This window comes from Camellia sinensis, chromosome 10 (genome assembly GCF_055761805.1).
Source record: "Camellia sinensis isolate YWXY chromosome 10, ASM5576180v1, whole genome shotgun sequence".
Classification (NCBI taxonomy): Eukaryota; Viridiplantae; Streptophyta; class Magnoliopsida; order Ericales; family Theaceae; genus Camellia; species Camellia sinensis.
The window spans coordinates 62,246,069-62,318,157 of NC_138970.1; the positions used below are offsets into that span (position 1 = coordinate 62,246,069).

General features: G+C 38.1%; 4 protein-coding genes across 4 annotated transcripts; all 4 read left to right on the plus strand.

The window, feature by feature from the left end:
- Nucleotides 1-3,029: 3,029 nt before the first annotated feature.
- LOC114259443 (putative LRR receptor-like serine/threonine-protein kinase At1g67720) lies at nt 3,030-27,618 on the plus strand. Its single transcript, XM_028199465.2, has 15 exons — nt 3,030-3,426; nt 12,315-12,846; nt 13,080-13,582; nt 13,844-13,976; nt 14,153-14,224; nt 14,334-14,402; nt 14,474-14,545; nt 14,944-15,012; nt 15,974-16,128; nt 16,216-16,457; nt 22,691-22,817; nt 22,892-22,960; nt 23,069-23,255; nt 24,611-24,746; nt 26,990-27,618. Exons 1-15 carry the CDS (start codon nt 3,345-3,347, stop codon nt 27,317-27,319), a joined length of 2,778 nt encoding a protein of 925 aa, XP_028055266.2. The 5' UTR covers nt 3,030-3,344; the 3' UTR covers nt 27,320-27,618.
- Nucleotides 27,619-30,403: 2,785 nt separating this feature from the next.
- LOC114259442 (nuclear transcription factor Y subunit B-8) lies at nt 30,404-47,316 on the plus strand. Its single transcript, XM_028199463.2, has 7 exons — nt 30,404-30,610; nt 30,772-31,002; nt 31,246-31,375; nt 31,528-31,533; nt 31,683-31,760; nt 31,889-31,939; nt 46,928-47,316. The coding sequence occupies exons 2-7, from the start codon at nt 30,785-30,787 to the stop codon at nt 46,970-46,972; spliced, it is 528 nt and encodes a 175-aa protein (XP_028055264.2). The 5' UTR covers nt 30,404-30,610; nt 30,772-30,784; the 3' UTR covers nt 46,973-47,316.
- A 20,660-nt stretch (nt 47,317-67,976) lies between these two features.
- LOC145800432 (uncharacterized) lies at nt 67,977-68,714 on the plus strand. The gene has a single exon (XM_082890105.1). It carries the CDS (start codon nt 67,977-67,979, stop codon nt 68,712-68,714), a length of 738 nt encoding a protein of 245 aa, XP_082746231.1.
- A 2,507-nt stretch (nt 68,715-71,221) lies between these two features.
- On the plus strand, nt 71,222-71,746 carry LOC145800433 (uncharacterized). Its single transcript, XM_082890106.1, has one exon. The coding sequence runs from the start codon at nt 71,222-71,224 to the stop codon at nt 71,744-71,746; it is 525 nt and encodes a 174-aa protein (XP_082746232.1).
- Nucleotides 71,747-72,089: the final 343 nt, after the last annotated feature.

The window sequence follows — 72,089 nt, forward strand, 5'->3', positions numbered from 1 at the left end:
AATAGATTTGGGTACATTATATTGACCGCACTTAAATTTTTTTTTTTAAAATATAGCAAGTCTCACAACTTTGGCATAGTTACGTTAAGTTCCTCTAAGGTTTTAATTCTCATACATTTAGCCCTTTTTTTATTATTAATAATTCGTTAATCATATACATGAAAAAATTATGCCATCATTTTTTTTACACTAAAATATATATTTCCTTATTCATTTTATATTCTTACATCATTTGTACTAATTTTGATATCTTTAACCATACTAAAAAAAAGAAAAAAAAAAGAAAGAAAGATTGATATAATTATATTAGGATTTTGAAATTTATTGTATTTCTTTAAGGAGAATTATATGGTACACGCCAAAAAAGTATGTACCATATGCCTCCAATTTGTGATATTTATTATAACCTATTGTAGTGTTAGTTATAATTTGATTATGACTTTTAATTGTGATTCATTAGGACGTTTGTTATGATTTGTTTTAGTTATAATCGAAAAGGCGGTTAATTACATCATGTTTGGTTATAAAAATCTTTTTTGTAAGCTATGAGTGAAGATGATTTAGTGATGATATTTGTAAATACAATTTTGAAGGTATACACTATATCATTAGCCCTTCTACAAGGTACATGAGGTGATTATAAGAGCATCTTTACCTGAATTGTCAATTATAAGTTGACACTTTTGATAATAAAATTTGACATACAATTGTGTTCCACCTAAATATTCAAAAGTGAGTTGTCATTTTGATGTCTTAACAATGCTAAATTTGATATATAAAAATCAAATTGTCAAATGCTTTTGTTTTCATTAATTTAATGATAAGGACTAATAAAAGAGTTCAAGAAATATTAAAATAAAAAATATTACATTAAAAATAACAAAATAATAAATTTGACATTTCAGGAAGAATATTTTTTTAAATATATTAAATTTGTATATATCAATTTTACACTTGTGCCTTCAAAAAATGTTGACATATAAATTTGGACAAATTACACTAACAAGCCATATAATTTAAGACTTGTGTCACTTTGATCACTGACCTTTAAATTGTAATACATTTGATCATAAATTTTGAATCTCGTTCTAAATAAGGATAATTGAAGGTATTGTTGCTCCATTTGAAGGGTAAAGTTATCATACAACTTATTTGGTGTTGGTTAACTTATATATTATTTGAAATATAATAGCATTTTTTTTAATTAATAATGTTGCAACTTTTTTTTGTTATAAAGTTTTGTTTGGTTTGGTTTTTAGAATCTATTTTCAGAAATTTTTTCTAAGAAATTAAAAATTAAATTGGTGAAAAAAATTAAAAAACACATCATTTTTATATAATTTTATCTTTTGGAAGGGTAAAAATAATTTTTTAAAATAATTTTTTTGATATTTATTTTCGTTAAATTAGTTTTTATTTTTTTCAAAAATTAAATATTGTGAAAATTTTGATATCATTATTAAACCAATGCATTATATTAAAAAATTTAAAACTAAAAACATTTTATATATTAAACATATTGATTATACATTAAAAACCTAATAATCATTCATTATATGATAACCATCAAAAAATATATGTAACAACAAATACAATCGTCTATTAAGTGATATTTATCTAAAAATATGAATAAAAACAATTACTCATTACATGATTATCATCCAAACACATATTAAAAATTAATTTACTAAAAAAATAAAAATCTAAAAGATTTATTATTTTTATATAATTTTATTTTTGGTGAGCAGAAATAATTTTTAAAAATGTAAAAATAATTTTTGACATTTATTTTTATCAAACTAATTTATATTTTATGAAATTGATGATGTTGCTCTTAAAATAGAGTAACAATATATTCAATTATTTTTATTTAAAACGAGATTTAAAATTTAAAATTAAATATATCATAATTGAAAAATTAAGATCAAATGATACAAATTTGAAGTTATAATGACGATTAATATAATTCGTTCAAATTATTAACGATGTGTTTGGTTGGGGATTTGAGAAGAGATTTGAAAAAGAAAAGAAAAAAATTAAATGAAATGTAAATAAAATATACATACATTTCACTTAATTTTATATATTTTTTCTTTTTGTCTTTCTAAATATCTTAACCAAATATAATTTTATATATTTTTTCTTTTTGTCTTTCTAAATATCTTAACCAAACACAACATAAAGGTAATGATGAGATTGCTCTAATTTACCGAATGGATTTTGATAAGATTTTTGAAAGTTAAAGATTGGACACTGCTTTTTATTGGCGTGAGATGCGAATGTGTGTGTAATCGAAAAGAAACGAAACCCAAGAGAGTGACGTCGAATGGGAATAATGGAGGATAGTTGGTTGGTGGGACCCAAAGAAGGAATCCAGTGTGGGCAGAATCTTGTCCTCTGTTTGGCAAACCCTCATAATAATACTAACACAGATAAGGATAAATTATAAATATATTTTTTAAGATTTATTTAAAATATAAATTATTTAGTGTAGTTTAAAATTTTACAAATATTTTCTTATTATAATTTTTTATCCAATAAAATTAACTAATAAAATAAAATTTATAACTGTTTTCTTATACAATAATAAAATTATTTAAATTATTAATAGAATAAATTTATGATATTATTAAAAATTATTAATTAATTTAATAATTTAATAATAAAATAGATATTCTATTATAAAATTTAAAACTTTAAAAAATAAGATATAATTTTCAGAATCATAAATCATATTTTAAACAAACTTATATATTTATAACGGTGGTGTTACATGTATCAATTAGTGTACTAATATTAGTTATGATATTATTATTGATCACACTCATTATATAAATTACAAATATCAAAAATATCTTAAATTATATCATATCATCAATTGATATACTAATTAGTGTATTAACTGATAATTATAACATTAGTCTATTTATAATTTAACTAATAATAAATAAAAGGGCCCAGTCTCCACACATTGGTGGGTCCCATTCATGCCCACTCATAAAGAAAGCAACCACCAGCAGCAGACCCCTCCCACCCTCCATCTCCAGTCCAGTCTCCTCCAGTCTGCACACCAAAAAACGAACGAACCCCCCCCCCCCCCCCCCCCTCTCTCTCTCCACAACAACTTATATTCATTCATTCTCTCTCTCTATCTGAAATTATCAAACTACAAATGAATCCAGATACTCTGTGTGTGTTCATTGATGACTTCTTATTGATCACTTGAAAGCTTCATTTCTGATTTGTTTTTGTGCTTTAATAATACAATCACTTTTCTATCTTTCTTTTCTTTTTTCTTTTTTCTTTTTTTCCCACCATTTTTATCTCTTCACACCACAAGGGATATGGAGGCTACTAGACTTCGCCTTCTCTCCATCACCTTCTCTCTTATTCTTCTCTTGGATGCCACCACTGCTCAGATGCCAGGTCTCTCTCTCTCTCTCTCTCTCTCTCTCTCTCTCTCTATATATATATATTTACTGTTTATTTAGTAAAACTGATGCATATTAAGTTTGTGATTTACTCCAATTTCAAGATATTTCATTGGGTGTTTTTTTAAATTGCAATTTAACTTTGTTCATGAAAAATCAAGATAACCCTGTTCTTGGTGGGTCTCTTGTATAATGATTATATCATAATATTATTTATCTCAATTGTAGCAATTGGTAGTTTCATTTAATTTTGATTCAACCATATGCTACTAATTACATGTTAGATGAGTGGCTCTTTTTTATGGTTTGTTAGTTATCTAATAAATAGAAGTTTCAACCCTGACTATGGTAATTTAACTAACTTTATTTATTTATTTTGCTTTCTATTACCTGAAATTAAAGTACTAAATTGTGTTTGTGGGTACATATATGGATTCATGTTTGCTTGACTCCCAAAAACTAGAAACACAATTCAAGTAGTGTCATTTACTGCTGGGACAAAGGCATCTAAACCTCCAAAGGAGTTTTTTGTTTGCTGGGTTGGCGGAGCAAAAATCAGTTTAACACAAATGACCTGGTCATAATAGCTGAGCAAATGTTAATACCTATTCCATACCCATCTATATGGTGTTCTTCAGTTAAAATGATGAAAAGAATGATTTGGCTTACCAATGAATAAGGTAGAGACCATGTATATATAATAGATTCATGTTACAATTTAGGAAACGATATAAATAAGGTACTAAATTAGTGATTGATATAATCACAGATTATATACATAATATGAAAAATAGAAAAATTCTATGTACTCTAATTCCTGTATTCAACACTCCCCCTCAAGTTGGTGTGAAGATATTCAACAACTACAGCTTGCCAATGGATGACTGGAGCAATGTCGGTCCTACAGACTTTGTGAACATATCTATTAACTACTGAGAGGAAGAGATAAAGGATAGACTTGCAATGCTAGTCCGAACCTTTTCTCGAATGAAATGAATATCAACCTCTATATGCTTAGTACGCTCATGAAGGACAAAATCAGAGGACAACATAATAGCAGACTTGTTGTCACAAAACAAGGAGGCGTGACCAGTCTTTTCAAAACCCAACTCTGCTAGGATAGAACGAAGTCATAGAATCTCGCATGTTTCCTCTACCATAGCTCAATACTCAGCTTCTGCAGAAGATCTAGAAACAACTACTTGCTTCTTACTCTTCCATGATATAAGATGATCACCATAGAAAGTACAGAAGTCAGAAGTAGAATGCCAATTAATTCTAGATCTTGCATAGTCAGCGTCAGTGAAACAAGAGAGCCCAGATTGAGGAGCGGCTGTAAAGAATAATCCCAAGTTAGGAGAGGTCTTCAAATATCTCAAAATGTAATGAACAACATCAAGATGTTCTGTACGAGGTTCATGCATGAATTGACTAACAATACTGACTGCAAATGTTAAGTCAGATCTAGTATTGAACAAATAAATTAGATGCCCAACAAGATGCTGATGCATACCTGGATCCTCTAGCAACTCTGATGTGAGCTTGACATTGAGATCTATAAGAGTAGAAGCAGGTTTACACCCTAACATACTAGTTTTCTGAAGTAGGTCAAGAGTGTACTTTCTCTGAGATAAGGAAATCTCATGCCGTGAGCGAGCCACCTCAATCTTAAGAAATACTTGAGACTTTCCAAATCCTTAATATCAAAAGTGTGTCCCAAATCCCTTTTTACTTGATCAATGCCTACAGAATCATCACCTATGAGAATAATATCATCCACATAAACCAACAAGACTATACTCTAACCGTCTGATTTACAACTAATGAAACAAGTATAGTCTGAGTGGCACTGAACAAATCCCATGGAGATGATGATAGAACTGAAACAACCAAACCAAGCTCATGGAGACTATTTCAAGCCATACAAAGACTTGCACAATCAACACACTTTCCCGAATACTTCCCCTCAGCCCGAAAACTAGGAGGAATTGCCATATAAATTGTCTCAAGAAGATCCCCATGAAGAAATGCATTATTGACATCAAGCTGATAAAGAAGCTAAAAATGAAATGCTGCAAGAGAGATGAGCGGAGGTAAGCTTGGCAACAGGTGTAAGAGTGGCTCCAAAATCCGCGCCGGGAACCTAGGTGAAGCCCTCGGCCACCAAACGGGCTTTGTAATGGTCAACGGAGCCATCAGCTAGATACTTAATAGTAAATACCCATTTGCAACCCACAAGGCTTTCGCTAGAATGTAAAGGAACTAGATCCCAAGTATGATTCTGTTCTAAAGCTGTCATCTTAGCTTGCATAGCCTCTACTCATTTTGGATTCAGAAGGACCTCTTACACAGAATGAGGAATGACCTTTGATTCAAGCTTGCCGAGAAAAAAGCGATAGGTAGAGGAGACCCTGTCATGTAGAAGATACTGAGAAATGGGATGATTAGTACTACTCAAATAACCCTAACAGTCTGGAGGATGTCGATCGCAAGGGGGGATTAAGACAAGGAGGTGGAGGGGATGTATGTAAAGGAGAAGAAGTACCTGACCTAAAGAGCGGAGAAGCGGCAAGGGGGAGCTGAGAGTGAGGGTGACGCGAGTATACCTGCAATTGGGGAGGAAGAAGGAGGCGAAGGTGGAGAATGACGAGGGGGGATAACTTTCATCCGTAACCTCGTCCAAAATAGGACTAGGGCAAACACTAGAAGTAATGGGAGTGGAAGCCTGCAAAGGAGGGTTAGTACCAAAAAATGGGAGACCCTTGCAAAAAGTAACATCCAAATTGTGGTGGAAGTGATTAGACACCTGATCAAAACACTTATACCCTTTTGACATGGAAGAATATCCCAAAAAGATGCAACGAATAGACGTGTCATCTAACTTTGTATGAGAGGGACTCTAATCCTAAACAAAGCAGGTACACCCAAAGACATGGGATAGGATAGGAAATAAAGTAATGTGGGGCATAAGAACATGAAACGGGGTAAGACCTTGCAACACACAACTAGGGGTTTATTAATAAGATAAACAACGGTGAGGATAGCCATATGCTAATAGGACATAGGGACACTCATACCATGAAAGAGGCACCTTACAACAGGCAAAAATGACGGTTTTTACATTCAACAATACCATTTTGCTCAGGAGTCCGTGGACATATAAATTATTGAAGAATACTAGTATGATTAAGATGAGAATGAAAAACAGTGGAAATATATTCTCCACTATTATCAAAACAGATATTTCTAACAATTGTACAAAACTAAGTCTTAACCATTTGCAAAAACTAAGCAAAAATGGAAAACACGTCAGACTTACGATGGAGCAAATATACCCAAGTGCATCTAGTGTGGTCACCAATAAAGGTGACATAATATCTATGGCCAGAAAAAGCAGAAACAAGAGACGGATCCCAAACATTGGAATGTATAAGGTCCAAAGCACTAGAAGTTGAAAAGCCTAGCTCATACTTCTCCTTAAAACCTAGGTATTAAGGAGAGGGAAATTAGAACCTTATAGCCAGCACAGATGGGGCAACTCCAGGCGATGTGGGACACATTCCAACACACTCTCTTAGACCACAGCATACAGTAGCTGAACAAACGACACACCAATCACAGGCCCAACCAAGCTCTGATACCAAGTTGAAAAGGCCAGCCCACACTTCTCCTTAAAACCCAGGTATTAAGGAGAGAGAAATTAGAACCTTATAACTAGCACAGATGGGGCAACTGCAGGCGATATGAGACACATTCCAACACTAGAGGCATGAGTCATATGAGGTATGTACCTGGTATGAGTATGTTTAGATAATTCGCAAACCACACGATGAAACTTAGAATCTTTGCAAGTTTCATTTAATAAAGGAAAAAAAGTTAACATAAGTATTGAAAATTGACATGACCCATACGTGCATGCCACAATTCTAAAGTTTGAACATTAAAAACACAAGATATAGAAGCAGGCAAAACAGACACCTAAAAACTCGCTAAAGTAGAAGGAGGTTGGTCCGGTGGATCCCCAAAGTAGTAAAGTCCATCGCGCTCATATCCCTTGCCAAAAATCCTCTTTGAACTTAGGTTCTGTAACAGACACAAAGAAAGTAAGAAAATAACAGTACAATTGAAGGACTTGGCAAGCTGACTAATGGATAGTAGATTATATGCAAAATTAGGAATATACAAATCAGATGATAGAATAATATCAGGAGATAAAGAGACTTGACCCTTATAACGAATTGAGGATAAAGACCCATCAGCAAGACAAACAGATTGGTCTATAGTAGTAGGAACTGGAGATAAAAGAAAGGAAAACTCACCCATCATATAATCATAAGCCCCAAAATCCAAAACCCATCAGGGATTAGTAGACCGAACATGAAAAGCAGTAGAAGTATTTGTTGCGAGAGTAGTAGTAGTGGAGGATGATGGGCTAAAAGAATTAGTGGTCAAAGTCCCTAGCTGAGTCTTAAGCTGGCCAATCTGAGTCTGTAACTGCTGTAAAAGAGGAATACTTGGAGACCCAGAAGCATGAGAGGCCTCCACGAAAGCAGGAGTGCGAGGTGTGCGAGAACCACGAGGGCGAGAAGATCGTTGCCTTAACTCAAGATGAAATTTGAAATAGGCTGCCTTGACATGACTAGGAGCCCCACAATGATGACAGGTAACTAAACCAGTAGAACCCCGAGAACCAGAGTTTGCTGCAAGAGCCATCTGATCAGATAAGATAGGAGTCACTGGAGTAGTGGTGGGCTGAACCAAACGCCAATGACGCTCATCACTATCAATGGTGGTGAAGGCCTCATAGAGGGATGGCATGGACGATGTGTTTAAAATCTGATTTCAAAGAGATTCAAATTCAAAGTTTAAACCCATTAGAAACTAGTAAGTGTGCTGGCGGGCAAGGCAGTTGGACACAATAGTGGTGGCGTCTACTAGTAACTCAATTAAAGGCTCATATTGAGCCAATTCCTCCCAACGGGCCTGAAAGTATCTAAAGAATTTTGACACAGAGAGACCCAAAGCAAACTGGGAGGCATGAGCAACGTCCTGATAGAGCTTAAAGATGCGAGCATCATTATGAGCATGGACATACATCTGAGACAAGGCAGGCCAAAGACTCGAAACCGTATCACAATAAAGAAACATGTGGTAAATATGGTCCTCTATAAAGTTGAACATCCATCCTAGAATAGTGTAATTATCTATATCCCACTGGGCACAAGTAGGATCTGTCGCTGCAGGCTAAATAGAAGATGAGAGCCAATGAGATTATGAGCCTTTCCCTTTTCCCCTAAATAGAGTTTAAGGGAGTGGCCCCAAGCAACAAATTTTTCTCATTCAAACACTACACTCGTAATGCAATGAACAAGAGTGTGATGAGAAAGAGAAAAATCAGAACTCACTGGGACAGGTTTGGTGGGCATATCAGAAGCAACAACAAGGGATGTGTTAGTCATGGTGGATTAATAAGGGCTGAAAAATACAAAATCACAGCAACACAATGCAGAAAAATACAAGAAGCCGAAAAAAACTCAACTGCTAATCCAAATAAATGCTATCAAACAAATTTGGTAGTCCACTAAATAAAAAAAGGCCAAAAAAGTGCTTAATACAGCAACACCACATCCTAGAAAGGGAAAAACAAGGATTGAATTGCCTTAGAAGAGTTGCCGAAGCATCTATGGCTAGGAAACACTCTGGTCGGCAGCCAACAAGACCCTTGGCAACAGTAGGGCAGCTTACCGAGGGGTATAGAGGGTTGGGTAGATGGTTTCGAGGGGTCTAGGCTGGTTGGGTGGGGCTGTGGGGTGAAATAGAGGGCTGGAAGTGGACTGTCCCCACTCAAGGAGGAAGGAAGAAGATGAAACAGTGGTTTGGCAGTGGGGCCGGGGTGCCGACAGTGGCTGGGCAGTGGACTAGGGTTTATGTGCTTTGGCTCTGATACCAAAAAGTATGGAAAGAATGATTTGGCTTACTAGTGAACGAGGTAGAGGTTATGTATACATAATTCATGATACAATTTAAGAAACGATATAAACAAGGCACTAAATCAGATCAGTGATTGACACAATCATAGATTATATACATAATACTAAAAATAAAAAGATTTTATATACTCTAATTCCTATATTCAACATAGGTATGGTTAGTTGGCTACTACAAACAGTGGAATTTTCACAAATGTGGTTCATGGGAAAATAACAAGCCAATGATATGGTTGATAGATAAGAGTTAAACTATGACTCAAATTTTTTGGTAATGATATCGAGAGTAACATTTGTTTAACCTTAAATCAGGCCACATTCATTAAACTCCTTTGCTGCCTGAATCCCTTTACCTAGTTATATTTGGAAAAGAAATTTAATGATAACATTTAGTTCCAACACATCAAAGCTTTGAGTCTATTGTTGTCCAATTATTAGAGAATTAGTTGAAAGAGGTTTTCTCAGGGTGTTTCTTTCCCAAACAACATCACACAATTTTACGACATGCTTATAAAATCATGTTCAGAGTTCTGTCTAATGTGTTTGTTAAGCAACCTCCATAGCTGTCTTCTGATTGCCTCCTTTTTGTATATTTGCTAATATTCAGTTATGTATATTACAGCTTAGATTTAGGCCTAATTTACGTTCATACCTTTTATATACTTTATGTAACATGTTTATATACCTACATTGATATGAATACAAATCTATTCCATTCTCAAAACTCTTACATAGTATCAGAGGGTCTCACGACTAATATATATCTATATATATTTTACTCTGCCTTTCCTTGCTTTACTAAAATCAGAAGCCTTACCTTCCCTGCCATGAAGCCGACCCCATTTGATGAGACTTAAGGCTAGGTTTGGTTTGGTTTGATTTAGGTTTACCTTCCGTGCCATGAAGCTTCTCAAACCCTCTGCCTTCCTCTACGAGTCCTGTCAACACTCATTGAACCTTTGTCATTATAATTTTAACAAATTTTGATAAACTCATAAACCACCTTATCTAAGTAGTTTCAATCCACCTTATCCTTTAAAATTTGTTAAACTCAACTACCCACGTTTTGTGGGAAGGTTCCTCACATTTGTGAATTCTTACTGTATTATGAACTCAAAACTTTAAAAATTCAATTAGCTCGGGAACTTCCACATTTGATCCATATTTCTCTAACTGTTCCAAAATTATCACTTCTGATCCACATTTCTTTAATTGATCAAAAAGTATCACATTTTTTTTTTTTTAATCAAAAAAGGAACTCCTAGGCTTGCACTACTTGAGCAAGGCAGTTTCCAACATCTTTGTTCAGATTCCACAACTCTGAGCAAGTTGGTTTAATATGGAAACTGGTGATGCACATAAATATTTAATGAGATGTGCGCACAATTATGAAATATGAATTTCTATTTTCATCTCTTACACAACTACACTGAACTCATTGCTTGCCGTTGTCAAGAGAAGCCTCCATTGAACAGCAAAAGGTATATTGCTAAAATTGAATGGTTACAGTTGATTTTGAATATTTTTTTATATATTTTATTTGGGTTTGATTTTTATTTTTCTCTCATTTTGTTTTTACTGTGTTGAAAGCATGAGAAAAGGGTAGAGAGAGAATATTAATAATGGTGCCTGAGGCCTCGTTTGGGAAAATGCTATTTTAGTAACTTTTTGGCTTTTTGGCTAAAATATGAGGTAAAAAAAACTAGTATATTTGGGGTGATTTTTTGGCTTTTTACGAAAAGATGTGCAAAAAGTAGAGAGAAAAAGAAATTTTTGACTTTTTGGTATAGGTTATAAGCTTTTTGATTTTTTTAGTAACTTTTTGGCTTTTAGGCTAAAACAGCTACTTGCCAAACGAGGCCTGAGTGTTTTCTATATATTATATATTAATATAAACACCATAAAGGAATTTTAGAAGTTAAGGTTTTGAAGCAGAGGATGCAATGTGTGATAGTAACTATGAAATAAAGTGGCAGTCTTAGTGGTGATGGCATAGAATAAGTTGCCCGAATTTACCATAGTCATGTTATTTTTGCACACTTTGTGTGTGTGTGTGTGTGTGTGTCTTTTTCCTCTTTGCCATGACTATTTCCTTAAAACCAAATGTGGAAAACAAGCATGATCTGCAGTTAATGTTAAGAAAAACTTCTAACTTCTGAGCGAGTTGAAGTTTCCATTTGAATTACAACTGAAAAATTTTATCCTGAAATGTCAATTTGCACTACTCTGATTGTTTATTGACCAACTTTTTGATTAGTTGTATGGAAGGCGATTGACAAAATCCAACTACGATGTGTGTAGTAGTACGTCCTTTGAAGTTATGGTTTAATTCCAATTTTCAAATTATTTTGTTTGGAAATATTGCAAGGTCATCTTAAGTAACTCACTGTAACAGTAGATCCCTGTTGCTCTTAGAAATTCACATCAAACTATAAACTACTTGAGGAATAGGATCATAACTGTGGTGGTTCCAATATATAAGGGTATATATTTTATTATGGAAAATGATAACTTGAATTTTTGCGTTTGACAAGTGCATGATAAAAACTAGAAAGGTAGAAAACAGAACAGCAAAGCAAGATGAGCTTGAAGCTATTTTAATGTGTTACGAAATTTCAAGTAATGCAATTTTGGCTTAGGTTGTGTATATTAGGATAGGATGATTGCAAGTATTTACCCTTAAATATGTAGGTACAAAAAGGTTGCCCTAGGTTTTCTTAAAGGCACATGACCTCATAGAGCTAACTTCGGAAAACTTAGATTGAGAGTTGATAGATTTTTGAATTATATGCATTGCTGGTTTTTAAAGTTCCATGCCAGAGTCTTGAAATAAGAGATGACAATCTTTCTTTCTACTTATTCCCGTCATACTGACAAATTTTATCATGTGAAGCAGGTTTTGTAAGTTTGGACTGTGGCGGTACAGGAAATTTCACCGATGAACTTGGCCTCGAGTGGACTCCTGATGATCGTCTTATTGATGGGAAAATAACTAATATTTCTGTAGCAAATGAGACAAGGAAACAATATCAGACTCTAAGATACTTCCCTGCTGATGACAGGAAGTACTGTTACACACTTGAAGTCATAAGTAGAACTAGGTACCTTGTAAGAGCGACCTTCTTGTATGGTAACTTTGACAACAATAATGTTTATCCAAAGTTTGACATCTCCCTCGGGGCAACTCATTGGGCTACCATTGTTATTTCGGATGCTAATACAATAGAGCTCCAAGAGTTAATATTTCTGGCTTTAGATCCGACCATAAGTGTGTGTTTATCCAATGCTACAACAGGGCAGCCTTTTATCTCTACCCTTGAACTCCGACAATTCAATGGTTCAATCTACCTTACACAGTATGAAAGTCAGTTCTATCTCAGCATATCTGCAAGAATAAATTTTGGGGCAGATAGTGAAGCTCCTGTCAGGTATGCCTTTGGCTATCTAATTAGAATTGTTTGGTCTTTCAGAGTCCGCATTATCTAGATGCTAATTGCAATGGGCAAACAAAACTTATAAAACAAAAACAATTCAAATTATTTTAAATATTCTCAGACAGGGGCAGTTCAGTTGGTAATCTGTTATTTTGTTTGGATGCCCTTGGATTAACCATATAAAATTATGTATATATCATATCCTCTTTTTTCACCCCTCAATTCAGGTATCCTGATGATCCATTTGATAGAATATGGGAATCTGACTCTCTTAGGAAAGCAAATTACCTTGTTGATGTTGCTGCGGGAACTGAGAAAGTATCCACCAATATGCCAATTGATGTAAGCTCTGGTGAAAGACCACCGCAGAAAGTGATGCAGACAGCCGTAGTTGGTAGAAATGGATCATTAACTTACCGCCTAAATCTGGATGGTTTTCCGGGTTTTGGTTGGGCATTCACCTATTTTGCAGAAATTGAAGATGTGGGTAACAAGAGCAGAAAATTTAGACTGGTTCTCCCAGGCATGCCTGATCTCAGCAAACCTATTGTTAATATTGAAGAAAACGCTCAAGGAAAATATCGTCTGTATGACCCCGGATACTACAACATTTCTCTCCCTTTTGTCTTGTCTTTTAGATTTGGAAGAACGTCTGATTCTTCCTTGGGCCCACTCCTGAATGCAATGGAGATAAATAAGTATCTTAAGAAAAATGATGGTTCTGTTGATGGTAAGCATTGTTATGCTTCTTCGGTGCAGGCATGGCTTTATAAATATTTTTCCTGATTCAAAATTCACTGTTTTTCTGTTGTTTTCTTTAATTTGAAGGATAGTTACTTCCAATATTGGTATACATCATAATTATTTCTTCTCTTTTTTCTAAACTTTGTACATTACACAGGAGCACACTCTTTGCTTCTTAAGTAGTTTTTTCTATTGATTTAAAATTTTTTAAGCCTTACCATCTGACTCTAAGTTTTGTGAGTTACAGGATCAGTAATTGCTAGTGTGGTCTCACTCTACTCATCAACAGATTGGGCACTAGAAGGTGGTGACCCATGCCTTCCAGTTCCATGGTCCTGGGTCCAGTGTAACTCAGATCCTCAACCTAGGATAACTAAAATGTAAAGGTTTTGCCCCCTCTTGATTCTCCTTAAATCTTGCAATGTCAACATAGTTTGTGCCTTTTTTGTGGTTTTGTATTCAATCTCACAATCATGAATATAGATATATGATCAAGTGGGAAAAAAAAAAGTTCTAACAGTTTCATCAAATCTATTGTCTCCCTGGTACTTGCCAGTGAATTGTCTGGGAAGAATTTGACGGGCAATATCCCTACAAACTTGACAATGTTGAGTGGCTTAGTTGAGCTGTAAGTTTCACATTTCATTCTCATTTTTCTGGTTGGCAACAAAAATTCCCTTGTTTAGTACCAAGTCAATTGGAGTCCCCTACATTATGTATTTATCTGCTGATTGCAGGTGGCTTGATGGGAATTCACTGACTGGTCCAATACCTGATTTTTCTGGATGCGTGGACTTGACGATTATGTAAACCCAATTTTTTTGTTCTCTCTTCATGAAAATTAAAAATTATCTGACTTTTATTTTTGTTTATGTAGTCATCTGGAGAACAATCAATTGACTGGTGAGCTGCCTTCCTATATGGCAGAGCTACCAAATCTGAGGGAACTGTAAGTTTTGAGAACTTCTAACTTAAATTAGTACAAATGCATAATAGTTTGAGAGACTCTACCAAAACCTCTCAGTAGAGGAACTCATAGTATTTGTTTATCTGAAATGATTACTTGTTTCTGTAAGTGAAAATGGAGTGACACTCCTACCCACTGCCCTGGGCCAAAAAAACAAAAACAGAAAACAAAAAACAATGGCACACAAAAGAAGATTCTTAAGCCCAGTTAACACCATGTGCTGCTGGACATCAACCTGACAGTTGTCGTTGATGCAAATAAATGATTTCTTCTGATTTTGGGTTTTCTTTTTCGTATTTTGTATTAGTTCTGTATCTCACATCTATTCCACTACTGCTGAATGAAAGGTTTTGGTTGCTTGATAAATCTGATGGTTGCAGGTACGTGCAGAACAATAAGTTATCTGGAACAGTGCCAACAGGTCTTCTCAATAATAATCTTGTTTTCAAGTGGGTGTCATTTCTTTACTTGTAGAATTGAATCATGAGAATGTTATGTGTTGATTATTTTATGGAAATTATTTAGATGTTTGCCTTTTGATTTATGTTGTCTTGTATGTGTAACATGTGTTGCAACCTCATTTGTTTCTAAGATTATTCTATTTTCATGAGTTACAATGCATCATAGTTTGGTTTGGGTATAAGGACAGACAGAAAGATGCATCTGGTACAAAGATAAGATGTCCGACACATAGATCTTGAAAATTTTGAAGTTCATAGACAACCAAAACGGCATTTTGCATACATTTGGAGTGATTGACTATGCAAATACATTGTACTTTTTAAGTAACTAATTTTGTTTATTGTAGTTGTTCTTGTAACTTGTATGATGAATAACCTCACGTTAAAAGTCATCCTAGCTAACTTAGTATTCGTTCAGATTAGTTGGGCTCACAAGTTCATTGCAAGCACAAAAGTTGGAGATATATAGATGTTCATAAAGACAGCTTGTTTGCATGTATTATGCTCTAGATGGAGGCTGTACATTTTTTCTTTTTGATATCAAGATTTTTTGTTTGTTTGCTTTTATATTGCTTTGTCTGATTCTTTGACATAATATCATTTAACACTGATGCGATCAACCTGTCCAACATCACCCATCTTTCCATTTGATGTGCATCTCTACTTTTGATATCAAATATTGATGAAATGTTTTAACTTAATTTTTAATAATCAAGAAAGTTGAATGTTGTTGACCCACAAATTGAAATCGCAATATCTGCTACTTGTGCAGAATTGAGATCACAACAAATTGACCAACAAACTGACTTCAGATTACAATATCTGCTACTTGTGCAAACTTGGCTCATCCAATATGTTTTTACACAAATTCTTGCACTTCCACTTGTACTTCAAAATAGTAAGCTGTATTTTTATTATTATTATTATTTTTTCTTTTGATTCTCCTCAGCTACACTGGGAATATTAATCTTCATAAAGGGGGCAACAGAGGGAACCACAATAAAATTATTATTGGATCATCAGTTGGGGCTGGTGTCTTGCTTATTGCTATCATTGCCTCCTGCCTACTAATGCACAAAGCAAGGAAGAATTATTCTAAGCAAGGTCAGAGTGTGGTACTATTTGATTATAGTTTGTTAATGTAATAGTAAACCTTAGTTGGCTTGACATGATATTTTGTCATTTTTTTAGGCCAGCTTGAACATCCTATGCCTGCTGAAAGACTTGTTTCATCCTTGGGTGATGCTGCCAAAGATGCTGCACATTGCTTCACATTTTCTGAAATTGAAGATGCCACGAATAAGTTTGAGAGAAAAGTTGGCTCAGGAGGCTTTGGAGTTGTATACTATGGAAAATTGATAGACGGTAAGGAGATCGCGGTCAAAGTTTTGACTAGTAATTCCTACCAAGGAAAGCGAGAATTTTCAAATGAGGTAACTTTCCTCATTATTATTCAACCCCTTTCTATGTGTTACATGCTTTCCTTTTGTGGATACTTTATTCTCCCTGTTTACATGTGCTCGTAAGGTATTTATGTCACATATTTGTACAACAATTGACAAAATATATATTTTAGATGACACAGATAGCCAAAGTAAGTGATTGTTGGTCCAATACACATCTATATGTGGTTGATCACATTTAAATTTTGAACATTGAATGGTCCATTGGTGGTTGTATTGTATCCTACATGAAGAGTGTTTGAGACTAGATCAAACTGAAATGGATATATGTCTGAAGGAGGCATAACCCTCAATGGGTTGAATAGGAGTGTAAGTGCTTCAGTTTGACCGGGGTTGAGGGAAAGTTTAGCACCAAACTGAACCGTTCATTTTTGTTGATTGAGGAACTGAAACAGATTGCATGTTACAGTTCAGTTTTTTTCGGTTTTGTCAGTTTGGTGTGTAGAGGAGGGATTCAAATGAGGTTCTAAAGGGTTCCCACATTGGCAATAAATGAAGAAAAAGGTGGAAATTGTTCTATAAATGCCTCACTCCTTAATTTTTATTTTAGAAAGTGCATTGCTAGGCACTTATCTTCTGGTGTTCAAAGAATTAAGTATAAAAGTATTTAAATATAATATTTCAGTCGGTTTGGTTTGTCTCTGTGTAAAAATTTTCAAAACCAAAATAGACCGTACATTACAAAAAACAGACTGAAAACCGAAATTTCGGTTGGTCTTGAGCAGTCAGTTCGGTTCTAACTGTCTTTCTTTTGAATTGATATCGATGGTTGTGTTTTATAACCATTCGTACATTTTAAATATGCATTCTGGTACATGTTGTAGCAGTTATTGCCAATGGTTTCTCCCATCTCTCTCCCTCTCTTATGTGATACCCAGTCTCATGACTGCATCCACCAAGGTTCTTTTGTCTTTTTAGGACCATGAGTGGCATCAGAGCAGGGATTTTGACACTGTTGTTTCCAGAAAACTACATTTCACAGATGCAAATTTTGTCTTCTAATTCGATCTACTAGATCTTAAATGAGGCTTTTGGTATCACCATTGCAGCAGCAGCAGCAAAAAAGCTAGTGGGAAGAGAAATGTGTTTGGCTTAAAAGTCAGGCTGATCTAACCCATCATAGAAATATGTTGATTGACAGCCCGATGCAAAGACTTATAGAGACTTCCCTAAGGCCTCGTTTGGGAACAAGCTATTTTAGTAACATTTTGAATTTTTGGTTAAAATATGAACCAAACCGAACCGAACCAAACCAAACCAAACCAAGCCTTAAGTCCCATCAAATGGGGTCGGCTACATGAATCCTTCTTCTCCACGTGGCCCTATCAAAGGCCATTTCATTAGTCAAATTAAGTAGATTCATATCTCTATTTATAACGCTAGTCAACGTTAATCAAGGTCTACCCCGTCCCCTAACACTTCCATTTATCGTTACAGCATCGCATCTCTTCACTACTGCCTCTGTTGGCCTCCGTTGAATATGACCAAACCATCTCAAACGATTCTCTCTCAACTTATCTTCTATCGGTGCTACTCCTACCCATTCCCGAATACACTCATTCCTAATCCTGTCTTGTCTAGTCTTACCACACATCCACCTTAGCATCCTCATCTCAGCCACACTCATCTTATCTACATGTTGTTTCTTGGTTGCCCAACACTCCGTCCCATACAACATAGCTGGTCTAATAGCCGTTCTATAGAACTTACCTTTTAGTCTAGTGGGTATTTGTTTATCACACAATACCCCAGACGCACATCTCCGCTTACACCATCCCGCCTCAATCCTATGGGCCACATCTACATCAATTTCTCCCGCTGTTGTGATAATCGACCCTAAATAACGAAAATGTTCACTCTTAGGCAGTTCTTGGTTCTCAATCTTCACTTCTCCTCTGCTTTCATTGGTACTGTTATTAAATTTACACTCCATGTACTCTGTCTTAGTTCTGCTTATCCGAAATCCTTTAGATTCAAGAGCTTTTCTCTAAATCTCCAACTTTGTGTTAACTCCTTCTCTAGTCTCATCCACTAACACAATATCGTCTGCAAAAAGCATACACCATGGCACGTCATCCTGAATATTTATCGTCAACTCGTCCATAACTAAAACAAAAAGATAAGGAGTTAAGGTAAATCCTTGGTGTAACCCTACAGTGATAGGAAATTCATTTGTTTCTCCAGCTGGCGATCTAATAGTGGTCACCACCACCCCTTCATACATGTCCCTAATCACGTCAATGTAGCCTTTTGTAACCCCTTTCTTCTCTAACGCCCACCATATTATATCTCGGGATACTCTGTCATATGCTTTCTCAAGGTCGATAAACACCATATGAATGTCTCTTTTCTTTTCTTTATACTTTTCTATAACTCTCCTCAAAAGATAGATCGCTTCCATTGTTGACCTACCAGGCATAAACCCAAATTGATTCTCTGACACCTCTGTTATGTCTCGCAATCGGCGTTCCATCACCCTCTCCCACACTTTCATTATATGACACATTAGCTTAATTCCTCTATAGTTGTTACAATTCTGGACATTACCTTTATTCTTATAGATTGGCACTAATATACTCTTCCTCCACTCATCTGGCATGTTCCTAGTCAACAAAATTTTGCTAAACAACCTAGTCAACCAAGCATCTCCCTTTTTACCCAAACACTTCCAAGCTTCAATAGGGATATCATCAGGTCCTAAAGCCTTATTTGATTTCATCTTCTTAAGTGCAATCTCTACTTCAAAGTTCCTAATCCTGCGATAGAACCTATAGTCTTGGTTTATCGTATTACTGATTATTTCTTCCACTATTGTCGTACTTCCATATTCCTCATTTAACAATTTCTCAAAATAATTCTTCCATCTTTCCTTAATCTCATCATCCTTCACCAATACCTTAGAATCTTCACTCTTGATGCACTTTACTTGATTAAAATCTCTTGTTTTCCTCTCCCGTATCTTAGCAAGTTTGTATACCCTCTTCTCTCACTCCTTACTATCTAGTCTATTGTATAGGTCATCATAAACTTTCAACTTAGTCTCTCTCACTACTTTCTTGACCTCCTTATTAGCCAATCTATAGCTCTTAAGGTTTTTCTCAGTTCTATCCTTCTGCCACTTTTTAAAGCACTCTTTTTTTGCCTTAACTACCGCTTGGACCTCTTCCCTCCACCACCAAGTTTCCCTAGAGCTGGGTCCCGTTCCTTTCGACTCTCCAAGCACTTCCCTTGAGATTCTCCTCATACAATTGGCCATCGAATTCCACAGTGTTAGCAGCACCTTCTAAGTCCCAAGTACCTTCCTTATCCATTCGATTCTTAAATATTTCTAGTTTATCTCCTTTTAAGTCCCACCATCTTGTCCTACGACGCCCACCATCCTTCCTAACTTGGTATTGCCCTCTAAAATATAAATCTAGTACCAAAATCCTATGTTGAGAGACCAGACCCTCACCAGGAATCACCTTACAATCATTGCATTTTAGGCAGTCCACTTTTCTTACTAAGAAATAGTCTATTTGGTTCTTCACTAATCCACCTTAAAGGTTATCAAATGCTCCTCCTTCTTCTTATACATAGTATTGGCCACCACCAGGTTAGAAGCCAACGCAAAATCTAAGATTCTCTCTCCAGCCTCATTTCTGTCACCAAAACCGTATCCACCATGCACCCTTTCATAACCTACTTTATCTATGCCCACATGACCATTAAAATCTCCACCTATAACCAGGTTCTCTCCTACGGGTATCTCCTGTAAGATCTCATCCATTTGCTCCCAAAAATCCCTCTTAGTCTGATCATCTAACCCTACTTGAGGGGCGTAAGCGCTAATAATATTCACTATATTCCCTCCAATAACTAGTTTAATTAGCATAATCCTATCTCCTTTCCTAGTGACTGCCACCACACTTTCCACAAGACCCTTGGTAATTATGATTCCTACCCCATTCCTGCGTCTATCCTTACCACTATAATAAAGTTTAAAACCAGTATCCTCAATTTCCCTAGCTTTCTCTCCCGTCCACTTAGTTTCTTGTATGCAAGCTATACTAACTCTCCTCCTAATCATAACATCTGCCAATTCCATCGACCTACCAGTTAAGGTTCCTATGTTCCAAGTGGCTATCCTAAACCTATAGTCTTGGACTAGCTTCTTTACCCGCGCTTGTCCAGAAAAACGCGGAAACCTTTGCCCATTTTTCACCGCACTCAGGCTTCGATGCGGCGCCCCTTGCTCACTTTTCGAAACACCCGGAGGCAGGCGCAACGCGTCACTTGAGGGGAACGACCTAGCATTTAAACGATTCAAAGTAGGATTCATTTTCATAAGGGATCCGAGCGGTTTTTTTACGTGTTGGCTGTCGGCTACCTAACACACAACCCTCCTCCTTAACCCGGGCTTGGGACCGGCGGAGTTGTTAACAACCCGGCGGAGTTGTTAACAACCTGGCGGAGTTTTTTGGTTAAAATATGAGATAAAAAAAAATTAGTATGTTTGGAATGACTTTTTGATTTTTTACGAAAAGATGTGTAAAAAGTAGAGAGAAAAGAGAATCTTTGACTTTTTGGTATAGGTTGTTGGCTTTTTAGTCTTTTTAGTTACTTTTTGACTTTTAAGCTAAAACAGTGAGTTGCCAAAAAAGGCCTTAATTAGTATTTTTCGACATCACCAGTGGCTGCGGATTTTATTTTATTTCCTGGGACAATGTATTGTCATGTAAAACGGAGGACTGATTTGTTCATAACAAGTCATAGTAGTTTCATTGCTGCATTCTTGGAGTTCTTGTTGGCAACAGAGAAGATGATCAGAAAAAATCATCAGTTTGCATCAAGACAAACTGCTCTGTTTTACTAATTGATAGGTGGGCTTGGGCTCAACTGATTTGATCAATTTAAATCCATGTTTTGGATTAATACAATACGCCCAAATGTCATGGGCAGTCCTTGTTTGATGTAAGTCAATATAAGCACTAAACACTTGTATTATGACATTTTCACATAAAAAAGAGGTAAAAAGACATTGCTATCTGTCAGACCTGACAATTTCAAGAATCATAAAAACCATAAATTGTGAATCAAATTGTGTATTGAATTGTGAATACTATGATTCACCGCTAATTCTTTCCCCAAATAGATTCACCTATAGATGTGCATTGATCTGTACATCATGAATTGAATTGTGAATTGTAAGATTCTGACAACTATAGTGTCATAAATGAAAAAAAAAAGAACAACACCGAACGAGAAGAGAGAATGCAAACAGGGATCAATTGTAAATGGAGAGAATTGAACCCAAGATTTTCCCCAACCTGAGCTTTGATACTATGTCAAGTCACGAGTTGTCCCAAACGCTTAAGATGCTAGGAAATGGGCTATCCAAGAGAGGGACGGAAGATAAGACTAGGTTAGCATAGAATTATAGGAGAAACAGAGAAGGGATTAAGGAGAAGGGGACAGAGAGGGGAAGGGAAAGAGAGAGAGAGAGAGAAGGAAAAGCTATAAGAATCAAATCTAAAATTTATTATTCTCTAGGAGGGAAAACAAAGATCAGGAAATTTCGTTTGAAAACCAGCACACATGCACTGAAGAATCTTCTGGGGTTTATGATATTCTAAGAATAAGGACTCTTTATCTCTTTAGAGAACTAAAATTCACAAAATGAGGACTCTTTAGCTCTTTAGAAACCAAAAATTCTCAAAATAAGGGCTCTTTAGCTCTTTGGAAACCAATTAACATTTGGCAATAACTTAAATAAAATACTCATTGAAGAGTTGGCATGCAAACAATCAACAATTTAAAGTCATCTTAAAAGAATGAACTTGGAACTGGTCTTTAGAATGTATATAGTTAACCCTAGTTAGGTTAGAGTTCTATAATGCAGAGTGACTTGGCTACATATATTTTCCAGTCAGATCCAAGTAAATAAATCATGCCCATTAAATTCAGAGCACTCATTCTCATTGCCTCAACTCACATTCCTTTTGGCCTTCCTCTTGTCCTTTCAGCCTCCGAAGTTTTTGGCATATGTTGATTTAGTTTCAAAACTAGATGAGGAAACATTTTTCTTAACATTGTTTCATGATGCTTGCTCCTTTTTTCTTAGTAATGAAGTTTATTTTTCTATGTCACGTGGAATTTTCTTTAGGTCACAAAAGAAAAAGAAAAGGTTATTGTGAACTTACCCATGCTTTCATTTGACATAGGTAACTCTTCTTTCAAGGATACATCACAGGAACCTGGTACAGTTCCTTGGTTTTTGCCAAGAAGAAGGGAAAAATATCCTGGTTTATGAATTCATGCACAATGGAACTCTCAAGGAACATCTTTATGGTAAGCTACATTTTCCTTCTAAATACAAATAATTTTGATTTTTTCTTTGCTTACCCAAATAAAAATTTTCTTAGGACCTCGAACATATGAGCGAAGCATCAGTTGGATCAAGCGCCTTGAGATTGCTGAAGATGCAGCAAAAGGTTTGTTAGCCAAGGGATAAAGTTATTTTTTTTCTTTTTAGCTAAAGAGAATCCAGTTCCTACTTCAAAGAAACTAATTGAATTCTTGTGTTCTCTTTCTTGTTTTAGGAATTGAATACCTTCATACAGGCTGTGTTCCAGCAGTTATTCACCGGGATTTGAAAACCAGCAATATCCTTCTCGACAAAAACATGCATGCAAAGGTTTCAGATTTTGGTCTCTCAAAACTTGCAGTGGATGGAACTTCCCATGTGTCGAGCATAGTACGTGGCACTGTTGGGTATCTGGATCCCGAGTAAGGATTTTTCATAAATCTTCAAGTTCTATTTTTTTTTTCTTTTCCTTGAAATTAAGTTAAATACCATGTTTGGCATACTTTCAAATATATTGGTGGCAGTACAATTCTTGTTGGGGCTAGCAAGATTCCACTCACTGTAACCCATGGATCTTACAGATATTGGGTTTTAAGCCAAACCACTCACAGCCCCCACATGGAAGTCTACCCACAAGAGTTACTGTACCAAATGCCTTCATATAAATGTAAATAAAGAACTGAAATAAGTCATGTCAAGAAGAAAGGGTAAGTGAAATTTATGTGTTGTCAATAGAAAGGTAACAGGAGTCGGATATATATTAAAGATAAGAGAATGAAATTGGTCATCTGATTGTATGAGAATATCATTGCAGATATAAGGATGAGCTAAGAAGCACATATGCTTCTATGGTGGAGTTGTGTCATGTCGAACACGACAATCTTCGGAGACTACTAAAAGTTTGTCTGACACTTTCTTGACACTTTCTCAACATGTCTTAATTAAAATTTTAAATAGAAATTAAAATGCAATTTGTACTTGAAGATATCTTTGAAAGCTATAAAATATATTGTTTTTTTAAAAAAATTTATGTTAAAGTGTTATATTTTTTTTTTCAAAACTATTCATATGTTTGACATAAAATAATTTTATAAAAATATAAATTTTTAACTTGTCCCGAGCATGTCTATTTAAAATTGTCATGTCAGTGTGTCCTTGTCGTATCGCATGTCCATGTCTGTGTTACGTAGAGGACAAGAGAATGAGCTCACTGTAAGCACAAGAGGAGCTCCCACTTCATATATGATTCCTTCTGTTCTCCTCCATCCATGCACATTTTCTAAATCTTGATGTTTAAATAGGCCAAAGATACAATTTTATAATCACCTGTACATACTATTACTGACCCAGTTCACTTGTATGTTGAATTCTGCAGTCTATTTTCCCCCCTACTAATCTTCTAGAGTTTCTAATTTGTGAAATGTGAATGAATTTTTGTTCACATCTAAAATTTGATTATTTGATGGCAATTGGCCTATAGAACTGTGTATAACAAATACATGCATTTCTGTATTCAATCAATTGCAACTACTTGGGCGTGTCTGGACATCACATTGAATTTGAGTGATCGGATCAACATTTCAAATTTGGAATCTACCATTTGAAATAGATCCAATTTTGGAAAAAATTAGTTTGGTAACTTCATGGTACTGTCAGAAATTGCATGATAAAAAAGATCAAGGTTTTGTAGCATGTACACGGCTTTCTCAGAGCCTCAGGCTTCATGTTTTCATCTCATTTCTGAAGGTTTGAAATTTTTTTTACACGTGATGTGCAGGTATTACATCTCTCAACAATTAACGGACAAGAGTGACGTTTATAGTTTTGGTGTGATCCTTCTCGAGCTGATATCTGGTCAAGAAGCGATATCTAACGAAAGCTTTGGTGTTAACTGCCGTAACATAGTCCAATGGGTAAGTTGGCCTAACTCCAAAAACACAGGACTATTGAAATTTTGAATGGGCCAATATATATCGTGAATACTCTAATTAGTCATACTTCTCGACTTCTATTTCGTGGCTCACATCTTTCGTCTTTTTAGACATCAAACTGATGGCTGCATACTTGATTCAGAATCTTTAGACTTAACATGCATAAAATACCTTAGAAAATGTCATGGTTAACTGAAATATCTTCTTTGTTTTTTATTTTTGAAATGAGAGCTGCTATTTACCCCTACCTTATTTCTTTGGACCCCCCACTTCTTTGAACCCCTGCTCACTTAATTGAGTCCCTCCCATTTTCTCTTTGAACCCCCACTTTAATCCCAACTATACCCCTCATCCAAATCCATTCTTTCCTGTGCTTCACCAGAAATTTGAAAGCTTTCTTCATTCGATACTCATCCACCATGAATTCTCTCTCCAATTCACTCACTGCCAATAAAGGATCTCAAGCATTCTCTTTCTATCATCTTCAACCACAACTCTGAAATAATCAGGGTATTTCGAAACCTTATCTCTGAAATCTTCAGGAATCCCAAACAACAACCTGCAATGATATAATTTGCTCAAAGCAATTCTCTTTTTCACAGACATCATTAGTAGTCTTCGAACAGTGTTGACTCTATGTTCGTCCATTGAATCCATGATTCTCTCTCTTGTTTGATCAGAGAGTCCATGAAGTCAGTGAACCCGAACCACATCTTGGAGTCATGGTGGTGGTAGGTTTGGAAGAGGAGGGGGTGGCGGAGCATGGGGTGGTGGCCGCGGGGGAACCCTAGCTCGCGGTGGAGCTTGTTGGCGTCGTCGAGGCAGAGGACGTTGTGGGGTTGCTATGGACGAGAAACTGGCACCTTTGTCAGGCAGCGGTGGAGACGTGCTCCAAGGCAATTTCTTAAGGCCTTTTCCAGAGTTTTCCAGCAAAGCTCTGGCAGACAATTAGGGTTAAGGTTTGGGACAATAGGGTTAGAAGGTTAGGAATAAGGGTGTTGTTGGAATTTTATATTTGAATAAAATTGGAATTAAAATAAAAAAAATGAAAGAGTGGGGGTCCAAAGAAATAAGGTAGGGGTAAATAGTAGCTCTCTTTTAAAATAGTATTTTTTGCACTATTTTTGGGCTTGCATATATAAAAGAAATTGAATTTGTTAAAATGATGCCGCTGATGATGTAGCTGTTTGGTTAAAACCTTGGGTATAAGGATCCATGAACAGTTTGGGGTTTTCCTTTTTATATATGGTATTGGCATGTTGGGTTACTCTATTTACACCTCAAATCACCTCATTATACCACTCTTCTAATTGCACCCCCTTAAAAAATATAAAGTTTTCATTTTATCTCCGTACACCCTCCATAATTCCAATTATACCCTCATCCCTAACTTCCTGTCTCTCTTTACACCCAAAACCTTTCAAACCCTCACTTCTACACCTGTGACTGCCACCCCCAGCCCTTTTCGACTCTGGCAATCAACACTTGTAGTCCTTCCCACAGCTGTAACCACCAGCACGTAGTCCTCCACCATCACGACCACCACCCAGTAGCCCCCAACCAGCAAACAGCACTCCCCCCCCCACCGCGGGAACTTCACCCGCATGATCCCTACCCATACAATGCTATTAGAAAGAGAGGTTTCAAATTTAGTGTTTTCAAATGGAGGAGAAGGGGTGCCTGGAGGTGGCAGCAGGGAGGTGAGAGGTGGTGGCAGTGAGCAGCAACAGTGGTGGTCCCGGTCGAGATGGTGAGAAGTGGGTGGGTGGAATGAGAATTAGAGTTTTTAGGGTATTTTTTTTTGGTTAATTTTAGGTAAGCATTAAATTATAATTAAAAAATTGAAAAATTAAGGATGTAATGAGGTGGATTTGTGGTGTGAATAGAATCATCCTAGCATGTTTGGTTGTGTCTTCATTTTCTTTGTTTTTGTTTTTGTTTTTGTTTTTGTTTTTGTTTTTTAATTTTCATTTCATTTTCTTGTTTTCAGAAACAAAAACAATAAGAAGTTTGAAAACAGTAATCATTTTCACTTTTGTTTAAAAGCAGTTTTTGAAATTTTTTCGAAAACAGCCTTTTTGATGTTTTCCTAAAAAGCTGGTAATTTTTAGAATTTGAATATACTATTTGGATGTGTTCACTTGACAAGTTTACTGTGATTTCTATTAAATAAAAACACAACCAAATAGGTAATAGCCTTCTAATTTTTGGAAGTTGGAACACAGGCAAAATTACATATTGAAAACGGGAACATTCAAGGAATCATTGACCTCTCGCTGGGTGAATATGACATCCAATCAATGTGGAAGATAGCCGAGAAAGCTCTGATGTGTGTCCAACCCCACGGAAGCATGAGGCCGTCAATGTCAGAAGTCATAAAAGAGATTCAAGATGCTATTTCGATCGAAAGAGGAGCAAAGGCAGCGAGAGAAGGTAACTCTAACTCGGATGAGATATCAAGGAATTCTATGCATTCTTCCTTGAATATGGATTTAGCTGCAAGCGAAAATTACTTGTCGATTGATGAGTCAATTACGCAGCCAACTGCTCGGTAGTTGCTTGTTCACGTATGAGCTCATAAATATTGCTTTTACTATTATTATATTTTTCCCTGTTAGGATTACTTGATTTTGACTGTGAATTATGTAAAAAGTGAAGAGCAGGGTCTCTGATGTTTTTTGGTTGAAAGTGTAACTTGCTGGGTTATGAGTATTTATCTATTCTTGATCTAAACTCTGTTGTTCTGGAAGAGAGACAGATCTATATCTTTCTGTGCGAGTCGACGATCTGTGTGTGTACATTGCTGTTAATAAATTATGTACCAGTAGTAGTTCCATTGGATTGGCTCCAAGTACATATATCCTGTTTGTTTATTTTGGTAGAAAATATTTTCTGTAAAAAATGTTTTTAATATATTTGATTGTAACTTTGGAACTAATGAGCTAGTGGTTGAATTAGTGATGTTGTTAGTGGGGGGTGTTGGAGGTGGTGGGTGGTGGTGGTGATGGGCTGGTGGTGTTGGTTGTGGTAGGGTAGTGATGGTATAGTGGCATTGGTCCATAAAATATTTCAATTTTAAAAATTATAAAATATTGTCTAATAAATTTATTTATGTTTTGTTAATTATGGAAAACATTTTGTGTTATTTGTCGTTTGTTTTTTTGTTTTTGCCATAAATATTTTTTTTGTGTGTGACTTTTTTTAATTGTTCAAATTGTTGCTTGTCTATCTCAATTGGTTCAATTTATTTTGTACTAGTAGAATTGTCATGGCTGATGCCATAATCATAGCCACGAATATTTGAGGAGTATTGACATTCAAAAATAAAAATTATGGATACAATTATGGCTTTGTTAGTGGTTTTCAAATTTTTTTATTAAAATATGATGTAAAAAAAAATTAGAGGAGAGAAATCAGTTACAAAGAAGGGGAAGCCTCAGAAGCAATCAAATGCAACAAAGATGGAGCATCCTCCATCCAAATGCAAGGAGAAACAATAATCAAAAGCTAGTCTACAATATGCCACAATGTGAAAATAATTTTTAAAATTTTTCATAAAAAAATGTACAAAAAATAAAGAGAATAAAAAAAGAATCTTTAACTTTTTTTATATAATTTTTTGAGAAAAGATTATGGTACACTCCTCTTAAAGGGTGTGTAACATATGGACTTTATAATTAAATAACTACATACTTCCTGAATTCAAAACTAAACGCTACATGAGGCACACCTTATAAAAAAAAAAATACTACATAAAACATACTTAAAGATTTCATGAGTCATAATTAAAATATTATCATAATTAAAGAAGAAAATTAATCATAACTAAAAAAAAAAAATAACATAACTAAAGGTGTATATGGTATACCTTGTTCAATGAGCGTGTGTACTAAAATTTCTCAACATTTTAACTATTTTTAGTGATATTTTTTACTATTTCTATCCATCTATACTATTATTAAGTGAAGGCAGACAATTAGTGTGTATACTACAATTTCTCAACTTTGTAATTGTTTTTAGTGATATTTTTTACTATTTCTATCTATCTATACTATTATTAAGTGAAGACTGAACAATGAGCGCGTATATTAAAATTTCTCAACCTTTTAACTATTTTTAGTGATTTTTTTTTTACTATATGCATCTATCTTCTATCTATCTATACTATTATTAAATGAAAGTTGACCTTGATGTCCAATGACACGTGACAGCTTTATGTAACCTAAAATAAAAATTTATTATTCAAAAATATGAGCAAGATTTTAAATTTTATTAAAAACATTCTTACAATTTTTATTATTTATTTTTATCTTATTTATCTGAATTGTGTGTCACCCGCTAGTTAACTTATTATCGGGGCCTATGTCAGTGCGTTTGAGGTTGCATAAAATACTATCAAATCCGTTAAAATCGTACCATTCTATACTGCTCTAACCGCTAACCACAGTTTAAACTTTAAAATTTATAATTCACCAACCGAATCACTCTATTATAATTAATACATATATATTTTTTAACTTCTAATGAAATATCAATATAAAAATAAGTGTGAGAGAGATTTAAGGGATGAAATTTATTATAAAATTAATGGTTATATACATAAAACATATATAAAATTACTTTGTGTTATATATTTAAAAAATATTATACAAATTAATATTATATATTATGTAAATATATGATAATTAATTAAAATATTTTTTAATCTGCCAATCCGTTAAACAGTGCTCAAATCACAATTTATTAATCCACTAACTCACCATTCAATTTAAAATTTTACTCTCAAACATCCGAACCGCACCACACCCTCAGCTGCATTTACCATACCAACCAGCATCAGTTATGTATGCACGTGTTTTATTATATATACACGTGTTCTAATCATATTTGATGAACGCTTCCAGTACCAGAACATAAATACAGAAAAGTGAAAAGATTAAAAAATAAAATAAAAATTATATTAATAATTCCTATATTTTAATCCTTATAATTTTAACTAATTTAATTTTAATTTTAAGTTTTAAATTTTATTTTAATTTGATTTAATTAATTATAATTATTTTTTGATAGAAATGAACACATAAATTATTAATATAAATTTATTCAAATTAGTGATAACTTTTTTTTAAAAAAAAAATCATAATTAGTATTATCAGTTGGACTAAAGAAATATAAAATTAAAAATAAATAAGTTAAAATTATAAAAACTAAAATAATATGAAGGATAAAATACAAAGATTAACGATGTAATTTATCTATAAAAAAGGACAAATTATGACGATAGTTCCTGTATTTTACTCCTTCTGTCATTTTAATTCTTGTATTTTAAATTGACTCAATTTTGACTATACATTTATGATTTTATCTCAATTTGGTCCAATTGATTATAATTTATAATAATTTTTTTTTTAATAAAAAATACGCACATAAGTGTCACGTGTCATACTTATAAAGGCAAATTTATAAATTTACACAACTTAGTTAGTTATTCCTAGTTAATTTAGTGATAATTTTTCTTAAAAAATACTAATAATATTATTAATTGAATCAAATTAAAATAAATTAAAAAATTAAGAGTCAAAATTAAGTTAATTAACAGGATCAAAATGGTACAAGTAAAGTATAATTTATTTTATTTTTAAAAAAAAAAAATTAGAGAGATAATACAAAGAGAGGAGGGCCAAGAACGGACGGTGATGATAAGGTAAAGACATCATCTGAGTCGTATCCTCTTTCCCCTCTTCTCCAGCGTCCGATTTCACTCCCTCCCTCTTCTCTCTCCTCCTCCATAGCCCATCGATCTCTCTCTCTCTCTCTCTCTCTCGCGCCCAAATTACAAAATCACGGTAAGCAAACATTCTTTCACTCTCTCTCATCCACGCTCTCTCTCTCTACACTTTTTCTCTTATGGCGGAGTTAGGGTTTGGTTTCGATCCAAAGATGTGGTTTTTGATTTGCTTCATTTCTTTGTTGTTTTTGGATAGTGTTTTGTGCTTTGTGGAGCTAGGGTTTCGGCGACGATGTCCGACGCTGCTCCGGCGAGCCCCGGCGGTGGGAGCCACGAGAGCGGCGAGCAGAGTCCTAGGTCGAACGTCCGCGAGCAGGACAGGTTCCTCCCGATCGCCAATATCAGTCGGATCATGAAGAAGGCGCTTCCGGCGAATGGGAAGATCGCCAAGGACGCCAAGGAGACCGTGCAAGAATGCGTCTCCGAGTTCATCAGTTTCGTCACTAGCGAGTATGATAGATATTTCAATTGTGTATATATATGTGATGCCTTTGCAATTTTACATCTAAATTTTTTTAGTAATTTGATGAATTGATGAATGAAGAAGATTGGTTGAATTTAATACTGCTAGCAAGCTAATATTATGAGCATTTTTGGGAAAAGAAGTGTTACAAAGCTTCAAAATGTTTCAAGTTGTGTGCTTTGTATAATGTATAAATTTTTTGTGATTGATTGTTTGGAAATTGAATGAAGGGCGAGTGATAAGTGCCAGAGAGAGAAGAGGAAGACGATAAATGGGGATGATCTTCTCTGGGCAATGGCCACTTTGGGGTTTGAAGATTATATTGATCCGCTGAAAGTGTACCTTAGTCGATACAGAGAGGTGGTTTTATTGATTTAAATATTTCTATGCAATTTATTTTTTCCCCTTATGTGGGTAGAAATTTGATTTGTGATACATATATTGTATTGTATTAACGATTTGTTGTTTTCGTTTTGTTTTGCCTCTGTATTGGGCTGAACGAAATGTTGCAGATAGAGGTATGCCATTTTCTTATTGGTTTGTAAATCGTACATTTACTGCTCATGTGTTTATATTTGTGTGTTTGTTTATCAGTGATTTCTTGTTTTTTCCATTTGGGCGTAGCTTCTGCCAAATTTGTAGTTTTTGAAATTCTGAATTTTGCTAGGGTGATACCAAGGGATCAGGAAAGGGTGGGGAAGGGTCTGCTAAAAAAGATGGGGTTCAACCTGGTCCAAATATGCAGGTATATATACTGTACATTAAGTTATAGGACGTTCAGTTGATCTTTTTGGGAATTTTGGCGTTATGTTGTTTCTTGGATTGAAAGTCATATCCTGTCTTACCATGCCAACCTCTTCCCTCATTGTACAGTTTGCACATCAAGGTTCATTTTCACAAAGCATGAATTACGGAAATTCCCAAGTAAACCCTCTCTCTCTCTCTCTCTCTCTCTCGTCCATGGTCAAATATTGTTGTTCACATGCATAGCATAATACGTTGTGAAATCTCTTTTGTTCATTTTTAAGATACATGAGAAGTTTGATCATATTGTGTATGTATGTAATATAAATATTGATAGTTGATCCATAGAACATATACCTCTAGTGCTACTTAAAAAAAAAAAATACCCACAATTACAAATGTATTTGTTAGCACTCAAATAGATAACCAAACCAAACCAAGCCTTAAGTCTCATCAAATGAGGTCGGTTACATGAATTTTTTTTCTCCACACGACTCTATCAAAGGCCATTTCGTTAGTCAAATCAAGCAGTTTTATATCTCTATTTACCACGCTAGCCAACGTTAATTTAGGCCTACTCGGTCCCCTAACACTACTATCTAACGTCACTGTATCGCATATTTTCACTACTGCCTCTGTTAGTCTCTGTTGAATGTGACCAAACCATCTCAGGCCTCGTTTGGGAACAAGCTAATTTAGTAACTTTTTGGCTATTTGGCTAAAAAGGTAGGTAAAAAAAACTTGTATGTTTGGGATGACTTTTTGGCTAATTACGAAAAGATGTGCAAAAAGTAGAGAGAAAAGAGAATCTTTGACTTTTTGGTATGGGTTGTTGGCTTTTTGGCTAATTTAGTAACTTTTTGACTAATTGGCTAAAATAGTCTCTTGCCAAACGAGGCCTCAGTCTCTCAACTTATCTTCTATTGGTGCTACTCCTACCCATTCTCGACACTCATTCCTAATTCTGTCTTGTCTAGTCCTGCCATACATTTACCTTAACATCCCCATCTCAGCAACACTCATCTTATCAACATGTTTATTGGTTGCCCAACACTCCGTCCCATAGAACATCACTGGTCTAATAGTCGTCATATAGAATTTACCTTTTAGTCTAGTAGGTATTCGTTTGTTGCACAGTACCCTAAACGCACTTCTTCACTTAAGCCATCCTGCCTTAATCCTATGGGTCACATCCGTATTAATCTCTCCCGCCGTTGTGATAATTGACTGTGAATAATGAAAATGTTCACTCTTAGGCAGTTCTTAGTTTTCAATCTTTACTTTTCCTCTACTTTCATTGTTACTGTTATTAAATTTACACTCCATGTACTCTGTCTTAGTTCTACTTATCTGGAATCCTTTAGATTCAAGTGCTTGTCTTCAAATTTCTAACTTTGTGTTAATTCCTTCTCTAATCTCATCTACTAACACGATATTATCTGCAAAAAGTATACAACATGGCACGTCATCCTGAATATTTCTCGTTAACTCATTCATAACTAAAGCAAAAAAATAAGGACTTAAGGTAGATCCTTGGTGTATCCCTACAGTGATAGGAAATTCATTTGTCTCTCTAGCAGGCGATTTAACAGTGGTCACCACCCCTTCATACATGTCTCTAATCACATCAATGTATCCTTTTGTCACCCCTTCCTTCTTTAACATCCACCATATTATATTCCGAGGGACTCTGTCATATGCTTTTTCAAGATCGATAAACATTATATGAATGTCTCTTTCTTTTTTTTTCCCTATACTTTTCTATTACTCTCTTCAAAAGATAGATTGCTTTCATTGTTGACCTGCCAGACATAAACCCAAATTGATTCTCTGACACCTCTGTTATATCTCGTAATCAGCATTCCATCACCCTTTCCCACACTTTCATTATATGACACATTAGTTTGATTTCTCTATAGTTATTACAATTCTGGACGTCTCCTTTATTCTTATAAATTGCTACTAAAATACTTTTCCTTCACTCATTTGGCATATTCCCAGTCAACAAAATCTTGCTAAATAACCTAGTCAACCAAGTAACTTTCTTTTTACCTAAACACTTCCAAGCTTCAATAGGGATATCCTTTGACTTAAAGCCTTATTTGATTTCATCTTGTTAAGTGCAATCTCCACTTCAAAGTTCCTAATCCTGCGATAGAACCTATAGTCTTGGTTTGTCGTATTACTGGCTATTTCTTTCCCTATTGACGTACCTCCATGTTCCTCATTTAATAGTTCTTCCATCTCTCCTTAATCTCTTCATCCTTCACTAATTCCTTAAAATCCTTACTCTTAATTCACTTAACTTGATTAAAATCTCTTGTTTTCCTCTTCCGTATCTTAGCAAGTTTGTATATCTTATTTTCTCCCTCCTTACTATCTAGTCTAGTGTATAGGTCATTATAAGCTTTTAACTTAGCCTCTCTCACTACTTTTTTGACCTCCTTATTAGTCAATCTATAGTTCTTAAGCTTTCCTCAGTTCTATCCTTCTGCCACTTTCTAAAACACTCTTTTTTTATCTTAACTAATGTTTGAATCTCTTCCCTCCACCACCAAGTTTTCCTAAAGCTGCGTCCCGTCCCTTTCGACACTCCAAGCACTTCCCTTGAGATTCTCCTCATACAATTGGCCATCAAATTCTACATAGTGTTAGCATCATTTTCTAAGTCCCAAGTACTTTCCTTGTAAATTCTATTCTTAAATGTTTCTAATTTCTCCCCTTTTAGGTCCTACCATTTTGTCTTACGACGCCCATCATCCTTCCTAGCTTAGTATTGCACTTTAAAACATAAATCTAGTACCAAAATCCTATGTTGGGAGGTTAGATTCTCTCCAGGAATCACTTTACAATCATTGTATTTTAGGCGGTTCACTTTTCTTACTAAAACGTAATCTATTTAGTTCTTAACTGACCAACTCTTAAAGATTATCAAATGCTCCTCCCTCTCCTTATACATCGTATTGGCTACCACCAGGTCAGAAGCTAGCGCAAAATCTAAGATACTCTCTTCAGCCTTATTTCTATCACCAAAACCATAGCCACCATGCACTCTTTCATAGCTTAGTTTATCTATACTTGCATGGCCATTGAAATTTCCACCTATAATTAGGTTTTCTCCTACTGGTATCTCCTGTAAGATCTCATCCATTTGCTCCTAAAAATCCCTCTTAGTCTGATCATGTAATCCTACTTGAGGAGCGTATGCATTAATAACGTTCACTATATTCCATCCAATAACTAGTTTAACTAACATAATCCTATCCCCTCTCCTAATGACCGCCACTATATTTTCCGCAAGACCCCTGGCAACTATGATTCCTACCCCATTTTTGCTTCTATTTTCACCATTATAATACAGTTTAAAATCAGTATCTTTAATTTCCCTAGTTTTCTCATCCGTCCACTTAGTTTCTTGTACACATGCTATACTAACTCTAATCCTAATCATAACATCTATCAATTCCATCGTCTTATGAGTTAAAGTTTTCATATTCCAAGTGACTACCTTAAACCTGTAGTTTTGGACTAGCTTCTTTACCCGCGTTTGTCCAGAAAAACGCAGGAACCTTTACCCATTTTTCACCGCACCCAGGCGTTGATGCGGCATCCCTTGTTCACTTTTCGAAACACCCGGAGGCAGACGCAACGCGTCACTTGAGGGGAACGACCTAGCATTTAATCGATTCAAAGTAGAATTCATTGTCATGAGCACTCAAACAGATGAAAAATAATTTTATTTGCAATAAAGTATTGGCTGTCAATAGTGTAGTATTTAGTCTGTATTCTACTGGCAGTCAATCCATAGTGAATTAATACATTGTATGCAAATTTTATCAAGAATCTTGAATTGGGAAGTTGAAGATTCTTTAAGTCATTGGGAACATTGAATGCATGTATTCTATGATGATATTCTTGACACATTCTTGATAATGAATTTTTAATTACTTTAAGATTTGTTTGCTATATATACACGTACGATATATACATATATTGGTATATGAATATAAAGATTCTTACACACACACACACACATACATATATATGGATCTTTGCATGATGCCGGTGGTGATGATAAGAAAAATGGATGACAGATAGTAAAAATGTAAAATAATTAATTGTTAGAAATCAAATAGAAGCATTAGCCATCAACAATGACAAACTAGAAGCCTATAACAAATATGGCATCAGTAAACATGTAAGGTTAGAATAAGAGCATCATATATATATATATATAGATGTATGTCACGACCCCAAACCGCCCCTAATAGTTTGATACCATGATGGCCAGTAATCTAAGATTACCGAAGGCTTGAAGCTTGAGTAACCAGCTTAGGGTATGATGAGATATCACCCCTTATTTATAAATAAAGATTAGGGTTTACAAGGTAGACAATTACAAGATGATCCCTGAGTGCATAAAAAATGATTACAGACTCTTTCGGCTAATATAATATGCTAAGTGACTTTCGGTGATTATAATATGCCAACACTCCCCCTCAAGCTGGTGCGAAGATATCTCTCATGCCCAGCTTGCCTAATATGTCATGAAACGGTTTATTCCCAACTCCCTTGGTGAGAATGTCAGCAAGTTGGTCACCAGACTGAACAAAAGGAGTACAAATGGTACCACTAGTGAGTTTCTCCTTAATGAAGTGGCGATCAATCTCAACATGTTTTGTCCTGTCATGTTGAACTGGATTGTGAGCAATGTTGATGGCGGCCTTATTATCACAGTATAACCGCATGGAGTCCGTCTGAGCAATACCTAGATCACTCAACAATAATTTGATCCATAAAAGTTCACACACACCTTGTGCCATAGCTCTAAACTCAGCTTCTGCACTTGACCTGGCAACCACATTCTGTTTCTTACTCCTCCAAGTAACTAGGTTGCCGCCGACAAATGTACAATACCCTGAAGTTGATCTCCTATCAGTTACTGACCCAGCCCAGTCAGCATCTGTATAGGCTTCTACACGAAGATGATCATACTTTGAAAAATACAGACCCTTACCAGGAGCAGACTTCAAATACCTCAAGATTCTCATGACAGCCTCAAGGTGAATCTAATGAGGAGCATGCATAAACTAACTACACTGACAGCAACAGCAATAGCAATATCAGGACGGGAGTGAAGATAGGTAAATGAGCTTACCCACTAAACGTTGATAGCTCCCCCTATCCACAACTTCTCCTCCTTCATCATCCCCCAATTTCTGATTAGGTTCCAGTGGGGTGGCACATGCCTTGCAGCCAAGCATCCCAGTTTCCTTCAACAGGTCAAGCACATATTTTCTCTGTGAGATAAATATCCCATCCTTAGAGCGAGCAACTTCAATTCCCAGAAAATACTTCAAGCTTCCCAAGTCTTTGATTTCAAATTCGTTGGCTAAATATTTCTTCAACAGAGGTATTTTTCCACTATCATTGCCTGTAAGAACTATGTCATCTACATAAACAATAAGTGCTGTAGTCTTACCGCATGAGGAATGTTTCACAAATAATGTGTGATCTGCCTGACTTTGTTTGAAGCCATATTTAAACATAGCCTGAGTGAATCTCTCGAACCGAGCCCTTGGAGACTGTTTGAGACCATATAATGACTTCCGAAGTTTGCATACTTTCCCTTCTGTTTGATGATCCTCAAAACCCGGAGGAATGTCCATATATACTTCTTCTTCGAGGTCACCATGGAGAAAAGCATTCTTGACATTAAACTGATAAAGCGGCCAATCTAGATTAGCTGCTAGAGAGAGAAGTACTCTGACTGAATTCATTTTAGCCACGGGTGCGAAGGTCTCCTGATAATCAATGCCATATGTCTGAGTAAACCCTTTTGCCACAAGTCTTACCTTGTAACGCTCAATAGACCCATCTGCTTTGTGTTTCACAGTATATACCCATTTACAGCCCACTGGTCGTTTGCCCGTAGGTAACTCAGTCAATTCCCAAGTGCCATTCTTCCTAAGTGCTTTCATTTCCTCAATCATGGCTAGTTTCCACTCAGAGATAGCGAGAGCATCCTAAAAATGGTTAGGAATGCTAACAGAGGAAATATTGGACACAAACGCTCTATATGAGGATGACAAATGAGAGTATGATACAAACTGTGAGATAGGATGTTGAGTACAAGATCTCACACCCTTCCTTTTGGCAATAGGAACATCAAGATCAATGGACTCACGAGATTCAAAGTTACCTAGACTCTCATTAGAAGCAGGAGATGGCAGTGGAGTAGCAGAAACGGTCCCGTGTATCCAGTTAACTTGTTTTCTGTCGATGTCCCGAACATAAACATGGCCATCCTTATTCTTGGTGACAATGGGTTCTATAGTTCCAGTAGAAGAGGGAGTTCCAGTAGAAGAGGGGGGTGCAAGAACAACTGGTTCTATCATAGGAGGCACAGGACTCACTTCTACCATAGGAGGCACAGGACTCACTTCACACCAAGGCTCCCCCGGAAATGAGGACGGTGACACCGGAGAGGACAAGAAATAGGACTGGGACTCAAAGAAAGTGACATCCATGGACACAAACCACTTACGAGAAGAAGGGTGGTAACATTTATACCCCTTTTGAGTAGGAGAATAATCAAGGAAAACACACTTGAGGGAGCGAGGGTCCAACTTACCACGAGAGGGAGAGTGATTATGGACAAAACAGACACAACCAAATATTTTGGGAGGAATAGAAAACAAGGACTGAGAACCGAGGAGGACGTGAAGTAGAGCCTGTTTGTCCAAGACCTGGGTAGGGAGACGATTAATAAGATGGGCAGCGGTGAGAACGGCATCGCCCCAATAGGGTCGAGGCACGTTCATAAAAAAACACATGCACCGAGCTATGTCAAGAAGATGCCGATTCTTGCGTTCAGCCACCCCATTTTGTTGAGGGGTATTGGTACAAGAGGTCTGATGGATAATGCCATGAGTAGAGAAATATTGCCCTAACCTAGAATCTATGTATTCCCCGCCATTATCAGAACGAAATATTTTGATAGTGGCCCCAAACTGAGTACAAATCATCTTATGAAAAGTGCGAAACACAGAGAAAACTTCACTCTTATCTTTCATGAGATACACCCAAGTAGCACGAGAAAAATCATCAATAAATGTAACAAACCAGCGATGACCTTTCACAGACAGAACACGAGAGGGACCCCAAACATCAGAATGTATTAATGAAAAAGGAACTAAGCTTTTATTCAAACTGGGAGCAAAAGAAGCTCTATGTTGTTTTCCAAGTTGACAAGACTCACAAAGAAAGTCAGACACATGATGATTTGCGAAACTAGAAGGAAATAAATGCTTAAGTAAATGAAATGAGGGATGCCCAAGACGGCGATGCCACAACCATACATCAGCGGGGGTAGTAGAAGACGTGGTGGAAGAATAAGCAAGTTTGTCCGGTTGATCTAGGAAGTAGAGATCATTTTCTGCACTACCACTGCCAATCGTCCTCCCCGTGACAAGGTCCTGAAAAAGACAATGATCAGGAAAAAACGTCACACAACAATTCAAATCCTGGGTAAGACGACTTAAGGATAACAGATTAACAGAAAACTTGAGAACATGGAGAACAGAAGATAGATGCATGGTAGGAGTGACTTGGACTAAACCTTTTCCAGAAATGGAAGAAACAGTTCCATCGGCAATCCTAACTTTGTCCTGACCTGAAGAGGGCTTATAGGCAGAAAAAAGATCAGAGGAGCCAGACATATGATCTGAGGCACCAGAATCAATAATCCAAGGCAAAGATGTATGACACAGGAAAGTACAAGGAGAAGATGCTAAGTTACCTGAGCGGGCAAAGGACGAGGAAGCGGTACTGAGAGTAGTAGAAGATCGGCGGTCCAACAATTGGCGCAAAGCATCCTCCAGCTCAGTATCAGAAGCCTGGGTAACAGAAGTGGAATTAGAATCAAGGGTATCAACGGCACTAGACTGATGAGCCCGGGAATAGGAACCACGTCCTCGAGAGTGGCCTGACCGACCTCCTCGAGAACCAGACCGATCACCTCGACTCCCAGATGGAGTCCCATGAAGCTTCCAACATGTCTCACGAGTATGCCGCGGCTTCTTGCAATAATCACAGAATACAGACTCCTTAGCAGCAGACGGAGGAGGCAGGCTGAGGCCATCTCGAGGAGTAGACAGTAATGCGGAACGGTCAGTAGAGACAGGGGACATCATAGCAGACCGACGACTCTCCTCATTTTGTACATAGGCAAATGCCTCCTGCAGTGAAGGAAGAGTGTCCATACTCAGAACTCGACCCCTAACTGGATCATACTCCATATTTAGGCCGGCCAAAAATTTAAAGACCCGTTCCCGTGCGATGAACTTCTTGTACCCGACAGAATCAGTAGGGCAAACGGGCTTATAGTCTTCCAGGTGGTCAAGGCGTTTCCAGCCGTTGGTGAGGAAATTGAAGTACTGAAGAATAGTCTGCTCCCCCTGAAGTGTGCTCTCAATAGAGCGACGCAACTCAAATGCCTGTGAAAAATTTCCTTTGCGGGAATAGGTAACAGCCACAGCCTCCCAAATGTCCTGGGCAGTCTCCATAGACAAGTAGCCCTCACCAAGTTCTGGAACCATCGAATGGATAAGCCAACTCATAATCAAAGAGTTAGTAATCTCCCATTGGTCATAACCTGAGTCAGTGGTACTAGGTGCCTGTATCCTGCCATCAACATACCCCATCTTCCCTCTGCTTTTCAAAAACAAAGTCAAACTTTGAGACCATGCTAGGTAGTTCTGACCATTAAATAGAGAGGTGGTGATTTTCAGACTAGGGTTGGAGTTCTCAGTCATGGTAGTAGGTAGAATGAGACTCTCACTTTTTGGTGTTTGAGACGAAGAGGACACACTAGTGGAATCTGTCATGGATACAATACTACCAAACCCGCAACAAACTAGTGGAAATCACAAACCCAGAAGGTGGAAGTGAGATATCAGGTACAATGACCACTATAAAGACATAACAAAATTACGAAACCATTTAATTTTTGTTTTTGTTTTTTTTTTTTTTTTTTTTTGTTTTTTTTTTTTGAATTAATTAATTAATTAATTAATTAATATTTTTTTTTTTTTTTTAAAAAAAAAATTGAGTTATTTATGGATACATGTCTTTATATATATAAATATCTCTATATCAGGCTATATTTATATATATATTAGGATATATATGTATATATATATATTTATATATACCACAGTGAGATCAGAGGCTGAGGAAGACGAGGGACGAAATGGCTGGAGGAGATCGCCGAGCTGAGGAGCTGACGGCTGAGTGATGATCGACAGAGGAAGGCGAGGAGATCGACTGAGGAAGACGGCTGAGGAGATCGACTGAGTTGCGGAGATCGACTGAGGAAGACGGCTGAGGAAGACGATCCACCCAGGTAAGCTTCGAACCCTAGAGTGTTGTTGGTGAAGAAGGTCTACCAACGAGGGTGAACCGAAACCCTATAAGTTCGGCTCTGATACCATGAAGCTTGAGTAACCAGCTTAGGGTATGATGAGATATCACCCCTTATTTATAAATAAAGATTAGGGTTTACAAGGTAGACAATTACAAGATGATCCCTGAGTGCATAAAAAATGATTACAGACTCTTTCGGCTAATATAATATGCTAAGTGACTTTCGGTGATTATAATATGCCAACAAGGCCAACTTTCAAAATTCACACACAATCAGAGTATATAAATATATGGGGCTCACAAGTGCGGAAGCAAAAATCTAAAATACAAGTGGTCCATAAGAGCAGTGCATAAGTCACATGAGATAGTAACCATTCACATATGGGTTATAATTTAATAACAAACAAGCAAAGTGCAAGTTACATATTTTGTATTAGCAAAGGGCTCCACAAGCCAACATAAGCAAGTTGTATAAATTACAGATTTAAGTACACAGTTTGCCAGGTCGCCGACATCTTCTTTGCCGACATAACAATCACACAAAAACATACGTCTTGATCAAAAGGCTTCTCAGCCGACGTGTTCAAAGTACAAATATTACAAGTCGAGAAGCATGATTTTCAAGACTGCTAGCTTAGGTGCAGGTTAAGCCGACATAAATAAGGCCCAAAAATAAGCTCCAGAAATCACGTCTAGGCGTCACCGCCTTCTTGTTCATCACCTACATATATATAGAGAGGGTGGGCTTGGATACTCAGTGAATGTCATAAATAATAAAGGGGTTTGCATGAATAATAGCCGAAATCCTTTCAAAACAATACAAGACAAAACTCTATATATATAACAAGGAATGGACCTCGTCCATCTAACAAATCTTCACAGTTTCAAGGGATACGTACTAGCATCACATATTACAAATAATAACATTTCGGCAAACATATCCACACGGTAAACCGTCCGTGGCAAAGCAAGATAGGCATCTCAAACGAGGGTGCTACAAAAGTTTAGAGTCCTCTAGCACAAGGAACTTTCAAGATAAGATGTGCTGCGAAAGTTTAGAGTCCTCCAGCACGAGGGACCTATGTTACAAAGGCCCGTAGCCCTTTAACACTAGAGTACAAATCAAGGGTGCTGCGGAAGTTTAGAGTCCTCCAGCACGAGGACTTTCAAAACAAGATGTGCTGCGAAAGTTTAGAGTCCTCCAGCACGAGGGACTTTCAAACGAGATGTGCTGCGAAAGTTTAGGATCCTCCAGCACGAGGGACTTTCAAACAAGATGTACTGCGAAAGTTTAGAGTCCTTCAACACAAGGGACTTTCCAAGAATGTCATCAAAACAAGATAATACTTGATATACGAAATAGGGACAATTATTCATGCTTAACAAATACTTTCAAAACAAGGCAAGGCAAGGTCTTTATCAAAACGCATAACATAGCTTTATTAAAAATACCACTCACCTTGTCCTTCCAACGTCGGGGTCAAGGCAAGTCCCAGTCCTACAACACATGGCAAAGTCTATTGAACGCATTACTCAAGACAAGTCTAGCTTACATGCAAATGACCTCGGCATTCTTCAAAACTAAGTTAAATCGAATCAAAACATAGTTCCTTATCTTTGGAAAAACATGCTGGGCAACTACCAGGTCTAGGCCGAGGTCCCACACCTCCTCGCCGAAGTGTGGCCTCGATGGCCACTGTCGAAAGTGAAGTCGGGAAAATCTGAGTTTCCCTCTTGATAAACATGAAGAACATGAGCATGAAGAACTTGAAGAACATGAGCATGAAGAACTTGAAGAACATGAGCATGAGGAAGATGAATGCAAAAATCATAACTTGCTATACAAAAGCTAAGATTTCATGCCACAACTACGAAAACGTGGACCTGGGTACCCATACTCAAGGATCTTATCAAAACAAACACAAATGCATGAGCTTCGATGCAAACTTTCGGATCAAACGAGGCTTTTCTTCAAAAACACATGGAAACAGTTTCCTCTTTCCAAAACAAACTTTAAATCGATGAATGGTGTGTAAAACAAGTTTGATCGTGCAATGCAGCTAGATAATGGATAAAAACAACATGAATAGGTTAAGATTCTAACCTCAAAACTCGAATCTAACGGCTCAAGCTCTAACGATCAAGCTTGGAAGTCACCCTCTCTAGCTCAAACTTCTCCTCCTTCTCACTAGAGTTTCTCTCTCTAAAAGGCAAGATTGATACAAAAAACGAAATGCCTCACACGACAAACACTGACTTAATCCCTCTGTCGGGACACGTGGCATTGGCTGATTCGCTCAACTCAAAAAGTGACTGACTTGACAAGACAAGACCAAGACAAAGCGTACCCAGCAAGCTAGGCGGCACGAACACACCGGCAAGTAACGACATCGGCTAATAGCAAGACTCCGGCAATCAAGAGGAAAGGACATCGGCTTGGGAAGACAACACCTGACTAAAAGGTGCCACACCTCGGCCTAGGTCAAACCATTCCAGGAACAAAATCACTCATGCAAGGATCAAGGATCTAGAACGCCTAGATATCAACATCTCGGCCCAGATGATGCACATCTCGGCCTAGGCGACGCGCACCTCGGCCTAGACGGTGACATCTCGGCTAATATGCCAGGGTGAAGATGGAGGTCAGCCAACGAGGTTCCAAGACAGTTCTAAGTGACAAAGGCTTCGAAGGTGCCTAGGCTTAAGATGACCTCGGCAACACACCAGTCAAGAACAAAGCATGCAAGAAATCGTTCAAGCAAAACAAGACAAGATTTGCAAATGCACTTATTAAAACAAAATCATCCATAATGTATGCAAGTATGACTAAGTCAAAAATGAGGGTTGTTACAATGTATTTGTTATTATTATATTTTTTCTGATAATTGAGTGTTTGGGTCAGCTTATGTGCACTTCGACTAATCCTGGGAACCAATCCCACCGCCCACTTGTGGGGGTCCCATTTAAAGCCAGAGCAAATGTCCTGTATGGACTGGCCTCAAGGAGCTGATTGCAGCTAGTGAGTATTGAACTTGAGACCTGGAGGGAGCACACTCCTAGGCTCCAAGTTGTGCCCACTAGACTAACCCCTTGAGGTTACACATATATATATATATAAAGCATGTAAACGGGCTTGGAGGTTCCTAAACCAATTCCATCCCAAATCCGATTCGGGTTTTACCTTCTTCCACCATACTTCTCACATGCAACCTCCTAAAAACCATCCCATTATAGGTGAAGGCATGTGGGTTTTCGACTATGTTACATGGATTCTAGTATGAATATTGGGTGGGAGTGCTTGTCCAAGTGTTATATGTTTCTGAGCCTAAGTTCTAAGATATTAGGATATGTATCCAAAAGTTGGGTATGTGTACATGGACATGTCTTGAACATTTATATATATTACGTACATATTGTATAATATTTTTAGATAAGATCATATAAATTATTTAGAAATATATTTGAAATTAAATTAGATTTAAGAAAAATATAGACTTTCTATCTTTCATTTATGTGAGAGGCAACAAATATTTCTTTACCAACAAGTGTGAGCTTCTTCTTCTTCAAACATCGTATGAAATTAGAGGATCTAACTGTTTAAATTAGGTATAGGTCAGACACATATTCCATATCCTTATCCTTATCATATTTGGTGGACTTGTAGTACTTTGTGTGACACTGGTTTCCAAATTGTTTGGCTGAGTTACCATCTGTATTTGCAACCGAAGTAGTAGACACGAACACAACCCATACATGGCTACATGGTGATTTTCAAAAAAATATAGGACATAATATGCTTGGAACACGTTAAAAATTTATATTTTATAAATTTATTATATGTCAAATATATGAATAGTTTATTCAAGGAAAATGAAAAAATAAATTAAAATAAATAACACTAATCAAAATTAAGGGATAATTAGTTAGTAGTCCCATTGAATAGTCTTATAAATGGTGTGTATATCATTGTGTTTATTATTGACACAACCGTTTCCTTTTATTTATTATTATGGAGATTTGTATGCCAATCATATAGATTTCTCTTATCAACTTAGTAACCTAATTAATAACCAAGAAATGAAAGTTGGATTCTCTATGCCATCTTTCTAGCCAGCTTACTCTCGGTGCTGATTGATACCCTCCATGCTTTGCAGTGGTCATTAATACTCATTGACATCTTTTTATTGCTAGCTCATATGTTCCTTGTAAGTTGTGCCATATTGGTGGTTTGCTTGAGCCAACCTTACTGCGAAGTGAAATTGGGATTTGTATTTGCTGTTAGTACATTTTAACTACCACAAAATTTCAAAGTAAGACCTGCTTTTTGGGCATGGATTTTGGGCATTTCAAATATATTTTCGTTGCGTTGTTTATATGTTACACATTTTAGGTTTGATAACCTTTCACAGTTCATTGTGAAAGCTCATTTCTTCTGCCATGTTGATATGTAACATTTCAATTGTGACCAAATCATGAGTTTCCATAGTAAACCATAATGAGAAATTACACAATTCACCATAACAAGAAATTTCACAATAGATAATAATTTGAAATTTGATGATTGACCATAGTGTGAAAGCTCATTTCTTCTGCCATGTTGATATTTAACGTTTCAATTGTGACCATATCACGAGTTTCCCTAGTAAACCATAATGAGAAATTACACAATTCACCGTAACAAGAAATTTCACAATAGATAATAATTTGAAATTTGATGATTGACCATAGTGTGAAAGTTCATTATTTAACGCAATGAAACGGTTTCTATATCGGACAGTGTTGGTTGTTTTACATTTTTTAAAGTGAGTAGTTGCTGGGAAAACTCATTGTCCATACTAAGAAATTTCACAATTGACCATATCTTGCAAATTACAAGAATATTAAAGCCCATAATTTCACACTTCTCAAAAATTGACACTATTATATTAATTGAAAGTGTGAATAGTCACACCTACCATGAAATTTACACTGTGTGCGCACTCATGCTTGTGATTTTGATTTTGTAACCATAAATAACCATAATTAGTGGGATTTGATTTTGCAACTATGATTAGTGGTATTTGATTTTGTAATAATTAATGCAATACTAGCTTGAGGTTTTTTTTTTTTGGTAATTTGTTCTGGCACAGGACTTTTTGGGTTATTAGAAAAAGAATGGTACTTGCTAGTCTCATATCTAGGATTTTTGGTTTAAAATCCCTAAAATTAAGAAGTAATATATTCCATAACTTAGATAGGAGAAGACATAGACTAACATAAGATGTGATTGTAAAAAAATGATAGAAGTTTGTTTAATTTAATTGGGAATATAGCGTTTGACAGAGCTTATTATGAAAAGAATTCATATAGCCGATCTCATTTGATTAGGACACAAGGCTTAGTTTGGTTCGATTATCAGCGGGTTCGCAAGAAAAAAGATTGGGCATTATCAATACCAATACCAAGCTGATGGTAAAGTGAAACTGTGAAAGATGATGTTCGTTTTTACATTAATGAATTAATGGGGTAATCTTACATTTTTGGAGGATTTGTAGTTGCTACTGGTGTAAAGCTTTTTATTTTTATAATTGATGGTATAGCTGATGATGTATGATCATTCCATGTTTTCCTTAAATATGCCTGTTGCATATCATTTGATGCCATTGTCTCTCACCTCTTTCTAGTCACTATTGACTATAATTTGGATTAATTGAGCTATCTGTTTTTCAAAGAGTAGTTATACTTGTTTCTTGAGTTTTGCAGTCACAAGGTCAACATATGATGCTTCCCATGCACGGCACAGAGTAGAATGAATTCTCAAACAGTTTCCATCATTTTCAATCCTAAACGAGGATATCATGTTTAAAGCTCTTTACTTATTTTAAATGTGTTCGGATCTGAGCATTGTAACATTTTAGGGGTGATTGGTTGGCGTTGTTTCATGTCCAGTGTTATGTTTCGGCATGTTTGTATATTACAGTGTCTTCTGGAGTAGATAAATTATTTGATGAATATTGAGAACCTTTGGTGGATTTATTGAATCTTCTTTTGTTTTTTTTAGTAACTTTTATTTTGGTAGGTAGGCAAGACCGGATATTTGGTCATGTAACTGACTGAGAAACTCTGTTGTGCTTTCTTTTTTTTTCCTTTCACCTTGTTGCTATTTTCTCATTATTTTTAGATGTGTTGAGAAAATGTCTTAATCGATTTTTAAAACATCCCAAGTATGAACTGTTGGTTATGTTTGGATCTTGAATTTGTATAATTTAATGACAAAAGGAAAGGGAAGGAAAAATGAAGCAAAAGCTAATTTCCTCCCTCTCTTTTCTCTCTATTAGGGCTGTAAACGAACTAAGCCATTTATGGACAGCATGAGTTCGGTTCATTTAAAGTTTGTTTAAACTCGATTCATTTACTAAATGAACAAGTTCGAACTTGATTGTTAGGCTTGTTTATTAATCGAGCTGAGCTTGAATAGCACTAAACTCGACTCGATAAGACTCGTGAACATAAAAATAAATAAGCAAATATTTATTTTTAATAATATATTAAATTAGGGGTGCAACTTAGACAGGTTTAACCCGAGCAATCCGAACATAGTCCGAATTTTTTTAGGACTTGGATAAGATATTTTTAAATTCGGTACGAGTTTGGGCAAAAAATTAGTAGCTCGAATTAAATTTGGACGTACTAGGGCAAAGACATCAAACAACCTGAGCAGCTCGAGACTTGAATTATACATGTATAGATATATAAAAATATTAAATATATATATAAATTATTAGTCATTATTAAATGCTATTAAAGTAATTTAGATTATTAAATCATATTGAATATATATTATATATACAAATAACAAAATTTTACTTTTTTTATTTATTTTTACTCATAAATTGTAAAAACTACTATAGCGGCATCTCTCTTACATTATATAAATTATTTGTTTTGATGGTATTAATGATTTGCTATATAAAAAAAAATGTAAATAGAGTCAAATTTTAATAATTTAATAATGTAAAAAAAAAAAATGCAATTTGGGCAATTCGGATTTAACTCGGGTTGGGCTTGGGCAGGCAATCTCAGGTTACAATTCGTGCTTGGGCAGATCTTAGCATAACTTGGGCTGGGCTTGGACAACCTTCCAATCCAACCGAACCCGTCCGAGTTGCACCCTTATATTAAATAAATTTTTAATAATCTATTTTATTTTTTATTTATGCTTGGTATTTGTGTAAATTTACATATTTGATTGATGAACTCTATTATTAATATAAGTATTATTATATATTTTACTCATAATTTTGTCATCTTTTTTTTTTTTAAGTTCAAACTCTGATCGTTTATGTAATCGAGTGAGTTCGAGCTGAGCTCGAGTTCAACAAATATTTGACGAGCCGAGCTCGATTAATTCTTAATAAAAGAGCTTGAACATACAAAAGTTAGGTTCGGCTTCACTCGGTTGAAGCCTTACTCTCTAAAGTCAAGATCCAAACATGCCTTAGTAGGTAACTTGAGGGTTATATCTTTCCCTTTCCCTCTCTTGTTTAAAGTCAAGATCCAAATTTGGTATATGGCTTGGCAATGTCATTTTTGTCAGCTCAGCTCACTTAAGAGAAGGCTTTAATTCTGTGTGGGTGAAAATCTGACCACACTGCCCGCTTAGAGATCAACTGGAGAGCACAGGCAGAATAGATGGCTTCGGTAAACCTGTAACAGAAAGAAAGAAGCTCCGGCGGTGGTTCTTCCACCCGGGGGCACTCCGACGATCAAGTCAGTATATCTCTCAAAGATAAATCAAGTATTAAACTCAATGCTTAAAACATAAATTGCATACCTTAGACCCACGGGGGTGCCTCTCTTTTATAATATACTCAATCCAAGTCCCACTTGAATTATGACTTCCATGAACTATAATTCACTGTTTACTCTGGACTCCTTAAGAGATAAAGATAAACTCCCTAAGAGCTTTATCCTTATCTTGGTTAAGTCCCCTCTTTCTCTTAGGACTCTCGCCCCTTATCTCGGATTCCGATATCTTCGGAAATGACCTCGGCTTCTCCGAGATTACCTCGGCTTAACTACCAGGACACGTGGCACCTCGGCTGACACGTCGGCGTCACCATGCCACGTGTTGGTATGCAGAAAATATATCCCCACAACTGCCCCCTAGGTTCTATTACCTCGGTATTCTGAGGTGATGGAACCTACTTCGATGTTCTGCCACTTCTTTTCTGAGTAATGGTTCAAAAACTGTTTAGCCAAGTTTATCTACTTTTAGCCGATGTATTCTCTTCGGAGAACAAGGCTTTGATCGTACTTTCCCACGCGCATGAGCTGTCATGCATATCTAACTGTTTCTTTTACGTGTTTCGTCTTTATTGGAGCGTGTCAGTGACGCGCCTGAAGCTATCTGTTCGTTCGTCTGCGCCGTCTGACGCGTGCGTTACCCTAGGCGTAATGATTGCCCTAATTTTGCCGCCGTTTCAAATTTTTGACAAAACTTTTCTTTTGCCTCTATCTTTTCTTTACTTTTCCATTCCGTCTTCTTGCTCTTTCTCTTTCTGAGAGCTCATTCTTCTTCAAATCTTCCGTCGCTTCAATCTCTCTTCTGGAACTGCTCCTAATTCCTCATTTTTGCAAGACCTTCTTTGCTGTTGCAACCGATTTCTGGGTTCGGCGAACATTGCTTCGGCTTCATTTGTCCTGGTAAGACCCTTTCCTTTAATTCTTCCATTCTTTTCATGTGCTTTTGTCTGTCTGTTGCCATTGCTGACCTTGTTCGAGGTCTTGGATTTATTCGTATCTCGAATTTGTGGCTATATCTTGAACTTCTATGCTTTTTCATCATTCTTTTTACCGCTGTTCTTGATTTGTTTCTGTGTCTCTATTGTTTCTGAGAACTATACCTCTGTTCTTGAATCTGAAACTTCGTCTTTTGTTTTCTCTTTTTCTGTATCTGCCCCAGATCTGTGCCCTCGATCTTTATCTTCATAGCTCATAAATTTGGGATTTGTCTGTAAAACCCTTATTCTTTAGGGAAACCTGAAAAACGCCCTTCTTCTGAAACATATTCCTCTTAGTTTAAGCCGACATAATGGGTATGTGGAGGCATAGGGTAGATACCCCAACAAAACTTGAATACTTTAGGGAGGAATTCAACATCCCAGCCGATGTTCATCTTAAACTGGCTGGGGACAGTGATACCATCATGCCCACAGACCTTACGATGCCTTTCCCTGTAGTAGCTTTCACCGAATGTGGACTCCGGCTTCCACTTCATCCCCTTTTCCGTCATGTTCTTCATTTCTATAGGCTGAACCCCATGCAACTTACTATTAACTCCTATAGGGTGATCAATGGGATTATAGCTTTAGCTAGGCGAGAGAACCTTAGAATTACCCTGGCCGACCTTCAATACTGCTATACCATGTGTCCTCTTGATCTGAAGGATAGGGGTTTTGTCTATTACCTTAAGCCGAGATCCACTCAGTACAAAATTATAGCCGACCTCCCAGACTCCAACAAGGGGGCTGGAGATGATTTTCTCATTGCTTCTGGAAATTGGGAATTTGGCCCAGATGAAGATGTCCACCTCTACCCTCTTCCTCGAACAATTTCAGAGGGCAAGAGTAAGAGCCCTGAGTCAACACTTAGTTGTTTTTACTTAAGACTTTAATACTTTTTGTTTCTGACGTCTGTTTCTTTGCAGATCTTCATCAGCCACCGAAAAATTTTCGTCAATCCTTCTTCCCAGGAACAGATCTGAAAACACTTCTTGACCTTCCAATCCTTAAACGAAAAGCCCCAGTATTACTAAACTTCATCCCTACATACAAATCCACCTTACCCGACGTCCCAAGAAAAAGGAAGAAGAGTCTTTCTCCACCCACAGCCACAACCTTAACTGCTTCTTCATCTCGGACAGATCAAGAGTCCACATCTGACCCAGCCGATCTCCCATCAACCTCGGCCCCCTACTTGATACCAATTCCTGAACGTAAACGTCGAAGAAGGCTAGTAAAGACTGCCGAGATGGTTCGCCCAAGGGCTGTCGTTCAAGACCTTCTTGCCGATCTTCCAACTGACGCCGAGGCCGCACCAGTGCAGTTAATGCTCCCACCCAAACAAAAGAGGGTTAAAAAGGCTCAACCTAAGGCCAAGGCCACAGATGTCGAAACTGAGGATACTGTGCCTATTTCAAAGTTGGCAGAAAGCAGGAAATCAGCCTCTGTCTCCACCAAGAGGTCTGCTGAGGGTCAACCCTCGGGGTCTACACAAACAAAGAGGCCAAGGTCGTCGTCTGCAACGACCTCGGCTTCAAAGAAGCCCGACGTCCCCTGGGCCCCTGATCTATCCCTGGAAGATAGGCCCATTATGGCAAGTGAAAGTGCTGATGACATTAATGTTGCTGTCGCCCTTAGCACGGCTCTTCTTCTACCAAATGACTTGGAGCGAAATGGCAAGCTTAGTGAGTATGAAAATTACGCTCTTATGCTCCAACACTCTGCTCAAGTAAGTATTTCTGTTTATATTTGTGTTTTTTCCTTCTGTTTCTTTCTGAGAAAGTTTTCTGATACTTCTGTTTTCATTCAGGCTATCCAACACGCCCATTCATTTTCAATGCAATCCTTTGAAAATCGTCAAAGATTGGTTGATATGAAGAGGGAGACATCTTCAATGAAGAGAGAGATAAGGGCTCTTGGAGCAAAAATGAAAAAACTGGAGGATCAGGCCGAGGCTGCAACGAAGAACCAAACCTTAGCTCTTGAAAAGGCCGAGGCTGCTGAAGCCGTTAAAAAAGTAGCTGAAGCCGAGAAAAGGGAGGCCGAGGCTCAGAAGGTTCAAGCGCAAAAAGAACTTCAACAAGCTCTGGCCACCAAGGAGGCCGAAGTCAAAGAGGCCGATGAAAAGGCCTATGCTCAGGGCATGGCCGACGTTGCAGAGGACTACAAGCTTCAAGTCAGGCAGGCATGCAACAGGGGATTTTCCCTTGGTTGGATGTCCCTGGTAAAGAAGCTTGATCTTCCTGCTGACTCGCCATTGCGCCAGGCCGACGCTATTCCTTTACCATTTCCTCCTCCAAGTCAGACTGAAGACGAATCAGAGACCGAGGTAGAGGCTGAGGGGGAGGACGAAGAGAAAAATGATGAGGAAGCTTTAGTGGGGAAATCCAAGAATGGTGCCGAGGTCAAATCCCCTCCTCCTGCTAGGCAAGTTATGGATTTAACCTTGGACGAGGAGGGTGATGAGGTTGAGGGGGTAATCAAGGAAATTGCCACTGGGCAGCCATCGTCTGATCTTCTATTGGCAGAAAGAAGTGTGGAGAATACAATTGCGGAGATTGACGCCGAGATACAGGCGGAAAAGGTAGCCGACGAGGTACCACCGGAGTCGTCCGAGGTCCCAGTCCCTGCGGTGGCTAACACTGAAGAATCTTGAAAAAATTGTCCTTTGTACTTTTTTCCTTCTTTTTCTGTACTTTGCACTTTGTACTTTTTTATTTTCTGGATAATGCGAAACTCTTTCTTTTGGCCGACGTGGTTGCTTAATGTATGATTGCAACAGTTCTTCCTCTGGATGTTTTAATCTTGCGATATTCTGTTGACTGCTTTTGCATAGTCTTGTACTTAGAAAATTTTTTGCATGCTTCTTCATGTTGCTTCCTTTGTGCAATCGTCTCGGGGTTTTATACCTCGGGTATAACCATAAAACTTTTACTTCGGTAAGATACTAACCTGCAAACTTTTCATAAATTTCAACAAGTAATGAACAATATACTTAGCTTTTATTTTAACCTGTAACTTTCTGTATACCTCGGCGGGTGATCATATGTCGGCTTAACATAAATTTGTAAATTGCTACAAATTTCAACAAGTGTTAAGCATCTTCCATAGGGTTTAAACGACCCACATATTGCTGTGAGAACTTAAGCAATAACCTCGGCCTATCTTCGTCTTGTAAATTGCTACAAATTTCAACAAGTGAAGATAAGGAATCAGCTTAATTCCAACTTGTAAATTGCTACAAATTTCAACAAGTGAATTAAGGAGTAATATCGGCTTAGCTTCAACTTGTAAATTGCTACAAATTTCAACAAGTGAAGATAAGGAATCAGCTTAATTCCAACTTGTAAATTGCTACAAATTTCAACAAGTGGATTAAGGAATAACATCGGCTTAGCTTCAACTTGTAAATTGCTACAAATTTCAACAAGTGAAGATAAGGAATCAGCTTAATTCCAACTTGTAAATTGCTACAAATTTCAACAAGTGGATTAAGGAATAACATCGGCTTAACTTCAACTTGTAAATTGCTACAAATTTCAACAAGTGAAGATAAGGAATCAGCTTAATTCCAACTTGTAAATTGCTACAAATTTTAACAAGTGGATTAAGGAATAACATCGGCTTAACTTCAACTTGTAAATTGCTACAAATTTCAACAAGTGAAGATAAGGAATCAGCTTAATTCCAACTTGTAAATTGCTACAAATTTTAACAAGTGGATTAAGGAATAACATCGGCTTAACTTCAACTTGTAAATTGCTACAAATTTCAACAAGTGAAGATAAGGAATCAGCTTAATTCCAACTTGTAAATTGCTACAAATTTCAACAAGTGGATTAAGGAATAACATCGGCTTATCTTTGCCTCAGTTTGACATGTCTTCCACAAACATCCATGCATAACTTTATCAATCGAGCATGTCGAAAAGGATTCTGAAAAGACTTTATTGATAATATTGGCCAAACAATGAGGTTTATCTAATGATAGAAAAATTTCAAATTACAAGTATTCCAAGGTCTGGGCAATGCTTTGCCCTCATTGTCCTCAAGCCGATATGCTCCATTGCCTAATACTGAAGTAATTCTGTAAGGTCCTTCCCAGTTTGGGCCAAGCTTGCCTTCCCTGGGATCTTTTTTGTTCCCGACGACTTTTCTTAAGACGAGGTCGCCGACTTGAAAATCTCTTGGATTGACCTTCTTATTGTAAGCTCTGGCAAGTTGTTGTTGGTATACTGCAAGCTGAATTGCAGCTCTTTCTCTTCGTTCTTCCAATAAATCCAGGTCTCGGGCTAAGAGTACGTCATTGGTGCCATTCTCTACTCCCTGGGTTCTGATCCCTGGGATGCCGATCTCTAATGGGATGACTGCTTCTGTGCCATAAGCCATGGCAAAGGGGGATTCTCCTGTTGATCTTCTCGGCGTGGTCCGATATGCCCAAAGCACGTTGGGTAACTCATCTACCCATTTTCCTTTTGCTGCCTGCAGCCTCTTCTTTATTCCGTCCAGGATTACTTTGTTGGATGCCTCTGCTTGCCCATTGCTTTGAGGAAAACTTGGCGTCGAGAAATAATTTTTGATTTTAAATTTCGCACAAAAGTTCTTGATGAGTTTGCTGTCAAACTGTGTTCCGTTGTCGGCAACTATTGCTCTTGGAATCCCAAATCTGGTGATGATGTTCCTCCATATGAAATTCTTGACGTCCACATCTCGGATTTTGGCAAGAGGTTCTGCTTCTATCCATTTTGTAAAGTAGTCTGTTGCTACCAGCAGATATTTTCTTTGCCCAGTTGCCTGGGGAAGTTGTCCAACCAGATCCATGCCCCATTGGGCAAACGGCCAAGGGCTGGATACTGGGTTTAGGTCGGCAGCTGGCTGATGTATCAAAGGTGCATACCTTTGACATTGTTCACACTTCTTTACATAGGCTTCGGCATCTTTTTGCATGTAGGGCCACCAATACCCCTGGGTGATGGCCCTGTGGGCTAACGATCTGCCCCCAGCATGGCTTCCACAAATTCCTTCATGAATCTCGTAAAGGAAGTCTTCAACCTGCAAAGGGTGTACGCACCTTAAAAGTGGTCCAGTGTACGACCTCCTGTAGAGGTGGCCTTCCGCTGTTAGACTGAATCTGGCCGATTTCAGCCTTATTTTATGTGCTTCTTTATGGTCTTCAGGCAGCTTCCCCTCTTTTAGGAATGCAATGATTGCATCCATCCAGCTTGGTCCCAAGCCCACGCACATTGCTTCTCGTTCGGTGCTCTGTTTATCTATGCTCGGGGCCGACATGTAGTCGATCATGATTGTCCTTGTTTTTCCAGTTTGAATTGAGCTGGCCAGGTTGGCCAATGCGTCGGCGTGGGTGTTGTCATCTCGGCTAACTTGGAGTAATCTGCAGTTCTGGAATAGGGCTGCTAGCCGGATGACTTCCTTTGCATATGCCGACATTCTTTCGTCTCTGGCTGCAAATTCTCCTGTTGACTGGTTAACAATTAGTTGTGAATCACAAAAAACAATTACCTCGTCTGCCTCTGCTGCTGCTGCTAGCTTTAGCCCTGCAATTAATGTTTCATATTCTGCTTCATTATTAGAGGCTTTGAACCCCAGACGGATGGACTGTTCTACAATTTCTCCATCTGGAGATATCAGCAGTACTCCTGCTCCTGCTCCCTGGCGGTTTGAACTTCCATCGACGAATAATCTGAATGAGTCGCCGATGTAGATGCTGCATGGTCTGAGCTTTTCTTTCTCTTGCTTTTTTGTCTTTGACTGGGATTCCTTTTGCTTGTCGGGACGATGTTCATCTTGGCTCGACGGAGCCCGAGGTGTGATGGCTTCAGGTGTGAGTTCTGCGACGAAGTCGGCCAAAACTTGGCCCTTTATTGCTGTTCTTGGCCTAAATTCTAGGTCAAACTGGCCCAGTGTCACTGCCCATTTTGCTATCCTTCCTGTTAAATCTCCTTGATGTAACAAGGACTTCAGTGGGTGCTCTGTTAGGACCACAATCTTGTGTGCCTGAAAGTAGTGGCTCAACTTTTTTGAAGCCATTACCAGGGCTAGCATTAACTTTTCTAGTGGTATGTATCTTGTTTCTGCGTCAGCCAAAGTCTTACTTACATAATAGACAGCCCTCTGCTCCCCTTTTTCTTCTCGGATTAGCACTGCACTGACTGCGTGTTCAGAGACTGCTAAGTACAAAAACAACTCCTCCCCTGGAACTGGGTTAGAAAGGACCGGGGTTGTGGTTAAGTACTTTTTTAGGTCGGCTAAGGCAGCTTCACATTCTTCTGTCCATAGGAAATCTGTGGCTTTTTTCACCAGTTTAAAGAAGGGTCTGCACTTGTCTGAGCTTCTGCTGATGAATCGGTTTAGGGCTGCGGCCCTTCCAGTGAGCACTTGAACTTGCTTTGCCGATGTCGGGTTTTGTAGTTCCAGGATGGCCTTGATTTGGTCTGGGCTGGCTTCAATGCCCTTTCTTGTTACCAGATATCCTAGAAATTTACCTGACCCAACTCCAAAGGCACATTTTGAGGCGTTGAGTCGGAGCCGATATCTTTTGAGTATGTCAAAGACCTCTTTTAGGTCGGCAAGATGACCTTTTGATTCTTTGGTCTTTACGACCATATCATCGATGTAAACTTCTACTGTTTTGCCAATCAGGTGTTTAAACATCTTTGTTACTAACCTCTGATAGGTTGCTCCTGCGTTTTTCAGCCCAAAAGGCATTACCCTGTAACAGTACAGGCCTTTCGGGGTGATGAACGCGGTCTTCTCCTCATCTGGAGGGTACATAGCAATCTGGTGGTATCCTCTGTATGCATCTAAAAAACTCATCCTTTCATGTCCCGAAGTGGCGTCCACCAGTTGGTCAATTTTGGGTAGAGGAAAGCTGTCTTTGGGACAAGCTTTGTTGAGGCTAGTAAAATCTACACAAACCCTCCACTTGTCATTCTTCTTTTTTACTACTACTGTGTTGGACAGCCACGTTGGGTACTGAACTTCTCGGATGGCCCTGGCTTCAAGGAGTCTGTCTACCTCTTCCTCCACTGCTTCGACGTGTAATAACGTCGGCCTTCTGGCTCGTTGAATCACAGGCTTTGCCGATCTGTCGACATTCAGACTGTGGCAGGTGACCTCGGGGTCAATGCCAGGCATTTCATAAGGTGTCCAGGCGAACGCCTCTATGTTTGCCCTTAAAAAATCTTCCAGTTCCTTTTCCTCTTCTCTAGCTAAGCCTGAGCCGAGAAGAAAAAATCGTTCTTCGTCGCCCTCCTGGACGAGGATTTTCTTTAGCGCCTCTTCGCTCTTCTCGGTTGGTTCTTTCCCGACGTCTTCTAAGACTTCCATGTCCTCATCTTCAACTTCTGCTTTCTTTGGCTCCCGTATACTACAGGTGGATTTCATTGCTGCCATGGAGCAATTTTTTGCTTGTAGTTGATCTCCTCTGACTTCTTCAATCCCTTGCTCTGTTGGGAACCGCAGTAGTTGATGCAACGTTGAGGGAACTGCCCTCATTGCATGCAACCACGGCCTTCCCAAGATGATGTTGTATGGAGAGGGCATGTCAATTACCAGGAATTCTGTCTGGATCTTCTTAGTGCCGGCTTGTACCTCCAGGCTAGTTGCGCCCAGTGGCCATGTCGGCGTTCCATTAAAGCCGACCATCGGGCCGCTGGATTGTTCTAAGTCATCAGGGTGAAGGCCCAGCTCCTTGTAACATCTGACATACATGATGTCACAGGAGCTGCCTTGATCTATTAGGATGCGTTTCACTTGGCATTCCCCAACCTGGAGGGATACTACCAAGGCATCATTATGCGGTTGTTGGACCCATTCGAGGTCGGCTTCAGTGAAGGCTATCATCGGCCCTTGGCATTCTTCCGGCCGATGTCTCTTCTCCCCAACTTGGTAGATTTGCTGTAAATGTCTTACCCTCTGGGTTTCTCCTCTGACTTCGTTTTCGTTGACCGTTGCGTGGATCACATTAACCACCCTCGGTTCTCCTGCTTGTGGTAGCTGTGCTGGGGGAGGGGGTGCTGCTGGTGCTTGAGGCAACCTTGCCTGCTCTTCCCTTGTTCTGGCCTCATCGACCAAGTCCCTTAGAAGGCCTTGTCTTACTAGGTCCTCCAAGTGTGCTTTTAAGGCTCTGCAACCTTGAGTTGGATGCCCTTCTTCATTGTGGTAGGCACAACGTCTACCAACGTTCCTTCCCATGAATTCCCCCGGTGCTCTTGCCGGAGCCCTGAAATAAGGCTGATTTCGAATCCGATCCAAGATTTTATGGATTGGGATCCGGAATACCGTTGTTACCGCCTGTTTATTTCTTAATTCTATTTCTTGTTTGGTCGGCCCATTGTTGACTCGGCCCCGCTTCGGCGAGCCGTTTCCCTTTTCTAGCTTTACCTCTTTGTTTCCCGATGTATCTTCCTCGGCTCTGGCGTACTTCTCAATTCTTGCCATGAGTTCTTCCATGCTTTTTGGCAATGTTTTTGCCAAAGATTTCCGTAGTGGGCAGTCATCTTTCAGGCCGTTCTTGAAAGACACGACTGCTACTTCCTGGTTGCATTCGGGTATTCGGTTGAACACCTCGTAGTACCTCTTCGCATAGGCCCTAAGGCCTTCTTCCTTGGTGATTCTTAGAGCCATCAAAGCATCAACCCTCAGGGGTTGCAGCTTGTTGGTCACGAACCTGGCCACAAGCATCTCGGCCAAGCCTTCCCATGTCTTTATGCTTCCTTTTGGTAACTTATGGAACCAATCAGATGCAATTTCCCCAAAGGACGAGGGGAATACTTTGCAGAGCAACGGCTCGTTCCCGCTATATAATGCCATGGAATTCAAGTATAATCCAACATGAAAGTTTGGATCTGACTTACCATCATAGATTTGAAACCTCGGCATACTGAATCTCTTGGGTGGTTCGAATTTGTCCAGTTCCACCGAGAATGCTGTCTTCGGTTTTACTGGGGAGTTTACCTCGGCTTCTGCATTCTGCTGCCTCCTTTTGAGGTAGTCCCTCAGGTCTTCTTTGCTCCTTCCTGGAGCTCGGCTGTCTTTGGATTTTAGTCTTTTTGGTATGCTGCTTTCGGCCTCGAGGTGAGTCCGTTTGGATCTTTCTTCATGGGTTGTGTCAAAGTGGAGTACTTGTCCCTGAACATGTCGGTGTTCCTTGGGGTCTGGATTCTTCATGTGGTGCGTCCTTCGGGACTCTTCTTGCCTCGGCTTTTCCCGTCCGAGTTCCCTGGAAGGCCGGTGAGAATGCCTTCCGCTCCTGGTATGTTGAGGGACCTCGGGGATTGTTTTCCCTCCACCCTTCTGGGTGTTGGTTGCTGGTATTGGCGTATCTTGCAGCGGGTATGGTGGCTGCATTACATTATTTTGCATCATGAAGTTGACGACTGATTGAAGGTCTGCCAATTTGTTCGCCAATTCCTTTACTTCCTTATCCCTCCGTAGGCACCTGTCCTTCCATACCTGGAGGTTATCTTCATTGTAGTACTTTCCTTGGTTTGTTTTTCTTGATGTGTCGCCTTCCGGGTTGACGTTATTCTCTCTGTGGCCCTGGTCACGGGCTTCTGTGTTGTGGTTGTCTCCTTCAACGTCAAGATCAATTGGTCTGCCACTCCCAGTGGGAGCGTCTTCCCCAGTTTTTTCCTGTTGTCCGTTACTGGCCATCTATTCTTCCTTCGTTCCCACAGACGGCGCCAAATTGTGTGGGTGAAAATCTGACCACACTGCCCGCTTAGAGATCAACTGGAGAGCACAGGCAGAATAGATGGCTTCGGTAAACCTGTAACAGAAAGAAAGAAGCTCCGGCGGTGGTTCTTCCACCCGGGGGCACTCCGACGATCAAGTCAGTATATCTCTCAAAGATAAATCAAGTATTAAACTCAATGCTTAAAACATAAATTGCATACCTTAGACCCACGGGGGTGCCTCTCTTTTATAATATACTCAATCCAAGTCCCACTTGAATTATGACTTCCATGAACTATAATTCACTGTTTACTCTGGACTCCTTAAGAGATAAAGATAAACTCCCTAAGAGCTTTATCCTTATCTTGGTTAAGTCCCCTCTTTCCCTTAGGACTCTCGCCCCTTATCTCGGATTCCGATATCTTCGGAAATGACCTCGGCTTCTCCGAGATTACCTCGGCTTAACTACCAGGACACGTGGCACCTCGGCTAACACGTCGGCGTCACCATGCCACGTGTTGGTATGCAGAAAATATATCCCCACAAATTCAGTAGTTTGATGTGAGATATCCAATGATGACGTGTTTGATATTGCTATCTTGACAATAATCAATGAAGTTGCTTTACTTCGATATTTCCTTGTGCTGTTTTTTTTTTGACATTAGAGCATATCCACGCGGTATGTGAAATTCTATACGAAGTTTTTAAATGCACACATTTATCATATACAATCTTTTCATATAGGTAAATTTTAGCTATATAAGAAAATTATATCCGATTCTATAATTAAATTATGTGTAAGCGGAAGATGTAGTACTTCAAACAGTAAAAATTAATTGGTCTTACACTTACAACGTCATAATCACAAGTGTTACTTAATCATAGGCTTTCAAGATATGTCAAATTTAAAATTTTATTAGTTGGAGATGTTACTCACCAATTTAGTTGTTTTCTTACCTCTTTTAAGTCGTAATCATTCATACTTTTGATAGATAGTTAAATCTACTTGTAATATTGCTTTCATTTTTATATTGTTCAAAAGCTATCCACTTTTTAATGAGTGGCCATGCTAACAATTACCCTGGACACTCACCTTAATTAATGAAATTTGATTACATACATAAGAAATATAAAATATTAATTAAAAAATATATTAATTCAAAGTTAATGAAATAATCAAAAAATAAATCCATCTAAATTAATGCATAAGCTAAACATAGAAATTTACTAAAATCAAGAGTAATTAATACAATATCAAATACATCTTAAAAGTAAATTTCACAAAGTAAATTCCATAATTGATTGGAAGTTGGAATACAAGTACAGCTACACATAAACCGAACTGTTTATAAACATGCTCGGCTCAACTCGTTAAGGGTTCGGCTCTACTTATTTAGTAAACGAGTCGAGTTCAATTGAACTCAAACTTGAATAAGTTCGGCTCGTTTATCTTTATTCAAATTATATAATAAATATATTATTTATATATTAAATAGTATTTTTTTACTTAAATATTTTTATTTAAATAATATTTTATAACTAAAATTATCGAGTCGAGCTCAAGCTCCAATTACTTATCGAGTACAGCTCAAGCTCAATAAATGAGCTCGATAAGTAAACGAGCCGAGTTTGAACTCAGCAAAATTCAGCTCGATTCGGCTTGTTTACAACCCTAAATGCAAGTAGGTTTAACATTTATGCTACATTTGGATATAGAATTTATTGAGTTTTGTTAACAAATGCCCAAAGGCCACTTGTGAAAAATGCATTAAATAAAAGTAATTAATTCTAGCTATAATAGAAACTACAAAAGATAATAAATATACAGCACTACAATAAATATATTTTTTTTTCCCTAGTGAGACCAAAATACCGTATTATTCATTTCCCGCTATTTTATCATTTTATCTTCCCTTTTTTTTTTTTATCATTTCATAATTAACATATTAGATATTATTTTAGCTAATGATGAAATACACCAATGATTTTTTTAAACCATATTTAATCAAATTTATCCCATAAAAAATGGTAGAAAATGTGGCACATAATAAAAAGTTGGAGGGGCAAAAAAAATTTAAACACTTTTTTCATCATAAATAAATTTATTATGATTAACATTTATTTTCACCCTAAATAAATTTATAATTGGAAAATTTTGATAAACATTATCATCATACTACTACGTATCAACTAAAGTGACAAACTTCATCATATTATGTAGGTAATATCTTATCCGTACTTTTTTTCGTCTGTTTAATATATTATTGTGTCTCATTTTTTGCCACTTTACTATGGGACAAATTTTATTAAATATGGTTAAAAATAAAATTATTGGTGTACTCCACCATTAGCTAAATATTATTTAGTATGTTAATTCGTAAAAAAATATTGAAGGGATATGAAATAATAAAATAGCGGGAAATGAATAAAAATGTATTTTGGTCTAACTAGGAAAAAGTATTTATTATTGTGCTTTATATTTATTATCTTCTATAATAGTTGAAATTAATTACTATCATTTAATACATTGTTAATAAGAGCACTTCCACTTGATACTTCAAATATGATGTGACACTCCAATGATCATATTTTGGTATCAAGTATGAACTCCACTAGGTGTGCCAAAAGTTAATGTGGCATTGGGCATCACTCCTTCATGCCAATTTTGACATATTCCTACTTCATACATTTTTTGAAATAAAAGAATTTTCATATAAAATAAAAGAGTTCAAATTTTAAAAAAATAATAAAATAATAGATTTGACAAATAGGTGGAGGGCTTCCATGTCAAATTGACATATGCCAATTTGTCACCTAAGCCTTCAAAAAAATTTGGCATACCAAATTTTAAAAGTTTAGATGAGGATGCTCTTAGGCCAGTTGTTAACAAAACCCTTTATTATCTGAAAGGAAAATGAAATTACTACTATTTGTTATATTTTTCATGGGTAATCAAACCAAAAAAAGGATTTTTTAAGAAATGCCAACTCTTTTTCTTCTTCTTATTTTCAAAGCTCAATGAAACAAAAGCATAGAACTTAAAACTTCTTTCATTTTTGAGAGGGAGATTTGTGTCGAACAGTGGACTGAGCTATACCAACACGGAATATTTTGTTAGGTCATGCTAGAGGAACATGGAATGTAGTGCTGAACCGAGCTATGCCAACACGGAGTTTGGTGGTGTGACGGGCTATCTTGGCCGAGCTACCTTAGCATGGGCCCTGGTCTTGGACTGAGCCATCTTTTAGCACCACAGTCATAGAGGTCATGGCAACGTCACAAGATCGGCCAGATCTTGTGTGCCCATGGCTGACCGCCTTGAGGGAAGGCCGCCAAAGTATTGACCGAGCAAGGCTATGACTCGAAGACCGGCCTAGATTAGCTCGGCATTGGAGTGTTCAGAGGCAATATCTTTGGTGCAACCCAAGTAATAGCACGGTTATGTATTCCACGTGGACCAATGCGGAGGAAACCGCTCTGGGTATGCGTCAATACTATTTGGCAGTTTAGCCAACATTGTTTGGCAATATTTACATATACACGTGTAAGGAATTGAGAAGGTAGTACAGCCACACGTCCAGCAAAAGACGGTAGAGGTAGTGCGCACACAATCTGGGGTTGCATGGCCAGCCTAGAAATGGAGGTGCGAGCAGACTCAAAGAGTAGACAACCTTTAGCCACTCTTTCTCTCTCTACAGTGCTCTGTATTCTCTCTTCTCTCCCTAGAAAGCTAACTTGACCGTTGGAGGGATTTTCCAGCAACCCACCTGCCGGGTAGCTCACACTCATTTGTTTGCAGTGAGTCGGAGTTCTATCGAAGCGATTCCAGCTTGGTAGCAAGGAGTATGGAAGGCGATGAATATTTTTCACCCGTACAATTGGCGCCGTTTGTGGGAACCTTTGACAGACAAAACGTTGTCCTCCAAGTTTTTCTGATCATTTTCTATGGCAAACAACGACGAAACCCCACTGTTCATCGTCGATGGCATCACTCCAGAGTTTGTCCGGAGAAGAGATGGCCCTCTAGCCATCCCGACCATGGCAGGCCTGGAGACTTCCTCTAGAAGGCCGTTTAGAGACACGCGAGGAGCACTAACCACTCACAGAGTCCTGAAGGGCGCCGGCGACGGAGAGAGTCGTACGTTCAATGATTGGAGCACAAACTGAGAGACCAAGACGCCATCATTCGGAAGATAACAGTTGAAATTGAGGCGCTGAAACGGCAGATCAAGGGGAAAGGTGTTGTTGGAGTGAGAAACCACAGTGAGCGCACCCAACCCCGTTACTCAGACAGCCAGAACCAACGAAGGACACCCTTCCTCTCTATTACCAGGAGCTATGAAGAAGGAGACTCCGACCTGCCAGCGGAGAAGTCATGCACACGAGGTAGCAGCTACCGTCCCTCGCATCCGTCGACAACGTCGAGATACTCTTACTCTGCCCGATCAGAGGACCTGGGGGCGTCCTGGAGGAGCGCGCATGCCTCAGAGAGGCCCAAAGGGTGTTGGCTCTACAGAGGTTAAACCCCATAATCCATTCCAGCGAAGAAGTGGCCATGTTGCCACCCATAATGGTGGCTCCCAAGCCGGTGAATAGAGACTTGGTGAGGTTTAGCGTGTTACGACCCAAACCCAGTACCCAAAGGCTCGGCGTCGCAACAAGATAAAAATAAAATAATTCTAAATTTTTTGTAATTGTAGTGCAACAGATAAATTAAATAAATTAAAATAAAATAATTGGGTACCAAAAGTTTATTAAAAAGAAACAAAAATAGTCATTTGGATTTTCATTTTATTATAAGAGTCCAATCAAAAATACAAATAGTACAAAAAAAAAAAAAAAAAAAACACTGTGCTTTATCCCCCATCTTGATCTTGTTAAATCTCGTCACCTGAAAGGGGTAACAGCTAGGGGTGGACAATGATTTATCCGAACTGCTCAAACCGTCCAATCCGCCCAACTCGCATATAAATGGGTGGTTTCGTAAACATAATGCGGGCGGATGCGGTTTGAAATATGACAAATTTGTGGGTTGCGGGCGGGTCGCGGTTTAAACCCGCAACCCGCAAAAACCGTATGCACTTTAATTATTATTATTATTATTATTTTTTATATACCAACTTTGTAACTTTTACAGAAGCACCATTATATTCTCTATGACACTAGGATCCTTATTTTTAAGTATTTCTCAACTTTCTTAATGCCGTAGAATTGTCAAGTCCTAAACTTGGTTTCTTATGTGATTCTCATTGGTGATTCATCCACTTTTTCCTAATAAAATTTTTCTTCTGGTGGTCGATGGAACTTCTAGTTTGATTATTGATTACTGAACTGGCAATTCTAATTGAGTACAACTTTTAATGTATTGATATACATTTTTTTCATGGCAAAAATGCTAATGTAGGGTCTCCTTGTTTTGGGTACTTTCATTTAATGCATTGATATTCAATTTTTATTTGTAAACTCATTAAAAAATTGTTATCACAAATATATAAAATGAATCTGATGCCTAAATTTGATGGGAAAAAAAAAACTCAAAAATTAATTTTTAAAGAAAAAAGTGTAAACCGCAAACCGCCCGCACATTTGCAAACCCTATCCGCACAAACCGCAAACCGCACTGCGGGCGGTTGCAGGTTGACTTTTTTCCAAACTGCATAGATGCGGGCGAGTCAAAACCGAACTGCAAACCACACAAAACCGATCCGCGAACACCCCTAGTAATAGCTATAAGCACATAGCAAAGTGAGAAATATTTTCCTGTGATTATAGGGGTACAAAATAGCCATGGATAGTTATTTAAGCTAAAACATTAACATAATTTAAGTTGCATGAATAAATTATTTAAGTGGCAGAAACTGAAATAAAAATTACGTAAATAGCTATAACCACGGTATAGAACAAAACAAAACAGTGGTCACTAGAGTAACAATCAGAACAGGGGTCAATGGATCCATGACAAACAAAGGACCACTAGGTGGCCAAACAGGGGCCAATGGTTATTTAAGTCCCCCAAAGCATGAGACTCCCGTGGTGGTACTTACAGAAAATAATTGTTTACAAGATTATTGTCAAATACTTTCTAAAATTTAAACAAACATATCCATGGGTTTCAATTTAAGTAAATAGGGGTCAGAAAATAATCCACGTAATTGAAACATTAACATAATCATAAAACATAAATTATATAAAATAAATTGTGGTAACTCAAAACATTCGTAAAATATATTATGGTGACTCAAGACATATAAAAAACATATTATGATAATTCAAGGTATAATATAACTCACTTAATGTTAATTCCTTACTATTTATCCCACTTGATGCTCCGAGTCACACACCGAGCTTTTATTGTCTCTCGTATTTGTCTTTATATATATATATATATATTTTTCACCTGCCTCCTACGCTTCCACCCTTCCCCCTTTTATGCTTGGTTCACATGCTTGCTTAACAAGCAAATTTTCCCCTTACTTGATTACTGTTCAGGTGTTACAACATCAAGCTCTCAGATGGCATTGTTTTGTGCCTTAAGCCCTACTTTTCTTACACGTGGTCTTACCAATGGTTTGAACTCCTTTGTTGTGCCACTTACTTGGCCTAATCATATATTAATTTTTGATAAATTTTAATGGTCCCGTATTTTAACATATATGTTTATAGTTGCTTTGAATTAGCCCATAACAACATATTCACTATCTTGTTATGTTTTGGTAGCAACCATACTTTTAATTTGGAATTCATTTTGGCACGTATAATTATAGAATCAAATGTTTAATTAATTTTTATTATTTTTTTCCAATTCTAAAGGCTATGATTTCTTAAAATTACATATGATTATACGTTAGGTTCACGTCTAAAAACCTCACCACCCAACTATAAAATATCATTTACCGCTTACTAAAATATTATACCTTCTATTTCTCTTTTTTTTTTTTATTATTTATTTTTGATATAACAAGGAATTTGCAGTACTAAATTTAAAAAGATTCGGGTGTCACATAGTGCCACCCCATTTTCCCCTAAGATTGAGAGCACGCCGCTCCTCACCGGCTTCCATCAACCTAAGTTCATGTTGTACGATGGCAAGATGGATCCATACATGCACGTGAGTCACTACCGGCAGGTGATGATGGGACATGGATGTAATGACGCCCTAATGTGCCTTATATTTCCGGCGAGCTTGGGTGAGTTGGGCCTGAAATGGTTCGAAAGGCTACCGGAGGGAAGTATCGAGGGCTGGCAGTAGTTAGTAGAAGCGTTCGTCACAAGGTTTAAGACCAATACTCGAACACTGAAGAAAGTTGACCACCTCTTTGGTATCAAGATAGAATTGGGCAGTTATTTGAAGGCATACAATGCCAAGTACTGGGAGACCTACAATGAGATCCTCGATTGCCCCACTAATCTGGCAATCGCCCAATATAAGCGAGGCCTACCAGTCGGACATAGACTGCGAGACTCGCTTACAATGCACCATCCAATAACCATGGAATCATTGATGCAGCGGATTAACGAGCACATCTAAGTTGAAGATAATGCCGCCACGGCCATCGAGAAGGCGAATCCGGTGGTAGCGGACAAAAGTATAGTTGAGAAGGTTAACTCGGTAGGGCATGAGGATAACCTCCCCAATAACCGAGCTAGAGAACAACTTTGCGGTGATGGCTGCAATGACAAAAACAAGGGTCCTAGGAATGACCAGGCTAACGCTCCTTACAATAAGGAGGAATATGCCAAGAGAAAGTTGAAGGCACGGACCGGTATTACCACTATCTTCAAAATTTCAATTTATCGCATTCTTAGTGAGATTCGAGTTGAGCCATTTGTCTACTGGCCAGCGAAATTGAGGGATGCTCAGAGGGGTTTTAACTCAAGATATCGTTACACTTATCATGAAGAAAGGGGGCACTGCACGGAGACCGCGAGCCATTGAAACAACATTTAGTGGAGCTGATTGCGGCGAGGTATTTAGACCAATACATTGACGGTGGCATGAGGGCAACTCCTCAAGGGCAAATCAAGCTAAATGGTCTAGCCATCCAGGATGCAGCACCCCAAGGAGTTATCAACGTCATTCACAGAATCATTGAGTCAGTGCGAGTATGCGAGCTTAGAGGAATGATTAAGAAGGCTGAGCACATGAGAAAGATGCTATTCGTCCAGCCCGCCATGAAGAAGGGAAAGACCGAGGTACAAGACATCATGACTTTTTCGAGCAAAGACTTGGAAAGAATTCAAACCCCTTATAACGATGCCTTTGTTGTGACCCTCCGCATCAAAGATTTTGACATTAAGAGAATTTTGATCGACTAGGGGAGTTTAGTCGAGATCATGTATTATGACGCGTTTAAGCAAATGAAGCTGGAGGACAAAGACTTAGCTCCAACAACTTCCCCTTTGGTTGGCTTCAGCTCACAGCCTGAATGGCCGATCGAAAAGATCATACTGCCGGTCAAAGCAGGGTCAATCACGAAGCAGGTGGAGTTCTGGGTGCTGAAGGTCCCCTCGACCTACAACTTGATTTTGAGGAGGGGTTGGCTACACGCCATGCAAGCGATGGTTTCAACCTACCACCAAGTCATGCGCTTCCTTACCCCAACCGGACGGATTGAAGAGGTTTGGGGGGACCAAGTGATGTCCAAACAGTGCTTTGTCGCAGTAAATGGAAGCCGGGCGGCCAAAGGCTTTGTTCAAATGATAGAGGGGCCAGAAGGAAAAGAGGTCTTGGAAGATGTAGAGAGAAAGACCGAGGAGAAATCAGTAGAAGATTTAGTGGAGGTTCGGATTGACGAGGATGATCCGAGCAAATTCTTTCTCTTGGGTTCGTCATTGTCTAGCACCGAGCGGATGAACTATATAAACTTTTTGGTCTCCAACATTGAAGTCTTTGCATGGACACCTTACGATATGCCTGGCGTCGATCCAAACTTCATCTGCCATCAACTCAACATTTTTCCAAACGTTCGGCTGGTCATACAGAGAACTCAGCCCTCAGGCTTGCACCATGCTGAGATAGTGGTAGAGGAGGTCAAAAACTTGTTGGAGGTTGGGGCAATCGAAGAGGTGTAATACCCCAAATAGATCTCTAACATGGTGGTAGTGCCGAAAAAAAACGAGAAATAGCGAGTATGCGTCGACTACAAAATAATCAACCGAGCTTGCCCGAAGGACAGCTTTTCACTCCCAAGAATTGACCAGTTGGTGGATCTTACAACTGGTCACCAAAGGTTTAACTTCCTTGATGCATACCGCGGTTACCACCAAATAGCCTTGTATGAACTAGACCGAGAGATCACATCCTTCACTACGCCACGAGGCTTGTACTGTAATAAGGTTATGCCTTTTGGCCTTAAGAATGCTGGGGCGACCTTCCAAAGAATGGTGACCAAAATGTTTGCCCCTCTGCTTGGCCACACTATGGAGGCCTATATTGATGATATGGTGGTGAAGAGCAAAAATGAGGCTCAGCACCTTGCCAACCTAGCTAAAATGTTTGTTATACACAAGCACCACAAATTGCGCTTGAATGCTTCCAAGTGTGCTTTTGGCATTGGGACAAGGAAATTTTTGGGCTTCCTAGTTACGAATCGGGGTATAGACGCTGACCCCTCACAGATAAAGGCAATACAAGACTTGGAGTGACCGAATTTAACAAAGGATGTGCAGTATCTTGTCGGAATGGCAACTGCGCTGAATAGGTTCATCAGTCGGTCATCAGATCGCTAAAGGCCCTTCTTCTAGACTTTGAAATCTAAGTTCTTTTAGCAAGGAGAATGTGACAAAGTCTTGGTCAACTTGAAGACGTATCTATCTTCTGTCCCAATCTTGGTCACCCCTAAACCTGGAGAAGAACTCTATCTCTACCTGGTCGTTTCTCAACACACGGTGAGCGCTGTGCTTATCCGAGCTAAGGGAATTTAACACCTCCCTATCTTTTATGTCAGCAAGACATTATTCCCCATCGAATCAAGATACTTGCCATTGGAGAAATTGACTCTAGCATTGATAATGGCCTCCAAGAAGTTAGCCCACTATTTCCATGCTTATACAATTGTGGTGCTGACTGAATTCCCGCTAAAAGTTCTATTTGAGTAGGCGGACTTTTCTGGCAGAATCTTGAAGTGGGCGGTTGAGCTAGGGCAATATGACATCAGGTTCCAACCGCGAACGGCGATCAAAGCACAGGCCCTGGCTAACTATGTGGCAGAATTTGCCCCAGGTGCCCACCCCGTTTGCCTAATAGATTTGGCACATGAAACCGAGCAAGAAGAAATGGCTAGTACGGATTTAGCACAGCCAGTAGTGTCAATGCCTCCAGAAGAGGGTAAGGTGCAAGCAATAGAATGACAAGACAATAGTGAAAAGATAGTAGAAAAAGAATCCGACCTACCGAATGCCAAGATAGACACGCAAGCAGGAAAGCTACATATGAAGGAAACCAAAACCCTAGGCTTGCAAAATTCTGAAAACCCATTTGACTGCTGGAAATTGTTCATTGGCGAGATATGGAAACTTTTTGTTAATAGAGCATCGAATAGACATGGCACCGATCTAGAAGTTGTGCTAACCTCACTAGACGGGCTAACCATTGAGCATGCTATCACGCTGGAATTCCTAGTGTCCAATAATGAGACGAAATATGAGGCCCTCCTAGTTGGCCTGAAAAGCGCTCTATGGCTAAAGGCAACCGAGCTCATGGTATTCAGCGACTCCAAACTTGTCATCAACCAAGTCTTTGGCAAATACGAAGCTAAGGATGAGAGACTGGCCAAATATTAAGCATTAGTACGCGCTGAGATCAAAAAGTGTGCCGCAATAAGAATGGAGCAAATTGACCGCGAAGAGAATAGCCAGGCGAACGAATTGGCTGGCTTAGCATCCATGCAAAACACCTTCCCCAACCCTTTTATGATTGAGTCTTGCCCCGACCTAGCATCAAAGAACTTGAGGCACTCGAAGTACTCTGCGCTGACCTAGGGCCATCGTAGATGGACCCCATCGTAACCTTCCTCAAAGATCGAGTCCTACCCACCGAAAAAAAGGAAGCCAACAAGATAAGGGCCAAGTCAGAGCGATTTTGGCTCTCTCCATCTGGTGCCTTGTACAAAAAATCCTTTATTGGGCCATATTTGAAATGCGTTCATCCTAACAAGGTTGAAACTTTCTTCTTCGAAATTTATGAAAGCATGTGCGGAAGCCACATTGGGGGAAAATCACTGGCATACCGAGGAATTTCTCATGGTTATTGGTGGTTGTGCATGCAGGTCGACGCACAGAAATATGTGCAAAAATGTGAGAAATGCCAAAAATTTGCACACTAGATTCACCAACCGACTTAAGAGTTGCTCCCCTTGACAAGTCCTTGGCCATTTGTCCTTTAGGAGCTGGACATCGTGGGACCACTCCTAATAGCTCCGAGCAATAGCAAGTATTTCATCGCTGCTACTGACTACTTTACTAAATGGATGGAAACCGAGCCGTTGGCAACCATCAAGGAAAAAGATGTAAAGAAGTTTGTCTAGCAGAATGTTATTACTTGTTTTGGCATCCCAAAAGCCCTCATCACGAACAGCGGTATGCAGTTTGATGGGAAACTATTTCGCGAATTTTGCGAAGTGTTGAAGATCGAATTCTATAATTCTACACCGGCCTACCCTCAAAATGGGCAAGCTGAAACGTCAAACAAGACTAGTTTGGATGGATTGAAGAAGCGGCTTGAGAAAGCTAAAGGGAGATGGACTAAGGAACTCTCCAACATGCTATGGGCATACCGAACTACCCCAAGACGCTTAACTGGAGAAACTCCATTCACCTTGGCTTATGACATGGAGGCAGTCATACCATTAGAGATCGGCATGCCAACCATCCGATTTGAAAACTTTGAGCCAAACTTGAACGGTAAAGTTATTGCCCTGGAGTTGTACCTAGCTGAAGAAAGAAGGGAAAGGGCGTTAATTCACACTGAGGCCTACCAACAAGAGCTCTTCAAGAAATACAACAACACCGTGCATCCACGCCTATTTAAAGTTGGGGACTGGGTCTTGGGGAAAGTAATGGGCAACACACTAGTCCTTGGAGAAAAAAAATTGAGTGCAAATTAGGAGGCCATACAAGATAACTGGCCTTGCTGGCAAAAGGGCATACCATCTAGAGGACCTGGACAATAGAGCCATTCCAAGACCTTGGAACATGACCAACCTCAAGTTGTTTTACTTCTGAAATGTAATTCTTTTTCTCTTACCTAGCATGACTTTTTGTTCAAACATATGTAACGCTTGATGAGCAATGAAAATAATTCTTCTATCTTTCTTTATATTATGACATTTCGTGTAAATTTAAAGTATTGCATTGTGCAATTGGGAACTAGGGGCAACTCCCCTTCCCGTGAGCTGATTTTGTTCACTGGGAAGAGAGTCGGTGTTTTCCACAATTTTAGTCATTTAT

Excerpts from the sequence above, each read along its gene's own strand:
- LOC114259443 (XM_028199465.2), top strand. The coding sequence starts at position 3,345 with ATGGAGGCTACTAGACTTCGCCTTCTCTCCATCACCTTCTCTCTTATT. Across the intron at positions 3,427-12,314 it reads CACCACTGCTCAGATGCCAG|GTTTTGTAAGTTTGGACTGT; the intron begins GTCTCTCTCTCT and ends CATGTGAAGCAG. Across the intron at positions 12,847-13,079 it reads GATAGTGAAGCTCCTGTCAG|GTATCCTGATGATCCATTTG; the intron begins GTATGCCTTTGG and ends CCCTCAATTCAG.
- LOC114259442 (XM_028199463.2), top strand. The coding sequence starts at position 30,785 with ATGTCCGACGCTGCTCCGGCGAGCCCCGGCGGTGGGAGCCACGAGAGC. Across the intron at positions 31,003-31,245 it reads ATCAGTTTCGTCACTAGCGA|GGCGAGTGATAAGTGCCAGA; the intron begins GTATGATAGATA and ends AATTGAATGAAG. Across the intron at positions 31,940-46,927 it reads TGAATTACGGAAATTCCCAA|TCACAAGGTCAACATATGAT; the intron begins GTAAACCCTCTC and ends TGAGTTTTGCAG.
- LOC145800432 (XM_082890105.1), top strand. The coding sequence starts at position 67,977 with ATGTATTATGACGCGTTTAAGCAAATGAAGCTGGAGGACAAAGACTTA.
- LOC145800433 (XM_082890106.1), top strand. The coding sequence starts at position 71,222 with ATGCAGTTTGATGGGAAACTATTTCGCGAATTTTGCGAAGTGTTGAAG.